The sequence below is a fragment of the Carya illinoinensis genome, chromosome 9 (genome assembly GCF_018687715.1).
Source record: "Carya illinoinensis cultivar Pawnee chromosome 9, C.illinoinensisPawnee_v1, whole genome shotgun sequence".
In the NCBI taxonomy this organism is placed as follows: Eukaryota; Viridiplantae; Streptophyta; class Magnoliopsida; order Fagales; family Juglandaceae; genus Carya; species Carya illinoinensis.
The window spans coordinates 1,546,554-1,615,847 of record NC_056760.1 but is presented as its reverse complement, the minus strand read 5'-3'; the positions used below and the strand labels follow the sequence as shown (position 1 = coordinate 1,615,847).

Here is a 69,294-nt window from a genome sequence, read left to right as displayed (position 1 = left end):
ATTGGTTGAACGACGGCGAGCGAGGTGGCTGAACGTGATGGAGAGGAAACACGTGAGCGAAAAGAGACCGTGGCAGAGACAGAGAAAGTGGGAGAGCGATAAACCAATAGCAAGAGATGTCTCGGGCATGCCATGTCCATTCGAATTTTTTTGGACCGTTGGCGTCCGACACAGACAAGGTAACGGTTTTCGATTCAAAATATCCGCAACCACCCCCCCCCCCCCCAAAAAAAAAAAAAACTTCCATACCGTTGGCCACATCTTTTCTTTCCGCAGATACCAACCCCAAAATAAAACAAAGAAAAAGCCAGAGCCAACCCCATTGATCAATGGGCTGTGTTTCGTCAAAACACTTCAGACAAGATCTCAAGCAAGAAGTCCATTTCAACAATGGCGGCGAGTGTGTGAACCATTTGGTCTCTCTCACTTCAAGCTCCTATGGTCTTCTCAACTTGGACAATGAGAAACCCATCGAAGAGCACTGTGTCGCAGAGAGTAGGATGTTACAGAGATCTCCTCCGCCCGAGGAGCCAGAAGTCATTAATGCTTGGGAACTCATGCAAGATCTTGAAGAAGGAATGCCCATTTCTAATACTAAAGCCAAGAAAAGCCCGAAACCAAGAGCTTTTCTCCGTGGTTTCGTGGGTTTCGATGCTAAGAGTCCGCTGAAGTTCTCGAATCAGATTGATTCTCCGAAGAAGGCGAAGAGATTTGCTGGGAAAGAGAATAAGGGACGGGTTAATTTGTTCGGACGTTCTGACTATAGCCCGAAAGGGATTCTGAAAACTAGGAATCATACCGAAGATTCGTGTAACGCAGCGTTGAATTTAAGTTATCCGGTGAAAGGGTCTCTAATCGGGAGGCAGAAAAGAGAGAGTCTTGGCAGCGATTCGGGGCTTTCCTCCCGACGGAAGAGCTTTAGTCCCCTATTTGATCCAGAGCTTCTTGCCTCTTACGAGAAAGAATTGTCTGAAGAGGAAGAACAGATCAAAAGGATGGTGTTACCGACAGCGAAATTCCGTAAAGCGAGAAACTCCAGAGGGTTGGAGTCTATTCTTCATTTGTTTGAGATGAAGTGCCCGCCGGGTGGAGAAAATGCGGTTGTTATCTACACCACCACTCTACGAGGAATCAGGAAGACTTTTGAAGACTGCAACAATGTCCGGTCGATCATTGAATCGCATTGTATTCAGGTGATGGAGCGCGATGTATCCATGGATTCAGGATTCAAGGAAGAACTGAGGGGACTAATGGAGACAAAGCAGGTGAAAGTTCCACTCCTGTTCGTGAAGGGGAGGTTGATTGGGGGAGTAGACGAGGTGGTGACGTTGGAAGAAGAGGGGAAACTGAGCAGTCTGTTGGATGGGATTCCAAGGGCTTTAGGAGGGTGCAAAGGGTGTGCCGGAGTAAGGTTTGTGATGTGCATGGGCTGCAGTGGGAGTTGCAAGGTTTTGGATGGGGAGCAAATGAAGATGGTGAGGTGTGGTGAGTGCAATGAGAATGGGTTGATTCATTGCCCGATTTGCTGTTAATTCTATTACAATGATTAATCATATCCTTACCTTTGGTTTAATCGCTCTCTCTTTTTCTTTTTCTTTTTTTGGGTTATATGGGAATTGGGGTTCTAAAGTGGGTTTTAGACCCTCCCGAATGCTGTATGTTTTGATTTGCTTGCTCTATTATGGGGAAGTGTTTTTTTTTTTTAACTCACCATATCAGTGATTTGCCAACGACCAGTTAACACATTTCTTGATCTCAAATTCTCATCAATATGATTATAGAAGGCTTAATGATATCTTGAATTTATCTATCAATTGCAGATATCCAAAGTCAGATTTTAAATTGTATATTCAAAATGTGCTTTAGTCGGCTAATTCTACTTATTTTAAAGAATGTTGAAAACTTATAATTCGTAGATAAGCCACATAACATACAAAATTAAAACATATACGCAAGAAAATCACTGTGCTACTAAATAGAGCTCCACTGGCTCCTAGGATAAATTTTTTTACTATCTTATAATTTTTACAATAATTTTTATGAGATTAGAAACAATGATTCTTTCTTCCTTGAAAATGTGACATACTTGGAGTAGATGAGATTTGGGATAAAGAAAAAGGAATGCCAAAACAAACTCAAAATCTGATACACAGGCATCATTGAAAGTTGAAGAATACAACCATTTCTCCCACCCAAATGGTAGGGCTGGCTCTAAGCAAACAATTTTTCAAAATTCATTGTCCCGCAGGAAAAGAAAAAGAAGATAAAAGACAAAAAAAAGGAAAAAACCCCTCCTATACTGAAATATGAATCGAAATTGGACTCCTAATCGTCGCTCCAAGTGATGCTTCCGAAGGTATATCCATTGGACCCGTAAGGCTCAAAGTCGACTGTAAATCCCACCACTTGAGACGAGAAATCAAGAGTATCGGGCACGACTCTAACATTGATCCCTGGAGGAGATTCTATGGAAACCCTGTAAATTTTAGGATCGTTTTGGCTCCCTACAAAGGTGAGTGCGCGATAAACAGACATTGCCCCTTTCATGGCACCAATTCCAATGGAAGGGTAGTTGAGATTGAAATCAGGAATTGGAGGATTCTTGCATGTTACGGTAAGAGTTTTATTTAAACTCTATGTCCCATACACCCATCTTAATAAAATTTGAAATAGTTCAAGTTTATCAGATTAAAGATGAGTGATAACGGGATAACAGAAATCCTAAGAGATAAGATTAAAACTCTATCTCTAATTATAATCAGATACAAACTCTTAGATTTCTTGATGGTCAGAAATCTATAAATAGCACTGAGGGATTAAATGGTTCTCACCTACAACATTAGAGTGTCTTTTGCCATCGTGAGACACTTGTGAGGCAAAGTTGCTAGGGTGATCCTTCTCTCATAGTCAGATTTAATTCTTCATCAAACTGATGGAGAAAGGTACGCATTTATTTATTACTGTTTATTATTGTGGATCATATGAAATCGAAGATCCGTTTATTAATATTCATGTTAAAATATTTAACATGTGGTATCAGAGCTTTAGGTTATAGATTTTTTATGATCTCAATATAATATTACACATGCCGTATATCTCTTTAATATTTCTTTCGGTCGTGAAAGATAAAAATATATACTGCTTATATTATGCATCAACGCCACACATGCATGAAATTTTAATTTTGATTCTGTGTAGTATTACCACAATGATATTCATAATCTGTATATGAAATATATATATAGATATATATGTGAAATTGCATATGTGAATTTCTGTATATTTATGCATATGAAATTGTTTCAATTTTAGAAATTCTAAACTGTTCTGTGATTAAACCGAATGATATTTTTTTCGGGTTTAATAAATAAATAAATAAATAAAAAACACTTTTCTACCCGCTGGGTCTAGTTTTGCCACCGAGTGTGTGGTGGCTGTGGCTCTCATCGGCTGAGGGAGGTCAAGCGCCAAGAGGAGGTCGTTCTCCTCCTCGACGACGTACCTGTAACGGCGGCAGAGGGCTCTAAAGCCCATTGCCGCAGTGGTTCCGTGGTTTTTTAATAAAATATTAAAAAAAAAAAAAAAAAAAGGAGGGTGGACCTTGGCGGCGGGTGGGGCTGGGGATGTCTTGCCGTTCTCCTCCTCGCCGGCAAGAACCACCGTGAATTGCCATCAGTAGATGTGCTGCGTACTTGAGGGGAGAAGAACTCCCTGCTGCGGCACTGGTTCTTATTTGAGGAGCAGATCCGTTTTAGCACTTTAGGTTTTCATGTTATAGACTAAAGGCTGTGGGCTGTGGGCTGAGGGCTGAGGCCCAATATATTCATTAAACTGTTTTATGTTATAAGACTTTCTATTTGGGTTGTGGGTCAACTGGGCTTGACCCAGTCCAAGATAAAAGAAAACAAACGGGCCAATAGGTGGCCCAGCCCAATAATAGAACAAAAAAAAAAAAAAAGGTGAGACGGGCCTGTACAGTACCTCCGGCCCAAGTCAACATATCCAATTGACTTGGTCTCGGACCGGATTGCTGAATCGGTCCGGTTCAGACCCGGACCGGACCGGTCAAATTAAAATATTAAAATATTATTATTTTAATATTAAAAAAAAATTCCGAATTTTATTTATTTATTTATATATACATGTTATTATTGTTATTTACATGTATGAAAATTTTATTATTGATAAATTTATATGCATGTTATTATTGTTAAGTACATGTATTAATTTTTTTTTTTTTTAAATGTCATGTGCATGTTATTATTACATACATAAAATACATGTATGAATTGGCTCTTTTTTATCATGTTATATAATTATTTATCCAATATGGATAAGTGATTTTCATCAAAATTAAAGAAAAACTTGGTTGCCCAAAGGTACAAGATTTTCTTCAATTTAGGTGAACAATCATTAAATTCCATAGTAAGGTGGATATGATAGAGTGAACAATCTTGTGTGTCAAGATCTACTCCCAAAGGAGAATCTTGATGATACTACTAGTTCATCTATCAAATTAAGGTTGGAGTGAACACTTTGTGTGTCAAGATCTACTCCCAAAGGAGGGTTTTGATGACACTACTAGTTCATCCATCAAAAGAAAAGTTGGAGGGAACAATTTGTATGTCAGAGTTTACTCCCAAAGGAGAATTCTGATGATACACTTAGTTCATCCACAGAATTTAATATTGGTGAGAACACTTTGTGTATTAAGATCTACTCCCAAAGGAGGGTTTTGATGACACTACTAGTTCATCCATAATTATTTAAATTCTAATTATTATTTATAAGTGTCTAACTCAAAGCATTATGTGACGAATATTTTCTTGCAGTAAATGTACCGACTTCATTACATTCACAAACTTCATCATTTCCTGTTTTGAATGGCTCTAATTTTTCTGAGTGGGTTGAGCGAGTCAGATTCATCTTAGGGGTCCTTGACCTGGACTTATCCCTTACAAGTCCAAAACCACCACCCATCACTGAAGAGAGTAACAGGGATGAGAAAGAGTCATTTAAATAATGGGAGAGATCAAACAGGCTGAGTCTAATGTTCATGAAAATGACCATATCTGAAAATATTAAAAATTCACTCCCTAGTGTTGAGGATGCCCAAAGTTTTTTGAAAAATACTGAGGAGAGATTTAAGTCTGCAGATAAATCTTTAGCAGGAACACTGATGGCTAGACTTACCACCATGAAATATGATGGAGCCAAAGGAATGCAAGAGCATATCCTTGAAATGACAAATATTGCCGCTAGATTACAAACCCTGAAAATGAAGGTAGAGGAGTCCTTTATTGTTCAGTTTGTTCTGAACTCATTGCCACCTCAGTATGGTCCATTCCAGATGCATTATAATTCTATTAAGAATAAATGGAATGTGAATGAGCTGGCAAGTATGGTAATTCAGGAGGAAGTAAGACTGAAACAACAAGGGCATTACTCTGCTAATTTTGTGACCAAAGAAGCTGGAAAGAAAAAGCACCATTATAGTAAAAAGAAACGAATTGGACCACCAAGAGGAAAGGAGCCTGGAAATTTTAATCAGGTTCAACATAGTAGTACCAAATGCTACTGGTGTGGGAAAAATGGACACATGAAATCTGAGTGTCAGAAACGTAAGTCTTGGTTTGAAAAGAAGGGTAAGCCCCTTGCCCTTGTATGTTTTGAATCAAACCTTGTAAATGTTCCTACTAATTCTTGGTGGCTAGATTCAGGTGCTAATGTTCATGTTTCTATAACCATGCAGGGATACCTTACAAGCCAGACACCAAGCCCCAGTGAGCGATTCATTTTTATGGGAAATGAGAATGAGGCTGAAGTTTTGGCCATAGAGACTTTTCGTTTAGTTTTGAGTACTGGTCATTGTTTAGACCTTCATAACACAGTTTTTGTGCCTTCTGTGAGGCGTAATTTAATTTCCCTTTCTAGATTGGACTCTGATGGTTATTCCTTTTCATTTCACAAGTTTCAATTTGTTCAGAGACTCTTTATCTATTGGTTTTGGGTTTCTTTCCGATGGTCTTTATCGACTATGTCTCGATAATACATTTATTCATAATACCTATACCCATAACCATGAAATGTGTATTGGAACTAAAAGGAACATGATGAATGAACATTCTTATGACTTGTGGCATAAGAGATTGGGGCACATCTCCAAAGAAAGGTTAGAGAAATTAGTAAAAGAATGGATACTTCCGCATTTAGATTTTACTAATCTTGAAGTATGTGTGGATTGCATTAAAGGAAAGCAAACCAAACATACTAAGAAAGGTGCCACAAGAAGTAAAGAGCTTCTTGAAATAATTCACACAGATATATGTGGACCATTCTCCACTGAATGTTTTGGTGGAGAAAAGTATTTTATCACCTTTATAAATGATTTTTCACGGTTTGGATATATCTATCTGCTACATGAGAAATCTCAAGCTGTTTCAATACTTGAGGTATTTCTCATGGAGGTGGAAAGGCAGTTAGATAGAAAGGTGAAAATCATCAGGTCGGATCGAGGTGGAGAATACTATAGAAAGTATGACGAATCGGGTCGTAACCCTGGCCCATTCGCTAAACTTCTAGAACAACGTGACATTGTTGCACAGTACACGATGCCAGGGACGCCACAGCAGAACGGTGTTGCTGAAAGGCGTAATCGGACTTTATTGGATATGGTCAGAAGTATGGTAAGCAATTCTACCTTACCCAAATCATTGTGGGGTAAAGCCATTAAGACGGCAACTTATATCTTAAACCGGGTTCCTAGTAAGTCAGTTCCAAAAACTCCTTTCGAGCTATGGACTGGTAGGACACCAAATTTAAGACACATGCATGTTTGGGGTTGCCCAGCAGAAGCGAGACTTTACAACCCACATGAAAAGAAATTGGATCCCAGAACAGTAAGTGGGTACTTTATTGGCTACTCAGAGAGATCCAAAGGGTATAGGTTTTACTGTCCTAATCACAGTCCGAGAATAGTGGAAACAGGGAATGCCAAATTCATTGAACTTGACGAAATCAGTGGAAAAATAGAACCTAGAGATGTGATCATTGAGGAAGTATGAGTAGATGTCCCCATACCTACATCCTCAGAAAAGATAATGGTTCCTCTAATTGATCATCACAATGATACATTGGAACAAGAAAATGATCACCTATCTCAGAATGATAATATCACTGATGAACCAAGTTCGGAGTTACCAGAACAGATAGTCTTACGCAGATCTCAGAGAGATCGGAGACCTGCTATTTCAGCAGACTATGTGGTATATCTCTAAGAATCTGAATTTGACATTGGGACAAGTGAAGATCCACTAACGTTTTCACAAGCTATAGAGAGATGTGATTCTAGTAAATGGATCGATGCCATGAAAGAAGAGTTGAAATCCATGGATCAAAATCAAGTTTGGGATCTCGTTGAGTTGCCTAAAGGGTGTAAAAGATTCGGGTGTAAATGGGTCTTTAAGACCAAACTCGACTCTAAAGGCAACGTCGAACGACATAAGGCCAGACTTGTTGCTAAGGGTTTCACCCAGAAAGAAGGCATTGATTACAAAGAGACATTTTCTCCAGTATCTAAAAAGGACTCATTTAGAATCATTATGGCATTGGTGGCTCATTTTGATTTAGAGTTACACCAGATGGATGTGAAAACAGCTTTTCTAAATGGAAGTTTGGATGAAGTGGTCTACATGGAGCAGCCAGAGGGCTACTCAGAAAAGGGCAAAGATCACCTAGTATGTAAGCTTAAGAAATCAATATACGGGCTTAAACAAGCTTCCCGACAGTGGTACTTAAAGTTCAATGATACCATTACTGCCTTTGGATTTAAAGAAAACATCGTTGATCGATATATATACCTAAAGGTCAGTAGGAGCAAGTTTATATTTTTGATCTTATATGTTGATGATATCTTATTGGCTAGTAGTGATCTTGGCTTACTTTATGAAACCAAGGGTTTTCTATCTAAGAACTTTGAAATGAAAGATATGGGTGAGGCATCCTTTGTGATCGGAATTGAAATCCTCCGGGATCGAAAACAAGGACTGTTGGGATTGTCTCAGAAAAATTACATAGAAAGAGTTCTTGAGAGATTTGGCATGAAAAGTTGCTCATCACTTGATACTCCGATATCAAAAGGTGATAAGTTTAGCCTATCACAATGTCCTAAAACTGAGTGGGAGCGTAAAGAGATGGCAAAAATCCCCTATGCTTCGGTTGTGGGGAGCTTGATATATGCACAGATTTGCACAATACCAGACATCAGTTTTGCAGTTGGCATGCTTGGGCGTTACCAAAGTAACCCAGGGATGTCTCATTGGAAAGCAGCAAAGAGGGTATTGCGATATCTGCAAGGAACTAAGGATTACCAGCTTACCTTTAGGAGAACTGACAACTTAGAGGTAATTGGATACTCAGACTCTGATTTTGCCGGTTGTTCTGATAGTAGGAAATCTACTTCTGGATATGTTTTCCTACTAGCCGGTGGAGCGATCTCATGGAAAAGTATGAAGCAAACTATCACTGCTTCATCAACAATGGAGGCTGAGTTTGTGGCATGCTTTGAGGCCACTGCATGGTTTATGGCTGAGGAACTTTATCTCAGGGCTTGGAGTTGTTGACTCTATAGAAAGGCCGCTGAGAATTTATTGTGATAATTCCTCTGCAGTATTTTTCTCCAAAAATGATAGGTATTCTAAAGGTGCTAAACACATGGAGCTCAAATACCTAAGTGTCAAGGAGGAAGTACAGAAACAGACAGTGTCCATAGAACATATTAGTACTACGCTTATGATAGCAGACCCATTAACAAAGGGTCTAGTAGCGAAACAGTTTAAAGAACATGTTGACAGAATGGGTCTTATGATGTAAACATGTTATTGAGCTCGTAGATCTTTTATTTTGTTTTGGACACTTAATGATATCTATTATAGTTGTTTTGTTTCTGTTTTCTTGTCTTTCCAATTCTTTGTACATTGAATGGTTTGGAAGAATGGTGACAAGATAATGTCTGCAACAGACATGAATTGGAACCCAAGGCATTACGGTATTAGCCTTAATTATCCCAATTAAAGATCATGTAAAATTGGTTGCTGGTGTTGTGGTATATGGAAGGGAATTTGTTGATTATATAACAAAGGACCGCCATGACTCGCATCAGTAGTTGATTTAACATTGATATTACAGAACTCATGTAACATACTTTGAGCTATGAAAGGTTCAGGAAATGAATTTGCGCAGAATGGTTAATTTCTTGTAATAAATCCATGAATGGAAAATATTATTTTATAGGCGTATGGGCCAAGTGGGAGAATGTAAGAGTTTTATTTAAACTCTATGTCCCACACACCCATTTTAATAGAATTTGAAATAGCTCAAGTTTATCAGATTAAAGATGAGTGATAACGGGATAACAGAAATCCTAAGAGATAAGATTAAAACTCTATCTCTAATTATAGTCAGATACAAACTCTTAGATTTCTTGATGGTCAGAAATCTATAAATAGCACTGAGGGATTAAAGGGTTCTCACCTATAATATTAGAGTGTCTTTTGCCATCGTGAGACACTTGTAAGGCAAAGTTGCTAGGGTGATCCTTCTCTCATAATCAGATTTAATTCTTCATCAAACTGATGGAGAAAAGTACGTATTTATTTATTACTATTTATTATTGTAAATCATATGAAATCGAAAATCCATTTATTAATGTTCATGTTAAAATATTTAACAATTACTGGCTCCCCGAGGAAGCTCTGCAGTTGAAACACATTTACATTCTGGGAACACAGAAAATCAACCACGTCATCCATGCCATAATCATACACCAATCCTGGATCAACAGCCGAGTCAGGATTTAAATGTCCCGATCCAAAGTCGAAAGGTGTTGCATCACTTCCCATAGATTGAATCCGACCTCCCGTATTATCTTTAATGAAAGCTGTTCCACAATTATAAGATTGGGTAAGAGACTTGGAACGAGGAGAATATTGTATAAAAAGAATATTTCTTGTACGAAACCTGTTGTCAGCAATGCAGATTTTATTGCAGCAGGACTCCAATTTCTGTTAATGGCTTTGATGGTTGCTGCAACAGCGGAGGCATGAGGAGAAGCAATAGATGTACCCGAATCCATTCCATAGATTGCCGAAAAACGAAATTCATCACTTGATGGAAGCAAAGCTGCCAAAATATTTACTCCTGGAGCTGTAATGTCAGGCTGCAAATCAAATAAATATATATTTGTTAAATCAATATATAATAATAATAATAAATAAATAAATAAAAGCGTACATAGATATTACGGATACAAACGAGATAACACAAATCCTGGTTCACAATGAGCCAAGGGCACTCCTAATGACTCTTGTAAAATATAATTTTATGTATAATATAAAGAAAATTGATAAAAAGCACATTTCAATAGATTTTGTATCTCTTATCTTTATTTTATATTTCATTTCAGTAATCCTCTAGACGTAGAGAATACTATTCACTCCTCTGAAACATTTTTAATTATTTTCTCACTCCCAAGTCCCAATAGCTTTGATCGTTTACATTTTGGTGTGTTTCCAATCAAATACAGAAATGTCCGAGGACAAGAACAAGGAATTCTGAGATTCTCACTGTAGGTAAACCTGCCAATAAAACAAGAAAAAGGCGGTATGTCTGGTAACATTTGCACGTGCACCGCACGCAGTGTAAAAAACAAAGTGACATCATGAGTTGCTTATTGTACGTGGATAGGTTGATGTGAGGTAGAGTATTAAAAGGTAGAGTATTAAAAAAATATTTTATTAAAAAAAATATTTAAATAATATAAAAAAATAGATAAATTGATATATAATTTATTATAAAAATTAATACGTAAAATAAATAAAAGAATATATTTTAATAATATATTTGAAAAGATATGATAAAGTAATCGTTGCAGTCGTCTAAGAAATGACAGTTTGATTTTCTCTGTCTTGTAAAAAAGATTAAAGAAAAGAAAAGCCTACCTAAAGGATGTCAGGCCTCGAAGAAAAGCTAGCCATCTGGGGACTCCGCATCTTTTGAATCTCATCGCTATTTGGTTAAACAAAACTGCTTGCAGCTGGAGACCTGTAAGAAGAACCACAACTCTTCATGTTCAGTTACTTGCGCATTCTTTCGATCAGTACTATGTAACTATATAATAATGCAGCAGAAACAAAAGAAATAAAGATCAGAAAAGACATATAATTATGTGGGCTTGTTATAGCGTACGTTGTGCTACGCATGTAGGAGTCGAGTGTGGTGAGTTCTTATTGAGCAGTTATTACAGAGCAGTTATAACCACATCCAAGTTGGTGTCACAATTCGTTTTAGATGAATCAAGCATGCAAGTAATTAAAGACGAAATTTAGAGATCAAAACGTACCTTTTGAGTAGCATTAAAAGATCCATGAATGGTTGATATTGCCGCCATGAGGAAGGAAAGAAAACCGAGGAGTAATATTATATGGAAAATTTTGTTCTACCATCGTATTTGCATTTTATTAAATAAGATGTGACATATTTATTATTATCGATTGATCATTTATTACATGTTTTTTAATAATCAAATGTGATAAATACGCCACATCATTTATAATGGGATATAAGTAGGATGGTGATATAGTTTATAGCATTACTCTTAGCAAAAATATCACAATTAAAGTCCAAAAGTTGTATGCTTGTTATAGGGTTCACGAGATTTAGGTTGCGTTTGGATATTGAGATGAATTGAGATAAAATTTGAAAGTTGAACAAAATATTATTAAAATATTATTTTTTAATAATATTATTATTATAGGATTTGAAAAAATTAAATTATTTATTATATTTTATTTTAAAATTTGAAAAAATTATAATAATTAAATGAAATGAGTTAAAATGAGTTAAGCATCCAAACTGACCAAAATGGATAAAGTTGTTTTTATGGTCACGAGGGAAAATGTTGTGCCCACGATCTTTAAACCAATAAAGAAAACAGAAGAAAGCAAAAAGGGAAGAGAAATGATATTTGCAATACGCAATCATTCTAAAAATAAAAAATAAAATAAAATTATTTATTATTTATTTTCTCATCATCTTATAATATAGTATTAGATTATATGTTTATAAGTGAAATATAATAAGTAGTTTTTAATTATCTAATATCATATCATGAGATGATGATAATTAAGAAAATGAGTAGCATTAATTTTTTAGAAAAAATAAGTAAATACGAAATTTAAATAAAAATAATATTTTTTAATAGTGAACTTGTACGTTACGTTAGGAAATACTCTACTAGGACCTAGCTGCAAACAACAATTTTGGTACCTGCCCAGGACGGACTGAACCTGGATTAGGTCCATTTGGACCAAGCGTAGGCCAGTAGTGGGCCCAAGATGGGAAAGGGCACTGCCCTAATTGTATGCTGTAATATGGGTTGCACTTTTGAATACATCCTATACTCTCTTGGGCATTAGTTTTTCGGGGGATCGTGGCGTGCCTTGCTGATTGGGCCTAAGATTGACTTTTGATTTTGATTTTAAGAATTAGGGGCTTTTCTCGCAACGGAATAGATTTAGTACATGTAAAAAGATTTTTTTTTTTTTTTTAATTATTAACCAATATTTTCCTTCACATGACTGATGAGAGTGAATATAAAAATGTAGGTTTTATATTATTAAAAGAGTTTTGTTACGTATAAGTGAATCTACATATTAATTTACGCACCAATGTTAATGTCTTCATATTTAAAATTTAAATTGACATTATTTTTAATAAAGCCTAACCAATCACATTTGATGGATGCACGTATTAGGGCGCAAAATCGTTTACAACTATATTTTTTTTAATTAAAATCTTTATGAATATAACAATGTAGGTTTCCTATTACTAAAATCTTTTAAGTATTGTTGTTGAATATTCAACGGGAAAACATCCACCACGAGGGTTTTATTTGACTTTCAAAAGAATATATTCAAAATTGTTGATGGGTTGATTGTCAAAGTTCCATTCATCATCCTTTAGACTGGTTCCATGATAGTCAAAATATCATGTTATCAAATATTCAAATTAATGGTAATGCAAGTTAATTGGTATGTTTTTTTTATAGTAATAAAAACGGAGACTCTTTTCTTTGTCGAAAAAGAAAAAGAGAGATATAAATCTTAAAAGAAGAATATATAATCTTTAATACATTATCGGAAATTTGTAAGCTTCTCAAGGTAATATATCATCATCATCATCAAACCAAAATAAATGCTACCCAATAATTAACAATTTTCTTATATTTTTCAGTAGTATCTAAGAGAGAAACTGATTGTGAATGACAAATCAAATATGATAAGGTATATGCATTCTCATCTTTACCTCCCAATGACCACAAGCTATATATTATTTCAGTTTATCTCTATTAATTAATTTAATCCCACCCTCTATTTGGATTTAGTATCATCTAGAAGCTGTGGAGAGGCAGAAACTTCATCACGGTTCACATCACTAATTAATTAAGTTACCTTTCTGGCGGCGACTTTGCAAAAAGCTTTTGTCTTGTATATATAATTTGTCTCCATATACTTATATTGAAGAATTAATATTGACATGGTTTAGGTAATGGACTCCAGCAGACCCCAATAGTAAGAAATTGTTTAGATGTTTAGTTGAATTAAGTTCTTTAGGAATATTAATGAATTGAGATAATGGAGTAAATTTTATAGAAGTTACCTAAATAAGTTTAGATGTGTCTGGATATTAAGATGAGTTTAAATGTATTTATGAAAAGTTAAAAAATGTTGTAAATTTCATGTGTAAAGAGATGTGGAGTTTAAAAAAATTATAGGTCTTGCGTATAAAGAAATTTTGAATATCTTCCAACATCCAAAAGGCCCCAACGTACCATTTTAGATAATTTTTTTTCTCAAATTTTAATTTTGTTTTCCCTTTTTTAATCTTTGTTTATTACTCAGCTCCAATATCGTATTGGCAAGACTCGATTAGGTTGTCATTTTGTAAGACCGAAAAGGAAAGAAGATGGAAATTGTCAACACCTAATAAAGCGTATTAGATTCATATTTAGTTGAAGTTTTTAAACTTAATTATTGAAAATTTGGAATAAAGATATATATCAGTAGATCAACTTGAACATGTCATTTAATTAGTTTATTATCTACACTTAGGTACCATGTTGTCATTGTTCTATTCGCCTTTGATATATTCCTAACAAATTAGTCATAAGCCTCTTATATGGTGATCATATTTATACTAGCAACGATCGAGGACTAAAGAAACCGTGATTTTTATTTGGTACAAAATTAATTTATGTTAATTTTCTTGATAAAGTATTCGTTGGGAGTGGTTCTAGTCTAACTAATAACCCATTACAAGTAAAATAGGCACTAGGCTTTTTTTCCTCTTATATATATCGAAAAGTAATAGTTTATATATATATATATATACACTTAGAGTGGCGGATTTCGAATCATGGAGATTTGGGAATTATGCCAATCAAGCCTTTGGCTTCAAAAGTAATAGTGTAATTATTTTATCCTAATTTTTTATTTTAAAATTTTATAAAAATAAATTTACAAATTGACATTATTTTATATGATATATAAATGAGATTCAACATCTTCAATGTACTTTTTGCTTGCATGCTTATTAGTATTCTTGCTAAAAGAATGGAATATATTTATTTTTTAATAAAAATAATTTTATAATTTAATAAATTATATTAAGTTATATCAATTTATAAATTTAATTTTATATAATCTTTTTATATTAAAGTATTTCTCTTAATTTTATTTTCACTTTGCTTTCCTTTTCACGCAAATTCCTTGTTCCAAACGCACTAGCTAGCTTCCTTTATCTTAAATCTAGTTATGATTTTAGGTGGGCAGTGTGGAGAAATCCATAGTTGTTAGGCAGATTTGTAATAATGAAATTGTGACGGACCAAAGGTAATGATCGTGTTTTGGAGTCGTTCTGCAATTAATTTCTCAGGGAAGGAGAAAAACCGACGAGAGAAACGGAGAAAGTGGCAGCGACATGAATGTTTTGTCATATGTTTCATAATGATGTCATAAATTTCATGCTGTTATCACACGCCATCATTGCTGACTTTGCGGGATATCCCATCTTAGTTTTGTCTGTCTACTTTATCACCCAAACAAAAATAAAAAAGGGCGAAAATTGAAAGTATTTTAGACGACGTGGGGAGGGAACAGGTCCCCGCCCCCCCCCCCCCCCCCGCCGCTGGCTGTTGCTCCTTGCAATTTTCTTGCCCCAAGTTCCAGGGTCTCTTTTTTGGTTAAGTAATGTATCATCCTCGTTGGATTATATAAATGTAAATTTAATAAAAAATTTAATTAATAAAATTTAAAAATACTTTATATTAAATTATTTAATTTTAAAATTTTTAACTTTTAATTACAATAAAATTAAATTTTATAATCAAATTTAATTGTTATTATTTCAAATCTAAATAAATAAAAAATAATATATTTTTACACTCTCTATCCCTCTATTCTCCCTCTCATTATCATTCTTCTTCTTGCATTATTTTTCCATATAATTTAATAAAAAATAATAATATATTTTTATATAAGCTCTTAATTTAGAAAAAATAGAAAAAAATTATTAAATTTATATTATTTTGACTAATAAATAGATAATTTAATATAAAATTAAATTTAGAGTAAAATAGTCAAATATAAAATCATGTCATGTTATATAAATTTTATATTTATATTTAAATAATCTAATAAAGATGCTCTAGACGAGTCTAAGACAAATATGTATATATTAAATATATATATATATATATATTTGTAAAAAATGAATCTTTTAAAGTGAAAGCTACTTTTTACCATGCTCGATCATTTTACAAATAATTTTTGTTTTTGGTTTCATAAAGGAACGTCAGTTGATTTGTTGTGTTTTGATTTGATTATATTCCTGTACATGCTGAGGTTAGGAAAGACTAGACCCAATATAAGACTCAAACTGCACTGACGTTAACGGATGTCCCAAATTCCGTGGCTGTTTCGGTAAACGTTAAGACCCTTTCCTCTCTCCTAGTTTTTATAGTTTTTTTTTCAGTGTTTACGTGACATCACATGAATAAAAATAATAAATTTATTTTCATATTGTGATTCGTATAGTTCCATTCTTCTACCTGGAAACAAGTTTTTCCAAACAGATAAGAGATTCTCTGTAGGAGCATTTTCCCTTCTTTCCCTCTCCCAACTTTCTAACTATTTATTTAAATTTTTTTTATATATGAATTTGAGAATAATCGGACGTCAATATATATTTACAAATTTCAAGCAAAACCCATAAATTTGTATCATCTCTCTGTAAAGTAGAAGTAAAAATTTGTTGTGATGGCATGGTCCAGCTAGCTGGAAGACATTTCTTCCCGGTGTATTTGTTGTAGGTTGTACCTAATCGGCCTTTATTAAGAAATGTTCCTCCTACCACAACCATTATCAACTCAATCTACCTACTTAGACTCAGCAAATTTAAATGGATAAAAACGACATCAGTACTTCAATTTGTAGAGGCGTGTGGCGTTCTCTCTTCGACCTCGATCGCGTGTTATCGAGTATTTAAAAGTTTATTATATAAATACCTCTTAACGATATCAATATTATCTTTAATTTTTATTTTAACATGAGTCTTAAAAAATAAGAAGAGAGAAATATATATATATATATATATATAATAAGTCCTACAATATTAAGGGTCGTAAGCCCAACTTCATTCACAATGACATGGTCGACTTATTCTTTTAAATTCTAACTAAATGATTTTTTTTTTTTTCAATTGAAATATTTTGTTTCTTGTTTTGTTTTAACCATATTCTTTGAATCACTCATACTTGTTTTTAGGTATTATTTATTGCGTGTAAGATAAGTTGAAGTAGAAGTAAATATTATGGCCATATTAATTAATCCCCGACACAAATATTAATCTTAAGGTTTCTGACTTGTTAAGAAAATAGTTAATAATTTAATTAATATGATATTTTGTTAATGTCGTATTTTGTGTGCCTATAAGAGATTCGAGCAACTCGAATCATAATCTTTACCTGCAAACCCAAAGATGAAGGTGGTCTTGAGGTGGTTTGGAAAACTTCCAATACTTAAGTCAGTCTCATTCAAGTATTGGTTTTTTTTTTTTTAATGATAGAGTTAAGAGAGAGTTCATCGTATCTGATATGTAGCTTTTATATGAAGTTTCAGGGATATCATTCTGTATTCAATGTCAATGTTTGGTTGTCTTGCTTGTAGTTATTTCTACTTAAGTATTTAATGCAATGTGGCATCTTGAGGTAAGGATCCTAACGCGGAGTGGCTTTTGAGATGGCGCCTTAATCCGGCATGGTTTCCAGGGTGCATCCTAGTAGTGGGTGAGCAGTGTGGTCATTTTTTGTCCCCCTCGTCAGAGAATGGGTGGGTGTCTGCATCCTCTATTTATTTGTTGACGTAAGTCTTTTAATGCTAGTTATCACAAGAGATGTTAGAATCAGCGCGTCCCAACTATCCCTCATAGTCTAGTTTTCCACGATGTGCACTCTCTTTATCTTACACAACTTAAAGGGCTAGGCTCCTCAGGCGACTTTGAAGCCGTTAGAGGGTAAGACTTGGGCTGAGACGAGATTCACTATCCAACCCAAGCCCAAGCCCGACCAACATGGACCGGTGGGAAACAACTCTCCCAATATACACAAAAAGACTTTTAAGCCCAACTGAGTAATTTGAATTTTGAATTGCTGAATGAAGTAGTGTGATTTGATTTATAATTTTTTCTTTTTTTTCTTTTTTTAAAAAAGATTACACCGAGTTATTGACAATGTTATTTCAAATGGAAGGGTGGCAGTGGGTGCTAAGTTTGTTTGAATTTTAAGATATGGAAATAATTAAATCGATAAGTCACCTATTGGCGAAAGTAGCCGAACTCGAGTTCCATTAGGAGCCATTGCTTGAAAAGCCTTTTGAACTTTAAAGCCGAATGGGTTGAAACTTAAAAGCAAACCGGCGTCTTCATATTCGCTTTTGACTAATAAAAAGAGGGTCGTTCTATATACAGTCCCCTTAAGGGGATTGTATTGCAGTCCTAGTACATAAAATGACTAAATCATCCCCAACTTAAAATGTTAATTGACTAAAATACCCTTCCTTCAACCTAAATACGAAGCAAAGCCCTGGGTCTTTTCCCCTTGAATCCGGTTGACTCTTTTCCCTCTACCGTGCTGCTGCTGCCCCCGATTTAAACGACCCTCTCCTCCACCATTGACGACCACCCTCCACCCACCATCGACAGACCGACCTCCACCATCGACCATCGGCTGCTGACGAAGTTAACGGTAATTTTTCCTACCGAAGAGGACTTGCAGGATTTATTTCGGACTCGTCTGGTTTTCATTTCTTGTAGATGTTGCCCATTCATCAGCCATTTCTTAGGCGCACTTTCCAAGCGGAACCCAAAACAGGTTCGGTTTTTCTGATTTCCAGTTTCTTTTTAGTTTCTCCCCCCATTTATTTTCTCCTTGTAATTGAAGTACTAGCTGGAACATGGATAGATATTCAAGTTCTCAAGTTTGGAATTTGGAGCAGTTATCTTTGATGACTTTGCTCACTATAAACTGTTGGAGAGGCACAACAAAGCACGTCTCTACAACCCTCTTATCTTGTCGAAGTTCTACCTTCAATGGTTGGTTCATTCACCTGCTAACATATTGCGAGCATATATTTCTTTTTAGACAAAGTAACAGTTATCTTTTTTTTTTTTTTTTTTCAAAGCAACAGTTATCTGTATGTTATTTTTCGTGTGATTATCAAGTAGAATTTGGCTGCTTTGATTTCTCCCGTAGAAATTATATCTCATGATTGTCAAATGTGATTACATGTTCTCAGGTGGGGAGCTCCTTCATCTTTATGGTGTGCAAAAGGTTCTACCTGCTAAATTGTTCAACGTGAGATTCTCATTCTGTAATATGATCTCTAAAATTAGAGAAAATACTAGATTTTCATTTTCTATGTCTTAAACCAACATAGTTATTTTTTGCAGGGTTTTAGACTAAACACAAGGGCTTTTGCTAGTCGGAATTCGGTGAGGAAATCAAGAAGAGATGTACAACCACCAAAAAGTGAAGCAGATAACACTCCCACAAGTGTTCAAGTTGACAGCATGGTTTCCTCTTCCGAAAATTCAGCTGCACAGAGTTCTTCAATAATTCCTTCCAGAAGTACTGTGCTTCAGGCATGCACTGTCACTTCCGGATTAATAGCAGCTCTGGGTATTATAATTCGTCAGCTCTGAGTATAGTTTCGGAATACGTTACAGCACCGATTGGAAGCTGCGATGGAGATGGGGAGCCGTGACGGTGCCGAAGCTGCTGGGTATCGGACTGGGTCTGCTGGGTTTTGGGTCAATAGCTTCTGCCGATGATTTGGCTACGGGGGGACTTGGGTATCTGGGGGTGAAAGACTTGGGTATTCCTTCGTATGTTGCTTCGGACTCGTTTCGCAACCTTTACTTTCAAACCATCGGATGTCTTTTGCACTTGGTCTCCTCCCGTGTAAATGAAATGAAATGCAGTGTTTCATTAAAATGAAACGACTCGTTTCATTATGACTGTATTGCAGTCCACTTAATCGGCCTGCAAGAAGAATTATTCATAAAAAGATGGGTTTAAAGTGACTACTTAAAACTAAATGGAAAATGATTCCATTACAATTCTTCATCTATTTTACAACTCTATATCTTATTGAGGATAGTTTTGTAAATTTGAGAATTTGTTTTGAATGAAATGGCAAGATTGTATTAATTGATTATAAAATGAGTTGTAAAAAAGTTGTAGTTGTATCATTACTTAAAATGAAGGTTATTTTTGTAAATTATCTTATACAAAATACTCTTATTTTACAATATGTGTTGTGTATATATTGTAAAATATATCATGCGAGTATCATTATTTAAATTAATATAATTTGATATAATACGTTAAATTTATTTTATAATAAAAATAATTTTATAATTTTACGTATTATATCAAATAATTTAATTTATAAATTTATTTTTACGACGTATTAAAGCATTTGTCAAAATATGTTCTGCAAATTCTCTTTTTAATCTCCTCAATAAAAAATAGTTTGAAAAATAATTTGTATAAATTTTAAATAAAAAAGATTAGCCCATCTTAAAAAGTTGATCTCATTTAAAAAAAAGTGTAAAAAAAATACACTATATTAGTTAGAGGGGTGTCCACCGAACCTGAGGAGCACGAGTCAACAAGTTGAAACTCTCCCTCCAAAAGTTTACTTATCATTCTCTCTCTACAATTTTCCACACCATTATATTTCTTTCTTCGCGTAACCAATTTTATAAAACTTCATAGTTCCTTCAATTTCTCTCTCTTCCTCAACCTTCCCTCACTCTCTCCCCGGGTTCTTTCTCTGATTTGAGTTTTTGTTTTTAGTTTTTGGAGCGTGTACGATGCCACAAGTTGATCTAGTTTCGGCCTGCGCCGGCGGTTCAGATCGGAAAATCGCCTGCGAAACCCTCGCCGACGTAGATCACCGGCTGGAGCATTCAGATCAACTAGAGGTCCCTCCGGATGTCCCGCCTGAATCGTTCTGGCTCTCCAAAGACGCCGAGCTCGATTGGTTCAACCAGCACGCCTTCTACGAGAGGAAAGATTCGAGCAAAGGAAACTCCAACTCGACGAACTTAAATCCAAATTTGAATCCGAGCTCCAACTCCAGTTCCCAGCGGTATTCTTTGAACTTGAAATCTAAAGCATCGATTATCGGCTTACCGAAGCCTCAGAAGTCTTGTTACGTCGACCCGAAAAACCGTCGGATCTGCAAAACTGGGAACATGCGGTTGTTTCCAAAGAGGTCCGGATCGGTCGGAAAATCGGAGGCTCCACTGGTTGAACCATCTTCTCCAAAGGTCTCATGTATGGGAAGGGTGAGATCGAAGAGAGACCGTAATCGCAGATTGAGGAATCGGCAGCAATCCTCTGAACCGGTCGTGGAAAAAGAAAAAATGTCTGTGAAACGGAAGACCGGGTTGTTCGCCAGTTTTCGGGCTATTTTTCGGTCCGGTTGCAGAGAAAAGACAGCTCATACAATCGCCGCGCCACGGGCTGAATCGCCGCCGAGAAAGAGCGCGACAATTGGAGGGCGTCATAGTATCGCGTCCGATATCGACTTGTCGTATGCAGAGTCGCTTCCGAGAAAAAGCGTTTCGGAGATTGAACCGCCAGGTTTGGGTGGAATGAAGCGGTTCGCATCTGGAAGGAAGTCCGACGGGTGGGCCGGAGATGTGGCTTGATCCGATTCTTTGAATCTCACTTTCGTGCGGCGACGGCAAGTTTTTGACCTTTGTAGGCCCACGCATGCAAGTTGGCGGTCGCGATTGGCAGTCTCTGGTGGGCCCTCTCTATTCTAAGTGGTCGTTGAAATGACGTGGCATGTTAAATAATGTGTTCTCTTACCCCGCGTGAAAGGTAAATGGTCATAGATTTCCCTACACGTTTATTTTCTTCTCTCTCTCTCTCTCCTTTTTTTTCTCCATTGTGTTTTGTAAATATACGAGCGTTCTGGAATGAGCATATGGTAATTTTCCGTTTTGATAGTCTTGTTAAATTTGAATATCAAGGGTATTTAAAGAAATAGTGGTTTTTAGCTTGAATCCTATTATTCTTATAATCATTATGAATAGTGAGAAGAGAAGAGATGGTTTTAGATAAAAATTAAAAATTTAATAAAATATTATTATATATTTTTTAATATTATTATTATTTTAAATTTTTAAAAAATTAAATTATTTATTATATTTTGTGTAAAAATTTATAAAAATTATAATGATAAGATAAAATACGATGAGATAAGATGAATTGAGATAGTTTTGTTATCTAAATTCAAACTTAATTTAAGTAATCAACGTATTAAGTTATAATACTAAAATGATGAGCTATTGGAAATCATAAAATTGAGAATGAAGAATGGTATTATTATTGTTCAAAGGATGTGTTTTTGTGTCAATATTTACCTTTTTAAAATTTAAATAATTTCACAAATTATAAATTTGAAAATATAAATGATTCAATATAACTATGCAGTTGAAAAAATCATATTTAGAATTTAAAAAACAAAAAAATGATATACATATAGCTCTTTCACATCCCAATTTTAAATGAAGGGTATTTTTATAAAATAAATAAAATAACATCATTTTATAAAAATACTCTCAATTTAAAACATGATTATATAAAAAATATAGTAAATATAACATTACTTTTTAAGAAAGGGTGCAGTTGCATTAATGTATATTCTTTTTGTTTTTTTCTAATCTCATTAATGTATACTCACTTTACTTGTTAAAACTTCTTCTCGCTTAAATGAGAGAAAGATACGTGTATAATAAATTAGTTAAGTTTGAGATAAATAAGAGTAAAGATATACTCATGAGTTGTACAAGTTCGACGTTTTTTTTTTTAAATAATATGGTTTATTATTAAAAAATACTTTTTTCTTGTATATTTTATATTTATTTATTTTTTTTAAAGGAATGTATGATACTTGTACACTCTATAACTATAAATATTATTTCTCTTTATTTATGAAAATACACAAACAAATAAATGCAATTGCTTTTCATTTTTTGAAAGAAAAATTATATTCTCAAATCGATGTGTATTACATATAATAAAATGCTTATCTAATATAATTTGATTCGAAAGATATTTCTTAAATTTTAAAAGATATAATATAATTACTATTTAAATGATGTGAATGACTTAAGAATAGAATAACTATTTGAAAACGAAAACCGTTTACAGCATTGTAGAACATTTCTCATGCTAACTCGAGACGTTACCTTATTTATTTCTTAGTTGTGGCGTATTGCGGATTTCTAACCTGTTATTTATTAGTTTGGGCCCCTTATGTTGTGGGCATATATGGATTGTCTTTGCCAATAAAATACTTCCATTAAGTTTTTTAACAAGGACATGTTTTAATCCTAAAATTATTTTCATCTTTTGTAGAAGAATTTCATCCAATTATTTCACTTCTTTCATAAAAATTCAAAATATTAAAATTACTTTTAAAAAATCTAAAAATTGGTGCGACAAAAATATAAAGACATACTTGAAATTTTTTTTTTTTTAAATTTTTGTTATGCAATTATTCTCTTCGATTTCAAGGGAAAAAGAAAATGCGGATTTTTTTTTTTTTTTCAATTTAGGAAGAAGGAAATAATGCTGTCAGCCTGTGCGTCATCCAATCTGTTTTGAAATAGGGGTCACTCACTCAGTGCCCCCTCAATTTTGTACTCCATCGATGTTTCATTTCCAAGGGCACAGTTAGTCGTTGATCAGATGCTTCGTGATTGGTGGTCTTCACTGCTCTGTCACAGGTCACTGTTATGGGCATAAGTTGCCATGGACTCCTAATGTGGATGGTTCTATAATCTTGACAGGACATGGGCATCTTGCCCATATTGATATATCCCATCTATAGACTATTTTATTCAACCCCACCACCTCACCTACCATCGGAATCAGGTTTTTGCCTTGAAATTAGTCGAGGAAGTTGCACCTAAATCTTGTCGAAAACTTTCCTGGGAAAATTCCCCTACGCTAGGAAAAAAAAATATATGGCTGATTAGTGGTTGGGGTTTTCTGAATGACGTAAAAATAAAAGATAATATCGTTTGCAAAAGGCTAAAGAAAATTCGCATGAATTGGTTAAGAAATGCATTGAAACAAGCTGAGCATTATTTAGTTTTAGGTCATAAAACGTTCATACATGAGCCAAAAACATAAAAGCAGCGCTTATAATTCTGCGGTGAAGAGAAAGTTAAAACTAGTCAGTTGCCTCGAAGCTCATCATCATGATATAACTCAACATGACGCCCATTCAGTGGCTGTATAGGCCTGAAGTTGTTCTTGCAACTTGACGCCAATGGTGCTTTGAGAGCCTTTACTTGATCCTTGGAGACTGATCTCATCTGCACATAATTAATTAATGTCAAATCATCGGTGGGTGGGAGATAAATACTTGGGAACGGAGTGTTTCGAATGATGCTTTAATTTGACATCAAATAATCCTATTTTTAAGTTATGTACCTTGCCGAGAATGTTCCACATGATCTTCTCGGTGCACGGCGGAGTGGTCAGGGAACCAAAGTATCTGTAATACTTGCGGGTCTTTCGACTCAAGTACTTGGTCTTCATGACTCCAAGCGGGATTTGTGCCTCTTCATACCCCTCACGCTTTTCCTTGGCTAATTCGTCCATCTTGCTCTTTAACTGCAACCATGAACATCAGGATTTCTGTTTCCTCTGTTTGGGTTTTGGAATTATTGGTAATTTTTCTTTCCTCTGAGCTGAATGTTAAATAATTTTGACGTCTACTATTTAACTAAAAATTTTAAAAAATAAATAAATAAGAACACATATACCTTAGAAATAAAAGGATCGGGATCACCATAATGGTAGAGTGCTGACACAACTGCGAAGCTACCGTCATCTGCCTGGTGGACCAGGTGCATCTCCACTGGAAATCTGTCGTTATCCAATGTCTGTTAATTTTGCAAGTAGTTACGGTAAATGATAGGAAAAAATAAAGTTTTATCATTTTCCTTTGATAAGTCATGCCACTGTCTCTGTGAGTTGCAAATCAAAGGATGTCTCTTTTTGGGTTTGGGCTCAAAGTTGTTCTTTCGAAAACCACATGGACTATGAAACAGAGCCCGACTTTCGGCACTGGACTGGCGCAGCCCATTTTACAGAAAACAGAGTTTTATATTATATTGATCAAGAGTCTTCTGGATCGAATCGAGATCGTCTAGATACCCTGATCGAACTGAAGGCACTGACAGGCAACCCGGATCCTTGTGGATCAGACCTGCACATCTATTCAGTTTTACTCATAATTAAGAGAAGTTCATGTTTAGAGAGAGAGAGCTAACCTTTTTCCGTCAATCTGATGCTCAGAAGGAGAATGCCAGTGCATTTGCTTGAAGGTGAAGTTCTTCCCGTCTGCAACCAACACTCCCACGGGTCCCTCAAATCTTATCTGCAGAGGCAAAGGGCGTACGCATTTTATCAAGCTGCTCGCAATAAAACGTAGGCGCATTTTGTTTTTGTTTTCTTAAAGTTTCTAATAATGCTATTTAATTTGTTTTGGTTTTCTAGATTGTTTCTCTCATATCATAATTAAGCGACAAAAATTTAAGAAAATGGGATTCCAAAAAATGATTAAACTATTTACCTCTTCAGCTCTGAGAAATTCATTAACCTGAAATTCAATAGGACGATATTCTAAAAGGTGCTAAAACCGATGGCTCGAACGAAGCTGTTTCAGCGTCACACATCGATAGGTTATTTCAACCGTGTAGTGTAAGCTTTTGGGTTGGACGTTTAACGAAAATATCTTTGGCATCAAGAAGTTTTACGTGTAGGCCATGGTACTAGGCTTATTGTACCAAAATGCATGCATCGATCCTTATATAATTAGAGGTGAAATATGTTGGAAATTTGGACATTCCAAATTCACTCCTTTAGGATTTACTATTTGCAAGAATAACAAGAAAAATATAAAAATAATAACAAAAATTTTTTTATGTGAAAACTTCTAAATAGAAGAAAAACCACCAAATCTAAAAAAAAAAAAAAAATCACTATATGAAGAATTATTACAATCACACAATTTTTCTCCTTATCCCAAATATACCCACAAAACTTTTTCACTAGTAAAACTTTAACTTCGCACATCTTCTCCTTTTACACAGCAAAAATTTAACTAGAATAAAGAAATAAGGCTTAACGTCCTTATATAGGTCCTAAGGCCTTTGTTCTCATTCACTTCTCATTCATATGGGATCAAGAAAAGAGCAAAATCCCATCAAAATATATTGCCGTAATCATAATTAATCTTAGTAAACGAGAAAATTAAGATGAAAGATAAGAAAATCAATTATTTGCAAGTAGTTTAATAATTAAGAACAAACCGCAATGTTAAAGCCATTGTCGACCAGTGTAGCATTGGCAGCAGCGTAATCTCTGGTCAAGGGCTTCAATTTTTTGTTACGGACAACCTTGTCCCTCACAATGTTCACTGGAGATTGCCATTTCCCGTGTGAGCAGGTCGAGTAATTTGGGTTCAAGTTTCCCCAGTGTCCTGGGCCAGTCGTGCCGACATAACCGAACGAAATTGAGTTTATCTCTGGTTTTGGAATTTTCATGTATGACATAAATTAGTAAACTTGATACAAATTCCCCATAACATTTAAAGAAAATAAACGAAGAAAATCATTGAAAATGTAGATGAAAAAAAAAAATCATTTTATATGAGAAAACAGGAATATTTTCAACAGAAAAGAATGAAAAAAAATCAAACGTGTGTGTATATATGGACGTTGTGGAGAGAGAGAGAGAGAGAGAGAGAGAGAGAGAGAGAGAGAGAGAGAGAGAGAGAGATCATACGCTCTTGCTTAGCAAAAGCCGAAGTTCCTACAAGAAGCAATGCGATGGCAAAGACCGATAAGGAAAGTCTAGGGGCCATTGCTACTGCGCGCGAACTTTCTCGATCTGCAACAGAATACTTTTCACAACGGGTGATCACGAACGGTTGTTTTATGCTGCTTCAGTGGCAATGCTTCTTCAGTACTTTGCCCACCACCGGTAGTACTAGTACTAGTACTAGTTGTGCTATGCGAGAGAGAGAGAGAGAGAGAGAGAGAGAGAGAGAGAGAGAGCTGATGATGATGATCTCTGCTAAAAATACGAGTTTTGGGGGGCGGATGGATGGTTATTTTCTGTTATACTTGGTGGAAATGGTAGCTCATTCACTTGCTAAGCAGCAGCACTAGTTGTGGTAAGCTAGAGAGTTGAGAGAGGTAGATAATATGTGAGCAAGATATGGAGACGTTTCCTCAAAGTCGAGGAGCAGAGCAGCAATCTCTGTATGTATTTATACAGCTTGTGCTGTCTCTTGTTCTCTATCCCTGAATTCGGTTTTGTTCCCTTGCAAAACACACCTAATTTAACCATTTTTTTCTCTTTGGTATAAATGGTACGGTTTATCACAATTTCTATACTTAACCATCTATTTGATTAGCTTATCTCATTTAATCATTATAATTTTTACAAACTCTTATACAAAATATAATAATAAATAATTCAATCTTTTCAAATCTTAAAATAAAAATAATATTAAAAAAATAATATTTTCTTCAATTTTTAACTTCATCTTAATTTATTTCTTCTGATTTGTGTTAGTAAATTATAAAAAATATAAATACTTTACGCACCCAAAAAAATCACTCAAAAGCGTTGTAGCGTCCAGAAAGGCTCTAATGGGCGGAATTCTTGGCCCTTTGCGATAAACCGGATTAAAGATACCTTTAATTTTGTTTAAAATATTTCAATACTTCTCAACATATTTTACTATTATTTATTTATTTATTATTATTTTTTACATATTTTTTTATTACTATTCATTATTTTTTACTACTATTCAATATTCTATTATTACTTTTTATCTATTTTATTATTATTATTCATAACATACATCAATACTTCTCAACACTCAAATCCAAGCTAAATGACAATGCCTTAAGACATGTTTGGCTAACATTAAAATTCTCAAAAAGAAATTTTAACTTAATTCTCAAATATCACTCAAGTAAAAAATAATTTTTAAAATTTTCATATAATTATTACTTAAACATATGCACCCACAAATATATATATATATATATATATATATGAAAATCTAGGTGAGTGTAGTTATTTTTAGTCTTATACTAATTGTGACATCCCAACCTAATTTCTTAAGCTCAGTTTCGATATTAAAAGTATCTTTGATTTGTGAATAACAGTGAAAATAATAGTAAAATAATAAATAATTTGTCAATAGTTTATAAATAATAATAAAATAATATAAAAATATCTAAAAATAATCATGTTCCTCTTAAATATTTACTAAAGAACATTAAATTGTTTTATTTTTTATTTTTAAACGTTCCCTCTATAATTTTATTAAGGAATATAAGCCAAATGAGGTATGGATAGTGAGTTAAGATAAAAATTAAAAATTAAATAAAATATTATTTTTTTAATATTATTATTATTTTAAAATTTTAAATAAATTAAATTATTTGTTATATTTTATATAAAAAATAAAAAAATTATAATAATTAAATTAAATGAATTGAGAGCGTCAAGAATATTTTATATTCAAACCGACCAGGGTCCAGATGAATGCGCACCAGATGAACCTATAAGATAATAGGAGTGGCTCAAGTTTCACCTTCCATTTTGAGGATTGACGTGTGAGTAGCAAAGCAGTGATGGAGTCCACTCAGCAGTCAGCACTAGCGTTGAGATTGTCACACGTACTTTATCAGCCGCATATCCAATCAATAATCTCCCAAGTGGATCTAATATAAATATAAATATGAATATTCAATATTTATATGATGCATCCTCTTGAATTTCCAACATCATTTGGTTTCACCCCTACCATTCATTCATTCATTAACGAGTTTACCAGCACCATATATATTCTATCTTTTACGTGCTACACGTTCGGTATTAATTGTTTGGTACCCTCCAGACCTTTCCAACAATAAATTGCAGCTTAAAGATAACATTTAATGTAAGATTTACAAATCATTACCCAATGTGTGCCCTAAAAAACACTTTATTTTCAACATATCTTAATAGAAAAATGTTACTTATCATTAACACCACATACCAATATGCGATTTATTATTTTATCATTCTATTTAAATATATGCATATTAATGTGTAACATACGAGGATAAGTAAAAATTTTCTATTCAAATGCACATACAACCTTCACCTGTTTGTATAACACGGTTGTGTTCTTGGTAAACAGGAATCCAGAACCATCACGGGTCACAGGATTCTCACTCCCATGTGTCCCAAAACATGTGCCTCTGCTTCCTGTCCCTTCATTATGGAATTTGAAGTATCCGATGTGTTGTGCTATCCCATAAATCATCAAAACAAGACAACACATGTTCCCTAAAAAAACTTAATTCAAGCACACCTTTGACGATTTTATTTTATAAAATGACAGTATTTTAATTATATGAGCATTAGAGCACACTTGATGACATTTTGTATAGTGTGGGCACGGATCTCTCAGTTGCATCAAATTTGTAGTATTGATACAACATTTTCTTTTAGAGAATACACTTGGATAAAGGGCACATTAGAAGTTAATAGATATAAAACTTAAGTAAACTATATAAGTCTTGATCTCACTTCAACCCGGGTAGAATTAACTCGAATATGTAAATAACAAATAATTGCAAGGCACGGCATGGCTTCGGTCCAACATTGGTCTGGGACTCTGCATTGATTATACTCTGACAGACTAAAGTAAACTGAGAAGAGGAAATAGAATTGCATTTGCATGCTTGTTTGTATTACTATAATGATGTAGACAAGAACCGGGAATCAGATACCTCATCCCAAATTCACAATGCAGTTGATGCAACTGCTTCTTTATAAAAGGTGAGAGAGCCTGACAAGATGCCCCGTAGTGAACATGTAATACTCCAATTGCCACAGAAAGTGGACAAAGTAAGACGTTCCTATTGACAACTCTTTTCTTCTGAGCTTCATAAACAGAGATAGAGATTCTCCACTACAGTCGTTAAAAGGGCAACTTGGATATACTCAGGTCCCTACATTGTGAGGACCATAGACCGTGCCCTGCAAAATCTAGTAGCTCATTCTTTTTTAGATGTAACAACACTAATAAGTAAAAGTGCCTCATTTCTTCCTTTTGGTGTTTGGCATTATACCCACCACCCCTGAAAGAAATTTCCCCGAGAAAGGAACACTTAACTGGTAGTTCTAATATATTTGGGATATTTGCATCTCAATCATAGCTGTCTTCCTGTTCATATGCCTTGTATGGTTTTATTGCAGAATGCTTTCCTTTATGAAGCATGTTTGTTATTATCTCTAGCTCACAACTCATGGGGAAATGCAAGCCTCTCCTAGAACTCTGAAAGTAAATATCTGCTTAAACTATCATGCGCTAATGTAGACAAATATTCTCCATCAACTTAAACAAAGGGAATTATAGTGTTAATATGGTGACGAAAAACATTTTAGATTAGGACACAAAATGCTATTAAAATAAAACATTTTAGATCAGGCCACAAAATGCTATTAAAATTTGAAATTTGCTATGTTTACTCAAGCCAATGGCTAGCCTGCATTTCACAAATTTTGCTCGAGCCTGTCTCAAACTTTCAATTTTTGCACTTTTCCAAATCAATTTTGAATCGGACTTAGTCCTGATTCAATTACAATGTATAATAACTCAAATAACCAATATTTGCTACTAGGAATTTGACAGCACAGATATTTTACCACAACATCAAGGAACAATGTAACAACTCAGTAGTGCCAAACTCAAACACGTTAACCATCACTGAAATCCAGCATCTAAGGAAGTCTTACATTACCTATCTCATGTTAAAACTTGGAATACTGGGAGGGATATGTCAATAGATATATACAAATCAGAAGTATCAATTCAACCATGTATGATGTTACATTATGGGACCTAAATGCGTTGCATGTTGATTTTGTTTACTTCACATAAAGTGCGTAAATTCAGTATACATCAAGATTCTACAATTGCTCTATTGCTAATTTTCTTTCCTTTCTACTTCCAGTGCAATCTCATTGCGGCGTTGAAATGGAAGCGTAAATGGTGGATTATACTGCAACAATGATAAGTACATAAAGTCACTGACGGGTGAAAGAGGCTCTCATACCACAAAGTACGAAGGAATTGATTATAGGGATCTCACCTGTGCAATTTCCACCGTAGCACCCTCTTTTATTTGAAACTGTCTATCACTTTTCAGAGCTTCTCTTAACTTTGACTCCCTCCGTTTAACTTCTTCATCGGTCGCAAAGCCTATTGGAAACGAAAAAAGAAAGGGTATTATAAGCATGCCATATCCACAGTTGAAGGCCAAGACACTTGAGTGGAGAATGTGATACTCTCTGTTCCTGAAAGATAGGGTTATTGTGGCAGAAGTCTGATTCATTGCCAATTAACATAATATTGACACGCAAAATAAACAAGAACTACGTTAATTATGATCATATGACAAATACATACCTCCAAATGCACAGAACTCATACATACAATCACATGTTCGTAACAATATACTCTAAGCCCGATTCCATATTTTTAACACTTAGGACAGCCTTAGTGCCAAAGGGTGATGCTAGTGTGCCGCCCAACTTTGACCACTGGGCATGCCGACTAGTACAATTTCACTTTTATTTTTTTCTTCTTTTATTTTTTACATTTTTTAACATATTTAAATATTTTTAAAAAATAATAAAAAAAATACACAAATACACTAAAAGTCACTTCCTTAACCATTAAGTAAAGAAAAAATTTAAAAAAAAATTAAATGCATAAGCGGTCAAAATGAGGGGACAAACTCATGGGGCATACTAGCATTTTCCAATGCCAAACACCATTTGTTCAACTACTAAGAATGAATGTGAAATTACAAGAGTCATAACCCATATGCCAGTTTCTGCATCCAAAGAGCTCAGGGCTGTCAGATTAATGGAAGGACAGACCTGAAAAGGCAAGAACTGCAGTAATTTTCCTTGGAACTTCTTTGATCCTCACGGATGGATCTTTAGGCACTGGCAAGTTGGCACCATACTTTGAGGGCATGACAAAAGACATCTGCCACTTATCTTGATCTTCCAGCTAATACATTAGCAAGAGTATCAGAACATGATTACAAAAAAAAAAGCATACCAGATGCATCAATTAAAAAAAAGTCTTCTAACAATTGAGCTTTTTGTACTGTACAACTGCTCTTAGACAAATCAAAGAAACCTTCATGGCTAAAAAAGATCAAACAATATAATTTCTCAGTAATATGTGGAACTACTTATCAAAAAAAATATGTAGTACTGGGAAATTCCTATAATTATAATCAACAGAAAGAAGTAAATAGATTGTAAGCACTCAAGAACAATGTTAGACCCCATAAGCCTTGTGAGCAGAGTCTACAAAATAATCTCCAAGGTCCTGGCAAATAGGCTTAGCTCGGTGATGGAATATATTATTTCTAAACCCCAAAATGCCTTCGTTAGGGGGAGACAAATTCTGGATTCGGTGCTTATTGCCAATGAGTGCTTGGATCATAAGTTGCGGGAAGGCGTTCCAAGTATTCTTTGCAAGCTTGATATGGAAAAGGCCTATGACCATGTGAACTGGGACTTTCCTCCTTTACTTGCTCGATAGGTGTGGTTTTGGTGACAGGTGGATCTCATGGATCCACTATTGTATATCTGCCGTCCGTTTTTCAGTGTCAGTTAATGGCACTCCTGCTTGGTTCTTTAACAGATCACGTGGTTTGAGGCAGGGGGATTCCTTGTCACTTATCTTGTTTGTCATTGTTATGGAGGCACTTGGTCAGTTGGTGGAGGTTGCTGTCGGCAGAGGTTATTTATCCAATTTTTCAGTCGATAATGGCACAAATGGGCCTACTTCACTCTCTCATCTCTTATTTGCATATGATACTCTCTTATTTTGTGATGCGGATTATAGTCAGATTCAATCTCTGCGAACTCTCTTGCTATACCTTGAAGCAGTGTCAGGGCTCAAGGTTAATCTTAGCAAATCCGACATGGTTGGCATGGGTGCGGTGCCTAATATTAACGGCTTGGAGCGGTTGTTGGATTGCAAGGTGTTTTCCTTGCCTATGAAATATTTGGGTCTCCCACTGGAGGCCAATCTTAAGGCTCGAGCCAGTTGGGATGGGGTGGTGGAGAAAGTTGAGAGGAAGTTTGCTGGGTGGAAACGGATGTATCTATCGAAAGTGGGGCAACTTACTTTAATTAAGAGTTCTTTAACCAATCTTCCAACTTTTTTCCTTTCACTATTTCCTTTGCCTGCAGGGGTGGCGACTAGAATTGAGAGATTATTTCGGGCTTTTCTTTTTCTTTTCTTTTTTTTTTTGGGGGGGGGGGGGGGGAATGAGGGAGGAAACAAAATTCTATCTAGTTAACTGGAACAAGGTTTGTTCTCCTATTCCGAATGGAAGCTTAGGGATATGCAATTTACGAATATTCAATAAAGCTTTATTGGGTAAATGGTTATGGAGGTAACACTTAAAGGGGAACATAGTATGGAAGAAGATTATTGATTCTAGACATGAGAGCACGTGGGGAGGCTGGTGCTCCAAGGAAGTAAGGGAGAGACATGGTGTGGCCTTATGGAAATTTATTAGGAGGGGTTGGCAGGATTTCGAAAGTCACTTATGATTCGTGGTGGGAGATGGATCCAAAATCAGGTTTTGGCATGATGTTTGGTGTGGAGAGTGCGCACTATACAGGGCATTTCCAGCACTCTATAATATTGCAGCTAACAGAGAGGCCTCTGTTGCAGATATGCGGGTATTTTCCCAGGGATCTTATCAGTGAAACATTCTTTTTAATAGAAATATTCACTATTGAGAACTGCAGGCTGTGTCTGATTTCCTTAGATTGCTCTATTCCATGGGAAATAATACGGCTCAAGAGGGTAGGTTGCAATGGAAGGCTAATGGTAGTAAAGAATGTACAGTCAGGATCTTCTACAAGATTTTGTCAACCCATGGCCATGTTTCATTTCCATGGAAGAGGATTTGGAGATCAAGGGTGCCTACTAAGGTAGCTTTTTTCGTATGGACTGCCTCTCTTAGAAAGATCTTGACTATGGACAATCTGAGAAAGAGGAGAATCATAGCAGTGGATTGGTGATATCTGTGCAAAAAACAGGGAGAATCTGTAGATCACTCACTATTGCATTGTGAGGTCACGAGGGGGCTATGGAATGAGATTTTTAGAAGAATGGATATTGCTTGGGTAATGCCTCCGCGGGTGGTGAAATTATTGGCTTGTTGGAAGGAGCTTCAAGGCTGTCCCCAAGTGGCGGCAGTGTGGAAGATGATCTTGTATCATGTGGTGCACATGGTCGAAGAGGAATGAGAGATGCTTTGAAGAATGGGAACGCACAATGGAGGAGCTTCAGAATTTTTTTATGCGCTGTGGTTTTCAGCCATTGTACTTGATGGAAACAATGTCCATGACTTTCTTTCCTTAGCTAGAATGTTTTTTTTTTATATAAGCAATAAGAGAATTTTATTCATACGAATGAAGTAGGCATTGCCCGTGTACACAGGAAGTATACAAAAGAAACACCTAATTAAATTCTAGCCAAAGAAAGAAAATCATGGGTTAGCTAGAATGTAATTAGGTGTTTCTTTTGTATACTTCCTGTGTACACAGACTATGCCTATTTCATTCGTATGAATAAAATTTTCTTATTACTTATTAAAAAAAAAGGATGTTAGAAATATGGAAGTGGTAATGTCATAAGCAACAAAAGAAAACAAATTTATGCCAATAGACTACAACATTCAGCGGGTCTGCAATAGTGCCAAACTAAAATATAAACATCTTTCTTATATAATAAAAAATAAATAAAATAAAAAGAAGAAATATAAACATCTTAGACAGCTCAAGCCCTAGGCGCATGTGATAACATTGACTTTGTTAAAAAAGGCACAATAGGCACCACAAATGAATTTAGAACACACAAGAACAAGTAAAAATTCCATAACCTGCCAACTAAATAACTATTGACATATGATGCATATAAAACATCATACCCTCTTTGTTATCACTGGAGTTGTCATCTCCATTTTCTCCCCAACAGATTGGCCCTTACGCGTTAAAACAGGTGTAGTCATCTCCATTTTCTCCTTAGTCGTATTCTAAAAACAGCACAAAAACTAGGATAAGCAGAAAATAATAAAGATATCATTACAAATAGGTATCACAGTGAGATATTATAACAATTTATGACAGAAACTCAGAGTACCTTACCAAACAGGTACTCGGCCAATACGTTGAAGGATTGAGACGCTCCATTGAAGTCAAATCCAGTCTTCCCAGGCATTATTGTCTCCGCTATAAAATAAGGCTGTTTGTGCAATCACAGCTCTATGAGTTTAGACATAAATACAAGCATGAAAGATTTTTCGGCATGCATAACTTTTTAACATTTTTCATGTTTTTACAAGCTATAATAAAGTATATACTATGAAATCACATCCCAAAAACTGAATCACAATAGTCATAGGCAGAGTAAAGAAAAACGTTAAAGTGACTGCATACCTCAACTTCCCTTATCTCGTACCGGTCTGTCCTGCTCAAAACAGTGAAGTTCACCGTCTCTAGGTCCGGGACTAACAAAATCCCAAAATAATAAAACACAAAACCAAGAACGCCCAATTTCATAAAAGACCGATCAAGAAAAATAAAAAAATAGACACAAAATTTCACGTTCAAAAATAAAAACAAACGAAAAGGACCACCTGCCATTAGAGCCTCCTCGAGATTCCGACTCTCGAACCTTTTCGGGAACACGTATTTCACAGCTTCGGTCGCCGTATCGACTAAGACTGCAAGAAAACTCCAAAAGTTATTGAAACAAACAGGGGCAGAGACTGCGTTCAACAACTTAGGAAGCAAGGCTCTTAAAAATGGTGGTTGATAGTGAACATGTACGTCTCTGGGAGAGAGCGGAGGCTTGGGAAGCGAGAGCGAGGACCAGAGAGACTCGGGCTTCGAAGGCGGACATAGGTCTCCGCCGCGGTGGAGCCGTGGCCCGGTCGGAAGCCGTGGAGTTGGTTATCATAGAGCGAGATCCTTTGGGATTCGTTGGAGTGGAAATTGAGGTTCCGTGTATAGTAAACACTGAAGAAGGGTAGCGGAGGAGCATTTTTTTTTTTTTTTTCTTCTTCTTGTTCTTGGCCTTCTCGTTTGAATTTCTGTTACAGAGGTGAGTTTGTGGGTCACTGCCGACAAGCACTCGTGGTTAAGATTCTCCCGGCAATTCCAGAAGAAAATAAATACATATATAATTAAATTGTATATTTTAGTCAAGAGAAATATTTTTTACAGTCGGTAAATGCAGTTGGCATGCAGTCAGCTGTAAAAAAATGAATTAATACGAAACTTACATGAAAAAAAATTATTTTTATAACTTTTTTTTATTCATGTAGGTCCCCCTGAATATTAAAAAAAAAAATTTTTATTCATTCCGTACAGCCGACTGCACGCCAACTGTATTTACCGACTGTATGTAACAAAGCCCTTTAGTCAAATCTTCATTTTTTTTTTTTTAAAAAAAAAAAAATTATTATTATTTTTAATGTTTCAAAAAATTAATTTTACTTCATGGAAAATAAGCATACGGTCTTTTAAAACGCAATACCCTTTTCTTTGATGGGTTGATTGAATTTTACAGACTGGCACGATGCATCTTTTTAATCATAATCTCTTCAATATTTGTTCATGTAATATCTAATAACAGAAAATAAATATACTTTAGTTATAAAGATATTTCATAAAAATAAAATTATGTTATATGATATATTAAATCTACTTTATAATAAAAAAATATCACATCACATCACGTTAATTTATAAATTTACTTGACCAAACATACATATCTATACATACACATATATTCTCCCAACAGTTATTCTCTCTTCTGTTTGTTTTTTCTTTTTAAAAAAATCCTGCTACGCTAATCTCTTTCAACTTACTAATTTTTGATAGACTAGGAACGCAGAGGAGTGAAAAGGGGAAGGGGGAGGGGGGAATGATTTCTCTAGTCTCGTCAGTTACAGCCTAATTCTCTTGGCATACAAAGCTTATGAAACCGTAGAAGCTAAACACGGAAGTGAAGCATACGCTAACGAAACAATTGAAGGAACTAAACTGTAAAAGCCTCCTGCTGGGAATGCCAAGCAACGACGTCTTTGTAAGCCAAGTTGCCCCCAAATATATCCAAAGCGCTGCCCACGGTAACATCCACAACTCCCATCCCTGCCTCCTTAATCCTTTCGAGATCAGCCATTCCGGTCACACCACCAGCATAAGTCACTGGGATCTGGCACCACCAAACCATATGCTGTATTAACAAGTTGTCTAAGATAGCATCCATAAAGGGCAAAATATAGAAGCTCTTGACATCAAATGTAACTGATGCGCTTACAAAAAAGGTTGTTGCGGACTAATGGCTCGGTCACACCGTGTAATATTCACACCTTATGAGAATGGTTCGAATGAAGGTAATTTGGCACGAGCCGAATCTCTCTGCCCATTTGGGTATTGCCTAGGTATTTATATTCTTTTAACCGAATAAGTTTTTACCGTTTTGTCTTTATATAATTTCATCTGCCATCATCTATATAAAGAACTCTTATACTTTTGACCAATATGACAGTCATTGCCTAGATGGAGAGAGTCTTTTGGCAAAATCCAATGCTCCAGGCATTATCAATTTACGAATTTCAAGCCAAGAAATGAGAAAGTAGCAAGACAATCTGAAAGACAAATGACAAAATAATAATGAACGCAGCTACCCACAGGTGAATGCTTCCCAAGCAATGCCACAAGTTCATCATCAATTCCCAGCCTGCAAAAAAAAAATAATAATAATCAAACAGAATCAAATGTCTCGAGTAAATTGTCTTCACAGCAGATGTACTTGTGCAATCTATATTCTCAATTCAAAACTCTCTTTCTTCCCTCTCTTTGTCTATCTGACCAAAGGCAAAACAAAACCCAAGAAGTCAAGATATCTTACAAATAATATATCATCTGAAAGCTGACTATATGCTTCTAAAAACCTAAGGGAGCAAGAAAGTCTCAAGGCATAGGGCAAAACCTGTGATTAAATTAAAGATAGCAATTTAGACTTACTTTTTCCCTTCAACATCAACACCATGGACCAGAAACTCGTCTGCATAGCTGGCTAGAAACTCCATTATTTTACCATCAAGATATACATCAGTAAACTTCTGCCATCTATCAGTCACAATTGCATATTTGCCTTCCTGCATATCGAAGTCAGCACATAAAAGAGGATAGTTGAAACTGAATGCTAAAACAAAAGGGGGGCTCATAAAAAAGGATCTAATATATTATTTCTGATTCCGATTCTAATCCACGACCCCTTTTTTATGTCTAATCCATGACCCTTTCTTATAAAATTGTCGTTCTCTGTTATCTTTCCTTGCACTAGAGCATCCAACCCTGGAGCACTCATGTCTGAACGACCACTACAACTCTGAATATATGAAACCAGTACAAAACCTGGCTCAAACCCAAGCTTGTAAGACGTCACCAATTCCTGCCTGGGGACATTTTACAATGAAACCTCAAGCTTGAACCCAGTTACCCAACGCATAAAGGATAAACATCTAGAAATTGTTTTAACACCTTCCATCTGCAGCTAAGGTCCAAGACAAGCCTCTGCTTTCCAACAACATGAACAAGGTCTTTAAGGCTTTTAAGATCCATTTCTCCATTGCTGAATACATACTGTGAATGAAATCAAGATTAACAAAAAATTGAAACCAAAAGGTAAATAATAGAGATCAATTTAAACATTTAATTGAGAGAAATTGTCTATGCATATTAGTCCAAATTCATTGAATCAACTGGCAAGTAAAACTATTTTTGTTAAGTGGTTATACAAATATCTCTGTCACATAAGCATTATGCTCTAACCGCCATTATTTGCGATCCAGTTTCATTCTTTGAGCACTAACCTAAAATAGATAAAGGAATATTCATTTACCTTGATCAAGAGAGTTCTGGAAGTAAAACTTATATTCAACCCTACCATCCCTTCAATGGTCATTTAGAAATAATCCTTCTATCATGTTCAACACCAACAATCCAATACATCTGACACTTAGGTGGTTTCTAGAATCAAGTAGGCAAAAAGAGTCCTATAATCTTTAGGTAGCTTTGACATAATTCACAGAGAACTCATACAAGGTCCTCATTCATAAGCTTAGCCTGCGACTAGCCTATAGTTCTCTGGAAGGCATGCCAACAAGATATATATCCTGCTATGACAATAATTGGGTTTACGATCAGCCACTTTCATTTCAAGACTATCATTTTTTTTTTTTTTTTTTGCTTGGAGAGAGGGGGAATAGATATGGCTTCTTCATGGTTGCGGTTAGCTTTGCATCTCTAGGATTGGTAACAATACTTAAATCAGTACAATAAGTGCTACTGGCTCCAATAGGTCAGCCCATGAGGCTGTCCCCCATTTCAAGTTAACATTATACAAATCTCACATACCCAAATCTACAATAAAGGAAAATGAAGAATGGATCATTATCTGAAAATTCATACACATTTTGGTAATCAAGAAAGGTTGTAAACACTTACCAAAAAAGAGAAAGATTAGAAATTGTATTATATCACCAACGTAGTATTTCATGTTTCCGTATAAATGTTAAGAACAAATTAAGAGAAGAGGTTATCACATACTGATGTGACAATGACATGGCAAGCTCCTTCCTCTATGTAACTCAAAGAATTTTCAGAATTGATCCCGCCTCCAACTTGCAGACCGCCTAGTACCAGTCCTCGCAGTAAGTTCAGCAGAGGAAAAGTCTGTAAGTTTTAAACTTAAAATCAATTATACAGCTTAAAGGTAATGCAACCTAATCTCAGGTGCTCAATTTCGTGGGTTGAATGTCTCAACATAAGGAATTAGAGTGGTGCAAGTGCCAAACCACATTCCAAAAATGCAAATTGAAGTTTTGAGAACAAAACTGATCAGCTAGAAGAGTGATTCTTCTAATTATTTAAGATAAATAGATTTCTTGTAAGGTGAAATACAGTAGATCCACTTATCAAACAAGAAAGAAGAAGAAGAAGAAGAAGAAGAAAGAAACACAGTAGATCCATAATTATAATTTCCAAAAATTCAATTTAAAAGAAATAAATCGTAATTAAGTAAACCGGTAAAAGAAAGTAACCACAAACACAACATATCAGAAAAGAGCAAAAAAAATCACCAGGATAAGCACGCAATGCTTCAATGGCTGCACGTTTACTCAAAGGATCTGCTCCAAGCATGATGATATGACCACCTGCAAGTCCATCTTCTTTGTATAAATTTGCAAACTCAGCGGCTGACTTATCTGATTCAAAATTGGTCACGAGAATTGACCCATCCTCCTTAGAATCCCGAAGGGTTGAACCAACAATCTGTTTCACTTTCCCCTGATAAGAAACCACATTAGAAACATGATATTAGTACAAAATTACTCAAGTCTGCACTAAAAAAGGTACCGCACAACTGCATGGAATGACAAAATGTACCACTCATGCAGCATTCGTTTCCCCTAATAGCCATTATGCTACCCAATGACATATACGGGTCAACCTAAAACTTCAATAGAATTATATTTTACATATTCTAGACAAGCGAAAAAGCACTGAAGAAATCGTTTTTGAGACAAAAAATATGTAGTAGACAACCTTGATCATAAACCAAAAGTTGAGCTAACAAAACTTCAACGTCGCAAAACGTATCTTCACGACCTTTTGTCAAACACATTAAGTTGAAGAAGGAGATAGACAGACAAAGACCGTAACCATAGATAGATTTTTTAGTTTTGGGTACCTTGTGTATATCAATGCAAGGCCGGAAACGAACAGCACACCTAGTGGACAACCGTGAAATACCTGCATCAAAAGAAAAAAGTTAATAATAACAATAATAGTGACAAGCAATGAAATCAAATTTTACAAGTACGAAAGACTTCAGGAAAAAGGGTGAAGCAATGTTACTGAAAAATGGAGAAGGAATAGCATTGATGATTCTTCGTCTGTTCTGGCTATAGAAAGAGGCTAAAGGTTGGAGCGAGCTCAAGTCGCGTGTTGAGATTGTATAGAGGCTTTGAGCCATCGTGATGAGCCGAATTGCTACAGGTACCAAGAAGAGAGGCTGGGTGGTTTTATAGGTTGAGACCGAGGCGCAAGAGTGCGTTTGAAATGTGTTAGGGATGTTTGGCAATAAATCTCGTCTAAACTCTATTACATTTTTAGTAAAGATGTTTTCATTCCTAAATATACAAATGTGCAAAATAGGAAATTTTCGAGAATTTTAAACACTGCAAACATTTAAATAATTTTTTTAATATTTTTTAGATAAATTAACAATTTCTAAAAATTAATAATTAAACAAAAACAGCCACCGCAGTAACTATGGGGGGCTAATCTAGCCACCAAGAACAATTCTATATTTAAGTTGTTATGTAGAGCATACTATCTACGTTATTTAAATGATAATATTTTATTTATAATATTTAAATTTTAAAATTTATCTTTAAAATTAAACTACAGCATTTAAATACTTTACTATAATTTTTCTGCGCATTTGAGAATATAATTTGTCAACATGAATAAGTTCTTTTACTTTTTCTAATTGTATTTCAAGAATTATTTATTATATTGTCTAAACTTCTTAACTCAAGAATTTTTGCATCCTAACTTATTTTAATGGGTTTCACCACTTTTACAAAACCCAAACAAAACTTTATCATACTATCAATGAAAATCTCTCCAATCCGTATATTAAAACTACAAACTTCTTAATTATCTCATCTAATTATTATAACTTTCATAAATTTTTATACAAAATATAATAAATAATTCAAAATTTTTAAATCTAATTTTATTGAAAAATAATATTCTAAAAATATTTTATTCAATTTTCATCTTATCTCATTTTATCTAAATTCACTGTCCAAATCTTTCCAAATGAATGCACCATACTTTACTTAGTGCTAAATTTGTCAATCTACAAACCAACTTTTAACGAAGAAAAAAAATTGTGGCAGGTCACTCGTTGATCTTAGTGATTTGTGAACAAAATGATTTGAGAAATTTTTTATTTTATTTTAATTTTTGTTAAGTGGATCACTTGTACGGCTCATTTTTTTTAAGTAAACACAATCTTATTAATAATAATAAGCATATTGCAAATACACAAGATGGTATACAAGAGATAAGACTTATTTAAGTGGCTATAATAGTCACTAGAAAGTCATGTACATTTTATCCATTGAAGTCTATAGCTAAATACCATAGGAATAAAGTAATGAAAAATAAGATACGAATCTTCTCCCTAGTCCGCTCCTTATCTTCGAATGTTCGTTCATTACGCTCTTATCAACTGCACCACATAATGCAGATCGGTACCATCTTTCACACAGTTGTGATTTGTGGATCGCCTCCCAACATCGCCCAGCTGGCTAATAATTCTACTACTGACTTCGACATCATCCAGTTTAGTCCTACTCGACTGAATACTTCACACCACAATACTCTAACTGTCTCACAATGTAGTAGGAGATGATTCATTGACTCACCATCTTTCTTACACATATAGCATCAATCAGTAATGATTACCCGACGCTTTTGCAAGTTATCAGTAGTCAATATCTTATCCAGAGCAGCTGTTCATATGAAGAAAATTGATTTGGGAGGCACCTGATTCCTCCACAATCTTTTCCTTGGAAACAGAGAGTTTAGTATAACTGTAAGAGCCTTATAATAAGAGCGAACCGAGAAAGTACCTTTACTCATAGGTTTCCATCATAGTTTATCTTATTGCAAACCATTTGGCTTCATAGAATACGGGAGGTTAAAGAACTCCGCGAAAGTGTTTATTTCCCAATCATGTGCTGCTCTATAGAAAGTGACATTCCAAATGACTTGATCCCATGCGTGAACTACTAGGTCCAACACCAAAACTTCTTGATCGCAAGCCACTTGGTATACCAATGGAAAATAATACTTTAGTGCCTGCTCCCCACACCAAATGTCCGTCCAAAATCTTATACGTGTGCCCTCCCCCATCAAGAGTTTAGTATGATTGACAAACGTCCCCCAACCTCTTCTTAGTTGCTTCCAAATCCTCACTCCATACGATCCATTCCTTTCTCTAGTACACCATCATCCCATAGACTGCCATGTTTACTATTCACTATTAATTTTTATAAAACTTCCAATTCCATATCAGATCTCTACAACTATTTTCTTAGGAGTGTCCGATCTTGTTGATTGATTAAAGTTTCAACACGGCCTTTTTAATAATATGATCAAACTCAAATCAATCTATTGATTTGTATTTGATTATATTTTATCCTATTTTTATATTTATTTAATTTTTTTGTCAAATGCACAAATCGAAATTGTTAGCCTAAATATGCTAGACATTTTATTCCATTAACAGCATCAACAGTCGCGAGAACAAAAGACGAAGAAAAATAGTATTTCTGTGGAATTTCACTAGAGAGAGAGAGAGAGAGGCAAGCGAGAAGGGCACCCTTCTTCTTCTGCTGCAAATATATCGACTCGGGGAAGAATGGGTTTCAAGAAGATTCTGAAGCGCAATCCCAAAACTCTCCTATCTTCCAAAACACCACAAACACCACAGTCTCCGATCCCAGACCCTTCTCTCCCACTACCACCACCATCGGACTCTCTCACCCCTCTCCCCATTCTCACTCTTTCGCACCACACCCATAAACCCAACCACCATGATCACCTCCTCCGCTTCCTCATGGCCCATCTTAAACCGCCCTTCAATCCCACCCACCTCCTCCAATTCCTCAAGTCCAAGCTCCACCGCCACCCTGCTTTCACTCACTACGACTTCCACGTCTTCAACTGGGCCTCCACCGTCGACTCGTTCCGTCACGACCACTCTACGTTCGAATGGATGGCCCGCACTCTCGCTATCACCGACCGCTTCGACGACCTTGGATCCCTACTCCGGTTCATGGCTTCTAACCCCTGTCCCTGCTCCGACGGTATCTTCTCCTGCCCTCGAATCGAACCCATCTTTAGATTTTCGATCAATGCTTATTCTAGAGTTGGAAAACTAAATGATGCTGCGGTTGCCTTTGAATGTATGAGAAAAATGATCGACGGGAGTCCTAATGTGGCGCTTTATAACATATTGATTCATGGATATGTGAAATGTGGGGAGCATCATAATGGCTTGAAGCTTTATGATAAAATGCTCAAGGATCGGGTTAAGCCGGATGTGTATACGTTTAATATTTTAATTAGCAGTTACTGTCGTAATTCACAGTTCGGGCTAGCTCTGGAGTTGTTTAAGGAGATGAGAGAAAAGGGTTGCTGTCCAAATGTGGTTAGTTTTAATACCTTGATTAGAGGGTTCTTTAGGGAGAGGAAGTTTGATGAAGGGGTTGCAATGGCTTACGAGATGATTGAATTGGGATGCGAGTTTTCAAGAGTGACCTGTGAGATACTGGTTGATGGGCTTCGTAGAGGAGGTCGGGTTCTGGAGGCATGTGAGCTATTGAGTGATTTATCAAGGAAAGGAGTTTTGCCTCATGGGTATGATTACTTTGGTCTGATGGAGGAGCTCTGTGAGAAAGGAAACACAAGTAAAGCGTTGGGGGTTGTGGATGAGTTATGGGGGAAAGGTGACGCTCCAAGCTTGATTTCTTGTACCACCTTGGTCGAAGGTTTGAGGAGGTCCGGGAAAATTGATGAGGGATTCACGCTGATGGAGAGGATGCTTAGGGAGAGCATGGTTCCAGATAGTGTGACATTTAATTGTCTCCTTCAAGGACTTTGTGACATGGGTAGAACTGTGGATGCAAATAGATTGAGGTTGCTGGCTTCAAGCAAGGGTTTTGAACCAGATGAAACAACCTACAGTATTTTGGTGTCCGGTTATACGAGAGAGGGAAAAAGGAAGGAGGGGGCAGTGGTGGTGGATGAGATGTTGGATATAGGGTTTTTACCTGATCTTGCTGCATATAATAGGTTGATGGATGGCCTTGCAAATTCAAGTAGCTGGGTGCGGCACCAAGCGAATGTTATTGGTAATTGAACATATCAACATTTTTTCAGATTGGATTTTTATTTCATTGTCTGCCTCATGTGCAGAACCAATGGTGGTGCTATTGGAAACGTACTAACGAGGAAAAGATCCTCCATTGAGAAAGTTTATATGCCAGGGATATTTCTGATGTTGATATCATGCACGATTTTTTGAGGGAAAGAAACATATACATGTGACTGAAGAGATATAGTGGGTCCTGACAACATGAAAACGTGGATTATAAATTGGAAGTTATATAATCCCTGCCAATTCTGGTTCAATAGTCCAATAATTAGTACAAGTTCTAGTATGTACAAGTTTTAGATGTGGCGATCAGAAGCATTTGTGTGGAATGGGAACACATTATAACTTCGTTCTATTGATCTGCAAGACAAGGAAGCAATATGTGGGATTCTCTGTGGGATTATCTGTGGTCTTTTCAATTCCAGGTGAGAGAGGCTTGCCACAATCAAGAGCAAGGTCCTTGTGTTTCTTCACTTCTGACTTGAAGAATAATTTCTGACCTGTGTTGGTATTGAGGTACTCTGAGAATTTGTTGTTGAACATGGCATCGAATCTTCGTGTAAGAGCATTGGCATTGGCTTCATCAAAGCCATCTTCAAATTTTGATGAAAAGTACATGTTTTCCATAATCATAAAATCTTCCTATCCATAATCCCACATTGGATTAGCCATTAGATTCATCAAAATAATAATATAATATTATATTTTTAATAATAATTTTTTTTTTTCATATTTTGCAATTAAACTGTATTTCCATTCAGTTATATATTGCTGTATATATATTTATAGTCAAGGCAGTATATGCTTTTTTTGGATATAAATATGAGACATACAGCTGTAACATCTTCTTAAATAGAAATACAAATTCAGTGGATTAAAAGCTACACATCTCGTATAAAACCAGTTTCTTAAAAGCTGGATTTAGCTCTACACAACTCTACAAATTCAGATTCTAAAACTGGTACACAATATGGAATATACATCTCGGATGGATCTAATAAAACCTACAAACTATACTATTGACTGCAACTATACAGCTGCAACATTTGGAGCCAATAAACCTTCACAAATTCAACTGCATGACATAAAAAATACAGCTTCAAAATAGGAATATACAGCAATCGGAAAAGCATACAAAATCAGCCTAACTAAATGACACCATTATCATATATATTGTCCACAAACAGATCCAACAGACAAGTTTAAGAATACAACCTCCATTCACTAAATACTTCCAGCAAATATCCAGTTTCATCACATACAAACAGATCCACAAACACTTCCAAAAAATGGATACTTCACAGATTTTCTATCCACAAAACCAAGTCCAAAAACTAAACTAATATTCACAAATTCTAATGTATTTCCATTCAAAAAAGCTGGAAATCAGAAAGTCATCCATTATCATAGTGGCTGCCCAGCCACATGCTTCATTATAAAGTCTCGTGGCTAAGCAGCCACTACAAGCTGGAAATCAGAAAGTCATTCGGATATACCATCTTCATCACTCATTGACTCTTCCCAAATTTTTTTCTGAACTTTACGGAAGTAGGCTTGCTGCATGACATTCATACCAGAAAGATCCTTGCCCATCATCTCAGCATCAAACTTTCTTTTATCAAGATCCAGTTGTGCACCTCTATCACGATCAGCCTTCGTCTGCCATTCTCTTCTCTCCGCCATGAACAATCGTCTATCCTCGGTCATTGCTCCTAATGCCGTGTTGAACTCAGCATCAGATGATTCTTGAGCCTTTCGCTTCCTCAAGTTTTCCTTTTCAGCCTTTTTTCCAGCAGGCCTTTCAACATGCTCCTCCACAACATCGCCCAAAACTTCACTTGACTGCTCATTGGAAGGATGTTTATCATGTGGCTTTCTCCTCGTATTCAGCGTATTCATATGTTGATGCCATTTGGGTTGGTGTCTCAAAAGATTCCAAGAATGATCCATTGTGAAATTTCCTCGTTCCATCTCTTTGTACAATATTTTTGCCTTTTCAATCTGAAAAAAGTTTTAAAGAATAGTGTCAAATAATAAATCTTTGAATAAATAGACCATATTATTAAAGGAAAAGTGTACATACCTTATCTTGTTCGGTTGCACCACTCGGGTGCAATGACTCTACTTGAGCTAGATATGCACAAAACTTATTTGTGCATTTCTGAATCATGGACCAACGATTAATCAATGATCCAACCGAACGGTTCATAGTCTGTGGTTTTTTATACTCGTGATAAAATTCAGAAATCCTCTCCCACATTTGAGTGGATTTCTGATCAGTTCCCCGAATGGCATCAATACTAATGTTGAGCCAACCAGAGACAAGTACATTATCCTCTTCAACAGTGAAAGAAGCTCCTCTTTGAACTTTTTTTGTTGGAGGCCTCTTTTCACCGTGAAGGGGGGTTGAAGCGACCACAACATTAGAATGCTGTGAGAATGTTGGAGTGGTAATAGGACCTTCTCCTCCACTTTGTAAGAGAGTGGTGAAGAATGGGTCCTCATCCAACAGATTGTCCATCCTAGGAGAATTATAATTATTAAGTTGTCAGACAAAGCAGCACATACAACGCAGCACAATAAACAAGACAGTACATTTCAAGCTTTTAACATCAGCATATATAGCAGTATATGACTGCAATTGACACGAATAAATCTGCTACTAAGACACAAAATCATAGAGATTTTTGACTAATAAAAATAGAACACCTCATTGAAATTCTACTTAAATCTGAAACAGGTTTTATATAAATAGCAATCTTTGAAGTACATTTCAACTATGCATTGGAAGCCACCAAAGTTAAGTGCAGTAAGTTAAGTGCAGTTTATTTTGAAATATTTAACTATATATAAAAAGATTGAAATAGAAGCAGTTTATTTTGGAGGCAGCTGCAATCTTCATCATACAATTCAGTTAAGCATGGCCAGCATCTACCATGTGACCAATGCTTTTTCTAGTTAAGCATGCTCAGCACCTACTATGTGACCAAATAAATCTAATATCCAATGAACCTCACACAGTGGTATGTAGTGTCGAAGAAAACATGGGCAAGAAAAGAAACGGGGCACCCTCAAGCCAGAAATAATCTTGGTGTTACACAGTGGTATGTAACACCAATAATCTTGCTACTCCTCACTAGCTAGGCATGAATAATTGCCTGCATGTAAACTACTTGTATAAACTAATTTCTTCTTCATATATTTTAATGAGTTGACATTCTCCATCAATGTACAAGGTACTATTATATATAAGGAAGTAAGTATATTTATTTGAAATACCCTGTGTTCACTTTCCTTATGGCCATCACACATTATTCCTTGTGTTCAAGGTTGGGATCTAATTTACAACCTGTGGCCATAGCTTACAGGGGCAACCACTAACATCTCGTATCATATTTTACCATGGTAGACCACACCTTAATTCATGATTCGATGTAGCTTGTGTGTCCACACATTACTGTATTGGTACCATGCATCTCTTATAGCCATTCTTAAAGCTTAATCATTCTTGTTCTCATGACTTTTCTTTTTACTTATCTGATGAGAATTTTCATGGCATGCAATGTTACATATGAAATGCATGGATCAATACACATAGATGACATGACTGGAAAAAAATGGCTTAATAACATAGCATGACAGCAGGGCATAACAATGTGGAGTAATTAAGTAACATGTCCCATGTAATTAAATAAAATGTCCTACATAATACACTTATCATGTTGACTTTGGTACTGAGAAGAGGCTTCCAGGGAGGGCCTTTACTTACTATTATAATTTAAAAGGCCTTGTTTACTACATATGGAAATGCATGATCATGCTACTGATCTTGTAGCTCCAATCTGACGATTAATGTGGGTAATCGATCACTAAAATAAACAATTATTCATATACATAAACCAGGTTCCTTTAACCCAACTAATAAAAAAATCCATAAAATAATCTTGTAGTTTTCCCATTTGATAACTTCAATGCTTTTAAGCTACAAATAACAGTATATTCTTTACATTAAAGTAAGCAGCTACTATTACCAGCATCCCACACATGGTTTGGGTTATACTTTATTTAGTGTTGATGCTCACTTTATTTGGGTTATACTTTACAGACCCCACAGTCTCTAACACCCCATTATCCCCAACCCATCCTCTCCCACCCACCACCACAAAAACCACCCTCGGCTCCACCTCAAAACAAAACAAAACAAACAAACAAACAAAAAGAAAAAATGAAAGATATTAACGCAATTAGGAAGGCATGGAAGACAGATACAACCACTAAGAAAAGGAAATAGAAACGATAGAGATGATCACTTTGAAAATATAGTATTGGGTTATACTTTATTTAGTGTTGATGTTCACATTATACTTTATTTAGTGTTGATGCTCACTTTATTTGGGTTATACTTTATTTAGTGTTAATGCTCACTTTATTTGGGTTATACTTTATAGACCCCACAGTCTCTAAGACCCCATTATCCCCAACCCATCCTCTCCCAGACCCACCACCACAAAAACCACCCTCGGCTCCACCTCAAAACAAAACAAAACAAACAAACAAACAAAAAGAAAAAGCGAAAGATAGACCTAGGGTTGCAGAAATTAGGAGATGAGACGAACCTGAAGGAAGCAGAACGTTGCGCCAAGTGCTGAAGGAAGCAACCTAGTAAATCACTCTGCTTCTACGTGAAGAAAAGACAAGGGGAAGAATCGGTGAGGAAATATCGTTACAGAGAGAAATAGAGAAAGGGAGAGAGCAAAAAACATGGGAAGAAAATGGAGAAGAAGATCGCACCTGATTTGAGGAGAGAAACCATGGATTTGCTTTGATTTTGCGTGGAGGAGAAGAGTCCCTTTCGATTTTCTGAGCTCGGACGAAAACGAGAGAAAGAGAGAAAGGGGGGGAGAAAGACGCGGGGAGGGAAAGGAGAGAGAGAGAAAAGTAACCGGCTATGTATTAAAATTATAATAAAATATAAGGATGAAAGTGATACAGTAGCCTTTCAAATATGAAGGACGTGAGCGATTCACTGTAGCTCAAAACTTGAGCGAATTGGTTTTACCGAATCCAATGCAGGGCAGTTTCTTGTATATTCATCAAATTATAAAGATGCATTGGCTTTTGATGAAGCCAATGCCAATGCTCTAAGATTGGTTATACTTGCAATCTTTGGGGAACTATGGGAAGGATGAATTTGATGGTGGACACAAAAATATGATCTCTAGGAATGTTTGATGCGGGGCTTGAATGTATGTGCCTCTTGTATGGTGTTATCCAAAAAGTTTCTCATGTTATTTGTTCACTTTCACAAAATCTAATATAAAATAGGTCCTGTATTTTCTATTTTCCAATAACTTTAAAAAAGGAGTCGCAAAGATTTTTGATGTTGTCGTGCGTACCATATGGAGGAATCTCCCTGAGGACGAAGCTAACTTCGTCTTCGAGCCCCATTAGTCTAAGGATTCAAAATACAACGAAATAAAAATCTCTTCACTTTTCAAGGAGAAAAATTTCATATCACGATTTCCCTCAACGAAATAAAAATTCTCCCATTTATGAAAAAGACGAAAAAATATCAAAAGCGAAATTGGCGACTGGCGAGGCTTTTCAACGACAAAATGGGCGTGATTGCGAAAGCTCTGTCCAATCCATATTTGAGAGCCAATTTTCTGTTCAAGGCCCAAAAGGATAAAAGGGGGGTAATAATAATAATAAATAATCTAAAACTCTGATTCTGAGCCACTCGCCAAGAGATGCCGTTAACATACCTGGTACCACAAGGCACAGAGTCTACGTTACTACCTCTGCAAATTGCAAAACCCTCCTCTCTTTCATGGCTATAACTTGAAAAAATTCGGGTTTTTTTTCGCCAACTTTCAATGGCCTTTATTTCCATGTGCTTCGCCATCTCACCAACTTATTGTCACCTCTACCCTAAACCCTTCCCCCCTTTTCCTAAACATTCTTTCACCTTTCCTCCCATCCAAACACCGATTTTTTCCCCTGGAATCCCTGTGAAAGTTCGCGAACCTAGGGTTTTGGTAGGGGCCGTGAGAGCGAGTATCGATGTACCTTCCGCAATTAGGCCTGGAGGTTCAGTGGAGAGCGATAGCTTACCCTCTGATGTGAGGAAGCGGACGATGGAGGCCGTGGACTCCTTGGGAGGGAGGGTCACCATTGGTGACGTGGCGAGCAAAGCCGGGCTTAAGTTGAATGAAGCTCAGAAGGCCTTGCAAGCTCTTGCTGCTGACACCAATGGCTTCTTGGAGGTATAAACATACTTACATACGTCCACGCGCTCCTAAAAACTAGATGTATATGTGTGTCTGTGGATGTTCAAGTGAATTTAAGCGTGCTAGTTTTTGTTTCTTTATGTTTAAAAGTTAGTGCATATGATACGATGTGAGAGGTAATTGTACATTTGGATTGGCTAGTTATAGTTTTGGATGCTGTTGGTCCTTGAAGTTCTTGATTTGGTGAAGTCAACTGTTTTCAAGATGCTCTCTTACAGGTTTCGGACGAGGGTGATGTACTCTATGTTTTTCCCAAAGATTATCGAGCAAAGCTTGCGGCCAAGTCATTTAAATTCAAAGTTGAGCCTGTTATTGAGAAGGCAAAGGTATGTATTCTCGTTACCTTTGATGTTCAGATTCGCCATTCTAGGAAATAATGGTTTATCGTCTGTAAAATTGACTTGACAGGCTACGGCTGGGTATATAGTGAGGATTTCCTTTGGTACTGCACTGATTGCTTCAGTTATAATTGTTTATACCACAATTATTGCTGCTCTTTCGTCTGGTAGTAGTAGAAGGTAATCTCGGGCCTTCTATTGTTCAAAAACTTGCACGTCTTTTGATCTTTATGCATTTCCCTTTATTAAACAAATCCTTTGTAATATGCTGACATGGATAAAGGCATTTCTGGTGACAGTGACGAGGACAGTCGTGGAAGACGTGGAGGTAGAGCATATGATTCGGGATTTAACTTTTACTTCAATCCAGCAGACTTGTTCTGGTAATATTCTATGTAGTATCAGGATTATGAGAAGCATTACTCACAGCACATGTTTTATAGGACCATATAAGTGTGATTTTCATTGGTTGACTGACATGTCGTGTAGATTCATTGGAATCATAACTGAGAGGATCAAAGTATGAAAACTTAAGGTTACAAGTAAAATTTTGTAAGAGTTTGTCATTCTGTACAAGGGTATTCTATGATTGACTAAAGTATCATGTAAGTGTTTGATATTCTATGCATATGTGAGTTTGGTTTTTTATAGTGGTGGACTGTTGATAAATTGTTCTTATTAGACTTTTCAGTGGTCTCTGGCTAATTTTCTTGTGGATAACGATATGTATGATGCTTCTGTCTGATAATGATGAGCATTGCCTTTTTAAAAACATCCATCCTATCATATTATTCAAGGTCAACTAGGCATATTAAGATTTGTGCAATTGTATACTTGAGAGTTGCAAGAATGTGATTATGGTTCCATTTTATTTAGGTACTGGGATCCATATTACTATAGGAGACGACAAAGACAAACAGATGATCAGGAGATGAACTTCATTGAATCTGTAGGTGATAGAGGTGATTGTGATTTTTTTGGTTTTACTGGCCATCTCAAAATACATCATTTTATATATGGTTGTATTTTAGATATTTTCATTCGTGTTTGGGGATGGCGATCCAAATCAAGGAATCGAAGAAGAGAGATGGAAGTTGGTAATATTTTAGCACTCAATTAAGTTATCCATTGCTTTCAAGATTTTATATAAACTCCTTTGTTTTTTGTATTTTGTGTTTAATTTTGTTATTTTTTTTGATAAGTGTGTTTAATTTTGTTATTATCTTGCCTTTATGTTTTTTTATCTCGTTTTAGATTTGTTTTTGCTAGTAAACTCTTCTCCTCTCTGAAACCGTTTTTAGTACCTCCTTACTTCTTTATGTGTCTTTCTAGAAAGAGTGGTTTAGAATAGATAGTTCTTATCTAAGTGTGATTACTAGTAACTCAGTGTTCTCAGCTGTATACTTCTTATGTACTTGTGCTATACAAGTGTACTTTCTCCCTATCTCTCTCTATATTGATAATATTATAAGAAAGAAAAGAGGTAATTAATAAGTCCTTTTGGTGGTTGAGGTCACAGGTTTAAGTCCTTTTGGGAATATGAGTTATAAGAAAGAAAAAAGATAACAAAGGAAACCCCTAGGGGTTGGCTCAGGTGGTGAAGGCCTTGGGCTTGGAGGTATGCTTCCACAGGTCTCAAGTTCAAATCCCCTTGGGTGCAAACAATCTCTAGAGGCAATCGGAATGAGGGGTTTTCTCATTGAATTACCCGAGGTGCATTTGCGGGAAACTCTTTAACGAGGGCTTGTTCACCCCCGAGATTAGTCCGGACGTTGTTCCTGGACACCCAATGCCAATTAAAAAAAAAAAAAAAAAAGATTACAAAGGAAATAGGTAATTAAAGCCTTGTTTGGGAACACAAGTATTATCAGCTATTATCAAATATTTCCTTTCCAAACATCTTTCAAACACAAAATACTTTTCAATTTCAAGTTTTCAACTTTTTCATCTAATCATTACAACTTTCCCAAACTCTCAAACAAAACACAAGAAACAATACAACTTTTTCATCTAATCATTACAACTTTCCCAAACTCTCAAACAAAACACAAGAAACAATACAACTTTTTCAAATTTCAAGGCAATAATAATAATAATAAATTATATTCAAACAAATTTTCAATTTTATAATATTTTGATTCAACTTTTTCTCCCACATTTTCCAAAACTCAATCAAACATAGTAACTCAAACCATTTTACTACTATTCACAAACTGTTTCACTACTATTTATAGATATTCGAAGTGTCCAAATGAGCCCTAAATCAACATGGGCATATGGTACTGTTAAAAAAAAAAAAGGAAGAAGAATGCAATAACTTAATCATTTTCCTGAAAATTATGTGCAGATTGGGCAATACATAACTTCTCATGGTGGTGTTGTCACAGCTGAAGAACTTGCTCCATATCTCGATGTAGAAACTACAGAAGGGACCACAGTAAGTTCATGTTTGATGTAGTCTAGTTTTTATTATGCATTGCAAGTTTGTTGTTTAGCTATTGAATTGGGAGTACTGTAGCTTGCATTGCATATCATTGTGATTATATTTCATGGAGTATTGCTTTGCTCTCCCTTTTTTTCTCTACCAATAATTCAAGAAGTCATGATTTTGCCTTTTTTTTATTTATAAGTAAATACATAATATGAGCAAGGATGACGTCGCCCAGACTTGAACCAGAGACCTTCACCGAGTTAACTGACGTGATAGCCAACTACACCAAGACATGATGTCAATTACATTCTTAACCTGTTTTAAACCATGCTTTATTTAAATCGATTGTGTTTTACTATCATCTGTTGATTATTGGTCCAAGCTCTTTCTCTCAACATTTCTCATTAAATAAAGTTCCTTCCCTCAACATTTGAGATCATCTCCATGATTACTTTCGGAGTATTCAAATTCTGGTGCTTATTGGATCTTAAAGTTTTGAAGTTGGCAATGCACAGAAAAACTGTACTTAAGGGCTATGGTCGATGTCACATCCAAACTTTTGGTTTGAACAAAAATGAGGTTTTATGTCTGTAATCAAAAAAAGTTTTGAACTTGATACTTTTACATTGCAGTCTTTCTTTTCACCCTGTATTCAGATTAACTTGCCTACAAATTAATAGTTTTGCCTTTTTTGTCTGCAAAGACTGCAATCATAATTCTAAGACATAATTTATTTGATTTTTTTCTTTGTTAGTGGAATTTTCAATCAATCATTTGGTTCTTACACTGCAGATGTGCTGTTTGTTTCATTTCACCTTGTTTTTTTTTTTTTTTTGTTGATTCCAGAATGATGAATCATACATCTTACCTGTTCTTTTGCGGTTTGATGGTCAGCCTGAAATAGATGATGAGGTATGTCAGAACAATTTATTGGAAGAATGTCAGTTGTCGAGACCTTGAACTGATTCATCAGATCAAATTTAGGAAGCTATGATACTGTGTATTATCAACAATTTTTTTTTTTTTTTTAATCTATCTTATACCATTGATATGCCCTACACTCAGATCTTAATGCCAAAAATGCTACCTGTGAAATTTCCGTACATCAAAGCATCTTGTACAAAAGTGTTCCCTTTGCATTTACTTGCCAATTGCTTATGATGCAGGGAACTATTCTTTATCATTTTCCATCTCTACAGCGTACTGCCTCTCGAAGGAGTGGAAAAAAGGAATATGTGGGAAGAAGGTGGACTGATTGGGTTGGAGGGGTCGAGAAGTTTTTCAAGGAGAGAAAATGGGAATTCAGGTTATATATTCCCCCATGCCAAAAGTTATGTGGCAAAATTCATCTGTGATTCTTTCTTGACATGTTTATTGCTTTTCATTTTCTTTTTTTCACCCCTCTTTGCAGTAAAACTAGCTCTTCACAGAAAGCTATGGTAATTGGGCTGGGTGGGCTTAACCTGCTTGGTGTCATTATTCTCGGAAGCATGTTAAAGTATGGTTCTCTTATTGTTAATGGATGCTGGGTGGCTTCCCTTGATGTTGCCCTAATGTTCCCATTTTTTTCTTTTTTTGAAGGGAAATTGCAGTTAAACCTAGTGGGTTAATTAGATTTGTTTCCGATATATTTCCTCTCCTTCAGGTATGATTTGATGTATTAGATTCCATATAAACAGTCTGCTTTATATGGTTCAAGTTTTGAGTTCCGGATGACTAGTTCTGTAGTTTTCACTTTGTGTTATGAGCGCAGAACCATAAATTAAGTAAATATCAGAGAAAAGGTCAAAGCATGTCTTGAATACTTTTTTATCAACAGAAATGTTCTTGATCTGTCATCTTCTCTGAAAATACACACAAACACACATGTATGTGTTTATGTATATAGAATACATTTTTCATTTATCCCCTTCACTTGATATCAAGTATTTGTTCTATTCGTTTTATGATACGATTGCACTTTAAGTGATGGCTAGCAGCTTTTGTGATTTGTCAACTTTTTAACAAATATCATTGTGGCTTTGTCAAACACTTTCATTATTTCATATCTTACTTGGTCATATAAAATTTCTTTTAATTACAACTACCAACAAAGTAAACTTCATTGATGTCCTGGTGGTGCAGAGGGTTGAATTTTTTGAATTTTGTATGTCATTTGTTGCAGTTTAACATACAATAGAACTGGTTCTTCTCAACCACTTTTTGGCTGATCTGAACTACTGAGAATTTAAACTTGCTGACATGAGATAAAACTCATTAACTATGGGAAAAAAAGTTGGGAGTATTTTTGTTTGCTTGTGGAACTGATATCCAAGTACTTTCTCAAATTAAAGTTTTTTCTATCACTTGTTAAAAAAAAAAAAAAAAAAAATCTTTTAACAACTGTTAATTTTTTCTTTTGCTGTGTTTGCATGATTTTCACTTTCTACAAATATAAGATTGCAGTCTTGGGCAACGCCGCAATGTTGTCAAATGTTGGTTTATCTTTAGTTGCATCTATTTATTGAGCAATTACTTTGCAGATCTATGCCGGTTCTTTCTTTGCAATTCCTTTGATCCGGTGGTTCTTCATCCGCAATAGTAATGCTAAAATAGAAAAGAGAAACCGAGCTCGGCAACAGCGTGCTCAGGCACTTGAATTTCCTGATATTTCACTAAGACGGAAGGTAACTTACATTGGTGCTTATCTAGAAAAGGTTGAGAATTGCTTTATGTTCCCGATGCGCCATGGGGATTAGTTGTATTTTTTCAAAAATAATTTTCTTGTCCAAAAAAAAAAAAAACAAAGGGAAGTGTCATGTGGACTTCTATGCCATTAGTAGCATATTGTTAGGGTTGAATTTGCTTCTGTGCGTTGAAAATTTCTTCAGCATAGATAACCTTTGCATGAATAATTAACTTGATTTCTGTCCCTGTATCCAGCTCCTCAGTGCTCGGGACATGGCTCAGAGAACAGTCATAGGACAGGATCGAATTGTCTACAGCACTGACCGGGACTTAGTTGAACAAGACTATGAAGCCAAGGAATGGGATTTGAGATTCCGAGAGAGAGAGAAATCAGATTGAGTAGATACCACTGTAAGTCTGTTACTCTTTAAAGTTGACATTTCCGGCCTTTAATCAAAACATAACCAACATATGAAATGATTTGATATATGTTAATATAATTTCAAACATTTTCTTGAAGCTACAATTTGTAACAAGTTAATAGTGGTATAATGATAAATTAGTTTAATAACAAAGCAAGTACATTGAAAGAAGCAATGTGAATCCTAGTGGTCATTTTGATTAGATTAATCCAACTAAAGAGTCCAGGAACCTAAAGATTAATATGCTAATAAAAATCAATTTTTCTCGATTGAAAAACAATGGATACTTGAATCTAAAAATGCTAAAAATTTCTCATGGCAGTGAGCCTCTTGGATGTTAGTTTGATCGTTGATTGCTATATCTTGCAGGGATACAAGTCCCGACTCCCTTGGATGCTCTTATTATAATGGTGCTTTCATACTTGACAATCACTCCACAGTTGCATTTGTTATTTTGGAGAGCCGAGTTCGTGGTATTTTTTTCTTTGAGAACATCAGGTATATCTCGGTCTGCTACCTCCCTCCAAGCCAAGCTTTTCACCGAGCAAGCTGGGGAATATGAGTAAGGATGGATTCTGCAGTCTCCCGAGATACCGAAGGAAGCAGCAGCTTTGACTGCAAAGCCTTGCGATACAATTCAATTGGACCTTATCCGCAAATTGCCATATACAGATGAAGAATAGGACATTACTGTAGCTACTTATACATCAGTGTAGAGTTCAAAGTATCACATGCTTCTTATTTATTACTTGATGATTTCCCAACATCTGCAGTCTCCTGAGATCTGTTAGGAATGTAATTATCTCTTTTATGGTGACATCATTCCAGTAAATCGGGGAAAATACTGGCCAGGTGGCCAGGGCCGATTCCATTTCTCTCGTGTACATTTTTATTTTCTTAAATAGTGACCACATTCAAAGTGTCAACTTTCTTTACTTATATACACAATGATGATCTCCACGAGCCAGGGGAAGGGGTGAAGCTGTTACAGTCACGTCTTCGAGTCTACCCAGCTGATGTAAATGTGCCACTACGTAAGTTCCTTTCAACAAAGATGCCACGTCAAATTATATTAAACTTCTACTTATTTTGATTACGAAGGGTGGTATAGACAATCAATATGAATGGATCTTCAAAGGTTTGCCGTGAAAAATGAACACAAGCAGGGGTAAATCAGGGCCTGCAATTATACATCAAAATGCCGTATTAAGCCCACCACGAAATACGTTCTGCTAGAAGAAATGAGTCAAATGACCGGGGGATTATGTGTACACACACTACCATGCAGTGTAAAGACCACCATCAACAGCCCTTATCAAAACCAATATATTTCTTTTACTTAATTGGTGCCATATAAATCCCTCCAACACTCAAAAGATGGACTCCCAGCAGAAATGATGGGGATCACATGATGAAGGAATGGTATAAATTGATGCCCGTTGGTACAGAAGTTTCCACGAGCACATACAGCTCTGTACACCCTGGTAGATATGATGTGTCAGGAAACGGGTGAATTAGCAGCTTGGCACCAATTGTTCTCACCATCGCTAGAATTCTTCAAGGACATCCCCTGTTTACAGATGCAGAATATACCCGATAATATTGCTCTAAGCTATTTGGGAGACCAAAACACCTGCAAAATAGAAAGGAAAAAAAAAACATTTGTTTTGGTTTTGGAGAACTTACACCAGAAAAACCAGATTGATAGCTTATACTAGAAAAACCTAGAACTGTAAAATGAAGAAAATGATGTTTAAGGGCTGCGTACCTAAAATTACTACAGTTAACAGTATCATCAATATCAATCGAATGAGATGTTGATTAACTCGAACATAGACTGGAGATTTTTGATATCTTGCCCAACAGGAACCTATGCTCATTCTCACCTGCATTCCCATCTGCCAACCCTATCAAAGAGATGCGCACACATAAGCACCTACATTATCCTTTTAACATAGCCACACTCGAAAGACACACAAGTCACAAAAATATGCACACACAATTGCACATACTTTCTAAAACATTTTATAACAGTCTGCCAGATGATATATCATTGCAAAAAAGGATAATGTTCAAGCTAGTATACTTAATTTTTTTCCCGATAAAATCTTTGATTACTTCCTAAAAGAGGATAATGTTCAAGGAAACGCACTGCAGATACAAACTCCTTAAAATGTAATAATGTGCCAATGATGATGACAGATCATTGTGAATGGATGTCTTGTTTTGACTGAGTTCATGGGCTTACATTTTGTTTTATTTTCTTCTACATATCTCTAGTATGGCCCCGTGTACTAGGGCTACACATATTTTATTAGCCACAAAATCCAAGCAACATCATATGCATCCTTTAGCAACATTGTTAAATGAAATGCAAAGTAATGACTATTTTATAGTGAATAAAAAAAATAAATTTGCAAGTGCCAATGGGGGGCCATATAGTGCAAACACAAGTAGAACACACCAACAAACTCAACAGAAACTGATTTCCAACAAAAGTTTCTAACGAGTTGTAGCCATATGATAACTCCATCAACAATCTTCCTTGGGACAACTCTATGGAAAGATTCCATATCATGATGGATTGTATGGTTTCTCTCCTTACTGATGAATTACTGGACAGCCAAAAAAATGCTTTAACAATATAAAAGGGTATTCTAACCACTTTGCAATCCTAATTTGTCCATTTTCAACAATATTTATGAAGATTTACTGCTGCACATATTTGGAACACATATGGTAAGGTTACCTGTGCACCTTGAGAAACATCAGCGTATGATGGGGAATGCCTTTGTTCTTCTTCTCCATCCTTTAACCTCTTTGTATAGTTCCTACTGACAGTGCTCCTACAGGCAGTCCGTAAATTATTCAAGAAACCAAACAAATTCAATCTGCCCCACAATGCCCGTGACTTGTTCTCATGGAAGAAGCTTTTAGGTTTGGGTTCATCAGCTTCCAGATCCCAACTCCCATCCTCACCATGTATGTTACACGAGGTCTCTTGAAGAAAATCCGGAGCTTCACAACCCAACCTTGGAGTAAAATAAGAACCCACCTTCCTTAGCTTATTCTCCTTCCTGAGATCAGAGTTGTGGTCAATATGTGAAATCCCATTAATATTCAGGTTTTCAATTTCTCTGCTGCTGTGCTCTGCAAGCCCAGCAGCAGTATCTTTTGAACTAGATGTTGAGTTTGGATCAAGAAATCTTCTCAATATGCTACTGTCTTCTAAATCATAACAATTGAGGTTCTCTGTGGGCTTTCCCCCGGAAAGAAACAATGCCAACCTATCTCTGTCCTGTTCATCTAAGTTAATCCACTCAGTATTTGTCACTGTATCTTGCAATGAAGCATCTTCGAGGCTTTTCTGCACATGAATTATTTGTTCCCTGATGGCTCTGACAAACTGCTTGTGTCTTGAAACTACATCTTCCCGACTTTGAGACTTGTCTATCACAGATGACAAGTTGACTGCTCTTTCAAAATCTTCCAACTGATTAGAGATAATAACCAGTATAAGATTAAGGTGTGGTTTGGATAGTGAGATGAGATGAGATAGTTTTAAATGAAAGTTGAATAAAATATTGTTAGAATATTATTTTTTAATATTATTATTGTTTTGGGATTTAAAAAAGTTGAATTATTTATTATATTTTGTGTGGAAATTTGGAAAAATTGTAATGATGAGATGAGATGAAATGAAATATTTTTACTATCCAAGTGGAGCAAAAAAAAATTAAGAAGACTAACAAAATAGATAAAGAGCTGAGATCAAGGTCGACATTAATACCTGCCATTTTGCTGTTTCAAGGGTTGTTGCAAGATCACGCCTATGATACTTAATTGACAGAAGTAGCTTTGGGTCTGGGTGCTCATCTTGAAGACTTTGCTCGTGCAACAAAAGACGGAATATTGATTCCATCCTAAATTCCAAACCAAAACATAGAATTGGTTCATCGCAAGTAAAGTTTCCAAGGGAAAAAGTTCCCCCAATAATATATATCAAAACAAAAACATAATTTGAGATTCTAGGACAATGAACCTACTGTACGCATCTACAAGTTAAGGAAACTCTAAAGTTTTCAAGTTTTAGCTTAATTATAAAGAAAATTAACTTCTGGTGGACAAGTTCCAGCTATTGGGGGACCTCAGGATTAGTCAGGACATTGTTCTTGGACACTCGGTGCCAATTAAAAAAAAAAAGTTCCAACTATTGGGGAAGCAACTTCTCATACTTCCAATGCAAATCTTGAAAGTCCTGCCACAAAGGAATTCAGCATTTGACCCATAGAGAATTTTTTGAACCATAATAGTACCACTGTCTCATGATTAAACTCCATTAGATGACATGACACCATTAGCACCTCCACTACAGATGCCGAAAGGCAAATTTTCTCGAGCTTTATGTCTTCGTGTCCAATATTTATAAAAGACGACTCAAAGGAAGCTTATATTTCCATAAACCATTAAGCCGTTTTGCAAACAAAAAGGATAGCAATAAATTTACGATCAAATTGAGCTCAAGAGTGCAACCACCCAAATACTTAACATAAACCCTTTTGCTACGTCAACTATACATTTAAATAAAAAATCAAAAATCAAAAATTAAAAAAAAAAAAAAAAAACCCTTCTGCTGCGTAAACCCAAAAAAGATAAACCAGTTCCCACACCGCGTTTCAAAACGCAGACATTTTAGTTTCAGAAGAAAGAAAAAATACTCTCGAAATAGCAAAAAGAAAAGCAAAATATAAACTGACCTGTCGACGGAGTCTTGAACGACCTCGGCTGCCGAAAACAGAGGGTCCGATTCCCACCGGAGCAAACTCGACCCCATTTTTGTATTTACCAAAATTCAATTAAAATGTGAGAATCGAATAACATTTTAATAATTGTATTTTCTCAAAAATAAAGCCATTATAAAGAAAAAGCTCGAAATTAAAATGTTCAATAAGAATCATTCAGGGAACAGGTTCAATAAGAAAAACGAATTTATAAAAATAAAAAAGAATTGATGGGTATGAAGGAATTGAAGGTGAAATGTAGCGTAAGTCTAATTTAAAGATCGTTACGAAGAATGGTCGAGATTTTAGGGTTGTGGACGAAAAGAGCGGGATCTTTTAGGTTAATAGGCGAGAAAATAAAGTAAACAGGCACAAAAGCTGATGCGTACGGACGGAGAGTAGGCATCATGTGTCAGTGTGGCTTTGGTCCTTCTTATCTCGAAGTATTACACTAATCAGCCTTTGCCACGTTCAAAGAATGAAATATATAAATCTCTCTGTTAAGTATTACATTTAATTAATATATAAAGCGTATTTATAAAATATCAAAAAAATTAATTAAATATTGTTAAAATATATAATATTATATTATTATTTATATTATAAGATAGTTAGTTTAATATAGACTTACTTAGCTAAAAATTAATATTATGGCCAAAATGTAATATTCTAACTAAATTTTAGACTTAATAATAGTTAAGTCATTGTTAATGTTCTTAAAAAAAGCTTTTTTCTTTCCTTTTTTTTTTCTTTTTTAGTTTGACAAAAAAAAAAAAAAAAAACCTTGCCCATATTCATAAAACTAATTTTTAGACCGTTGAGCTTAGTTATCTTGTTATTTTTCCCCCCTAAACGAGACATCAAAGATGGTGAAAGCAAACATTTTCAACAAATTCACCAAAGTATTTAGATATGACCATTTACCACCAATGTGGTAGTATAGTTAGTATAAAATGATATTTCATGACTTAAAAGTTAGGAATTCAAGTCAGGACATAAGTTGAAACTACTTGTAGTAATAAATGCTAACTTTTGAGCCATATGATGGGATTTGGGACCAACTAGATACTTTGGGATGCTGTGGTAATGGGTTCACCTTTTAGGCAATAGCTATGACTCAAACCTAACATTTCACAAAGGGAAATTGGCTCATGTGGTCACGCTCATATAGAGTTATTACGCTAGTCGCCCCCGCCTCTCATTTTTTGCTGAAAAAAAAAATTACGACCATTTGGTCTTCTTGTTATACTCCTCCCAATAAACGTAAACAATATATAAGGACTACTTTGGATGTTAATAATACTTTAGAATGCTTATGAATAGTAGTGAAATAATTTATAAATAATAATACAATAATCTATGAATAAAAGTGAATAAGAATATTCACAATGGCTTCTTCATCCTATCGTTTAAAATATATCATCAAAATTCACTTTTTATATTTTACATATTGACTTTTATAGTATACCATACATTAGGTTATATATATATTTTTATATAATTTAAATATTATAATTTTTAATATTTTTTATTCATTTCAAATATTTTCTCTACATACCAATTATATTTTCATATCTTTTGATATTTACAATATCTCCCTATATACAATGTCATATTATTATGTCATATTTAAATTAATCTAAATTTATAAGCTAGACCAAAATATAAATTAATTAAAAAAAAGAGATTATATAATGAAAATATTCTCAAAGTATATTATAAAAATATTAATTTTCAATAATTGTAAAAGAATATTTTCAATATATTGAGAGAGAAGAGGTTGAAGAATACCAAAACCCACTCAAAAAAGGAAGAGCTATGAGGATAATTTTTTCAAAAACTTTACCTCAGGTAGACAACGAGATGCTTGAACTGTGTTGTAGATTTGAAGCCCTTCGCAAATCATGATCGTAGAAGATCGACGAGCAACAAAACCAGTCTTATGAGGAATGGAAAATGGAGCAATATAAATAAACTTAGGAGGCTGAAACGAAATTAAGTGTCTTTTCGACTGTGAAGAGAAAAGTAAGAAGAAGAGAGAAATGAGTTAAAAATTTATACATTTGTATTCAATGTTAGTGTTGAACTCAAGATTTCAAGTTTCATGTGATTATAAATCTACACATAGATTTTGATGATAACAAATGAATTCAAAGAATAAAGAAGTCTCAAGCTCAAGTTGTCTACACAATGGAGTCAAGCACATCAAGGAAACAAGCATGAGCAAGAAGGGAACAAGTTCACATTAAAATTATAGAGTAATGTTGTAAATCTCTTCAAAATTCGAAATTAGGATTAATGCTCAAAATTAATATTTTATCATAAAGCATTAAAATACATTTTCCACATGTGCATGAATATTTTTGAAAATTAAATTTGAAAATTTTGAAAGATGATTGATTGTCATCTTTTGCATGTGCATGCCTTGATTAAAGGGTTGAACTTTGAAAATATTAAAGATGATTGATTGTCATCTTTCACATGTGCATGTTTTATTTGAATATTTTCAAAAGTGATTGATGCTTTTTTAGACTTATACAAAAAGTAAAAGATTAGGTTTGAATTTTTTGAAAATGAAAGTGTGCTCATTTTGTCATATGCCAAAAGTAAAAGATTAGGTTTGATTTTTTTGAAAAAGTGAATGATGTTGTCTTTGACAATTGAAAAAGAAGAACATTTTATTTGAATTCTTTGAAAAAGTGAATGGTGTTGTCTTTGACAATTGAAAAAGAATAACCTTTTATTTGAATTTTTTGAAAAAGTGAATGATGTTGTCTTTGACATGTGAATCCTTTTAAATTTGAATATGAAGTCTCATATGCCTATAAATAGATTAATTGAGAGCTTCACATTCACAATACCAAGAGCATACAACATTCATTCAAAGCTTTCATTCTCTCTTCTCTAAACATTGAGCCTTAAACATTGAGCCTTAATCCTTGTTCATTTTGAGAGATATAGCTTGCGCTGTATTGTTCTTATTTCACTCGTTGAGGAGTGTTTTCTGATAACCTACCCACTATCAGCTTTTGTATCAGAAAAATGGTGTGTATAACCCTTGTGTGTGTAGAAAGTATTCTACACAGGGAATAGTTGAATCACCACGTGTAAGGTGATTGCAAGTGTAGAGGGTGTTCTACACGGATCCTTTGTAGCGGTGTTGTTCAAAGGTGTAATAGGTTTCCATCTCCACCTGAAGGAGGTTGAATAGTGAATTTGGGAATCCTCAAGGGGTAGCTTGAGGCGAGGACGTAGGCAGTGGGGCCGAACCTCGTTAACATACTGAGTTTGCTTCTCTCTTACCCTTACTCCTTATATTTATTGTTATTTCATATTTTGTTTATATTTTATATTATATATTTGATTTATAATTGTTATTTTTTTTAATACAACTCAATTCACCCCCCTCTTGTGTTAGTCATCTGGGCAACAATTGGTATCAGAGCTAAGAGCTCTATTATAAGATTAACTATCTTTTGAGTTAAGATCTTATGGCTAACATTGCAGCTTCATTTGGTGAAGGTCAATCTAGTAGTCGGCCTCCACTCTTTTGTGGAGATAATTACTCATTCTGGAAAGTTAGAATGAGAATATTTCTTCAAGCTCAAGGTAGAGAAATATGGAAATGTATTGTAAATGGACCTTATATTCCAACAAAAGTGGTTGGTGGAGTAAAGGTCAAAAAGGAAGAAGAAGAGTTTGATCGTGAAGACGATAGACTTTATACTTTAAATTTAACTGCTATGAATTTATTATATAATGCTCTTAATGGAAATGAGTTTAATAGAATAATGAATTGCGCTACGGCAAAGGAAATTTGGGATAACTTGGAAGTAACTTATGAAGGAACTTCGCAAGTCAAGGAATCAAAAATTTATATTCTTACTCATGAATATGAAATGTTTAAGATGAATGATGATGAATCTATTTCTAGTATGCACACTCGTTTTACTAACATCATAAACAGCTTGACAGCTCTTGGCAAAGTTTATTCCAAGGTGGAGATAGTAAGAAAAATTCTCAACTCTTTACCAAAACGTTGGGAATCAAAAGTTACAGCGATTCTTGAAGCTAGAGACCTCAAGAAGCTCGAAGTCAATGAACTCATCGGGTCACTTATCACCCATGAGTACACATTGAAAAGAGGAGAAGAAGAAGGAAAGCCAAAGAAGAGCTTAGCACTTAAAGCTGTTCCTCATGAAAGTGAAAGTGATGAAGATGAGGAAAATGACGATAAAGATGAAGAAGTTGCGATGATAACAAGAAGAATTCAGAGGTTCTTGAAGAAAAATAGAACTCCTCCGAGGAAATCTTTCAAAAAGTTTTCCAAGAAAGATTCAGGTAAAAACGACACTTTAATTTGTTATAAATGCAATAAACCTGGTCATATCAAGTCAGATTGTTCTCTGCTAAAGAAAGATCGAAACAAGGGCAAGAAAGCAATGAAAGCTACATGGGATGATGATTCAAGTAGCTCAGATAGTGAAGCAAGCAATGAAGAATCAGCAAATCTTTGTCTTATGGCTAAAGATGACATTGAGGTATGCATGAAGTCATCCACAAGCAAAAATAAGTGGTTTTTAGATAGTGGATGTTCAAGACACATGACGGGAGACAAGACTAAGTTCTTTGATCTTAGATCTAAAGAAGAAGGACACGTGACATTTGGAGACAACTCGAAAGGGAAGATCGTGGGAATAGGTAAAATTGGTAATGAATCTTCTCTCATAATTGAAGGTGTTCTACTTGTTGAAGGTTTAAAACATAATCTTTTGAATATAAGTCAATTATGTGATAAAGGATTTACAGTTACTTTTAAAATGGATAAATGCATTATTTTGAATGATCATGATTGTAATATTTGTTTTATTGCTTTTAGAAACAATAATGTTTTATACAATTGATTTTGAAGAAATTACCTCACAAGATGCTATTTGCTTGTCAGCTCAAAATGAAACTAGTTGGTTATGGCATAGAAGATTAGGTCATGCCAACATGGAACTTATTTCCAAACTTTCAAAAAATGATCTTGTGAGAGGTTTACCAAAAACATATTTTCTTAAAGACAAAATTTGTGATGCATGTCAATTTGGTAAACAAACAAAAACTTCTTTTAAAACTAAGAAACATATTTCCACTACTAGACCATTGCAACTGATACACATGGATCTTTTTGGACCAAATAGAGTTGCAAGTCTAGGAGGAAATATTATGCATTTGTTATTGTTGATGATTTCTCTAGATATACTTGGGTCATCTTTCTTGCTCATAAAGATGAGGCACATAATGCCTTTACCAAGTTATGCAAGAGAATTCAAAATGAAAAGGGCTATACTATTTCAAGTATCCGAAGTGATAGGGGAAAAGAGTTTGTTAATAAAAATATTGAAACATTTTGTGATGAAAAACAGTTTTATTCATAATTTTTCTGCTCCTCGAACTCCTCAACAAAATGGGGTAGTAGAGAGGAAAAATAGATCTCTTCAAGAGATGGCAAGAACAATGCTCAATGAGAACAACTTGCCTAGTTATTTTTGGGCCGAAGCGGTAAGTACTGCATGTTATGTTATAAATAGAGTTATGTTAAGGTCTAAATTAGATAAAACCCCCTATGAGCTTTGGAATGAGAAAAAGCCCAACATTGGTTACTTTCATGTATTTGGATGCAAATGTTTTATTTTGAATGACAGAGATAATTTAGGCAAGTTTGATGCAAAATCTGATGAAGGTATTTTTCCTCGGGTATTCTACTAATAGTAAAGCTTATAGAGTATTCAACAAAAAGACTTTAACTGTACAAGAATCTATGCATGTAGTATTTGATGAATCTAATTCTCCACTCTCCAAGAAATCTATTGATGAAGAAACAGAAGGTATAAATAACACAGAAAGTCTCAATCTCAACAAAGAGAAAGCAATAGAGGAAGTTCAACATGGAGCCATCAGGAAAGATCATCAAAATTTAATACAAGATGCAACCAAACAGTGGAAATTTGTGAAAGATCATCCAGTGGAACAAATTTTGGGAGAACCTTCACAAGGTGTAAGTACTCGATCATCTCTTAGAAATATTTGTAATCATACTGCTTTTCTATCTCAAATTGAACCCAAAAATATTGATGACGCACTTCTTGATGAATCTTGGATTCTAGCTATGCAAGAAGAGTTGAATCAATTTGAAAGAAATGATGTTTGGACACTTGTTCCTAGACCCAAAAATTATACTATTATTGGAACAAAATGAGTTTTTAGAAACAAGAAAGATGAGTCTGGAGTTATTACTAGAAATAAGGCTCGACTTGTAGCCCAAGGTTTTAATCAAGAAGAAGGAATCGATTATGATGAGACATATGCACCTGTCGCAAGATTAGAAGCTATTCGAATGCTACTTGCATATGCTTGTTATAAAGATTTCAAACTTTTTCAAATGGATGTTAAAAGTGCTTTCTTAAATGGTTTTATAAATGAAGAGGTATATGTTGAGCAACCTCCAGGTTTTGAAAATCATATTTCCCCAAATCATGTTTTCAAACTCACAAAAGCACTATATGGACTTAAACAAGCTCCTAGAGCTTGGTACGAGAGACTCAGTGGTTTCTTGATTGAAAAAGGTTTTTCAAGAGGAAAAATCGACACAACTCTTTTCATTAAATATGAAAATGATGATATTCTTTTGATTCAGATTTATGTTGATGATATAATATTCGGTGCTACTAATGAAAATATGTGTCAAGTTTTTGCTAAGACTATGCAGGAAGAATTTGAGATGAGCATGATGAGTGAACTTACATTCTTTCTCGGATTGCAAATTAAGCAAGCAAAAAGTGGGACATTCATCAATCAATCAAAATATATTAAGGAATTACTGAAGAAGTTTGGGATGGAAAATGCTAAGGAAATTGGAACACCAATGAGCCCATCAACTAAACTTGATAAAGATGAATCCGGTAAGCCAGTTGACTCGAAGATATATCGAGGTATGATTGGTAGCTTATTATATTTAACAGCCAGTAGACCAGATATTATGTTTAGTGTGTGCTTATGTGCACGTTTTCAATCATCTCCAAAAGAATCACATTTAATTGCAGTTAAGCGCATTCTTAGATATCTTAGTGGTACAATTAACCTAGGGTTATGGTACCCTAAGCACACATCTTTCGATCTAATCAGCTACACAGATGCAGATTATGCTGGCTGTAAAATAGATCGAAAAAGCACTAGTGGAGCATGCCATTTCTTAGGTCATGCATTAGTTTCCTGGTTTAGTAAAAAACAAAATTCTGTTGCACTATCTACTGCTGAGGCAGAATATGTTGCTGCGGGTAGTTGTTGTGCTCAAGTTCTCTACATGAAGCAACAACTTGAAGATTTTAAACTCATGTATAATCACATTCCAATCAAATGTGATAATACAAGTGCTATAAATCTTTCAAAGAACCCAATACAACATTCTAGAACTAAGCATATTGAAATAAGGTATCATTTTCTTCGAGATCATGTGCAAAAA

The 69,294-nt window shown here is 35.2% G+C and overlaps 10 protein-coding genes across 14 annotated transcripts in view; 5 read left to right on the top strand and 5 right to left on the bottom strand.

Annotated features, from left to right (window-relative positions):
- The window catches only part of LOC122275531, a 1,781-nt gene extending 66 nt beyond the window's left edge, over nt 1-1,715 (top strand). Inside the window, exon 1 of the mRNA XM_043084631.1 lies at nt 1-1,715. This exon is cut by the window's left edge and continues 66 nt beyond it. Coding sequence (XP_042940565.1) covers nt 330-1,532 — 1,203 coding nt within the window. The 5' untranslated portion in view covers nt 1-329 and the 3' untranslated portion in view covers nt 1,533-1,715.
- A 16,851-nt stretch (nt 1,716-18,566) lies between these two features.
- Nucleotides 18,567-19,611, top strand: LOC122275892. Its single transcript, XM_043085208.1, has 3 exons — nt 18,567-18,705; nt 18,909-18,967; nt 19,063-19,611. Exons 1-3 carry the CDS (start codon nt 18,567-18,569, stop codon nt 19,312-19,314), a joined length of 450 nt encoding a protein of 149 aa, XP_042941142.1. The 3' UTR covers nt 19,315-19,611.
- A 658-nt stretch (nt 19,612-20,269) lies between these two features.
- On the top strand, nt 20,270-21,693 carry LOC122274965. The gene has a single exon (XM_043083849.1). It carries the CDS (start codon nt 20,491-20,493, stop codon nt 21,331-21,333), a length of 843 nt encoding a protein of 280 aa, XP_042939783.1. The 5' UTR covers nt 20,270-20,490; the 3' UTR covers nt 21,334-21,693.
- A 2,055-nt stretch (nt 21,694-23,748) lies between these two features.
- On the bottom strand, nt 23,749-26,987 carry LOC122276372 (alpha carbonic anhydrase 1, chloroplastic). Its single transcript, XM_043086028.1, has 6 exons — nt 26,495-26,987; nt 26,020-26,234; nt 24,979-25,085; nt 24,469-24,571; nt 24,134-24,316; nt 23,749-24,015 (listed from the first exon to the last, which is right to left on the bottom strand). Exons 1-6 carry the CDS (start codon nt 26,571-26,573, stop codon nt 23,875-23,877), a joined length of 828 nt encoding a protein of 275 aa, XP_042941962.1. The 5' UTR covers nt 26,574-26,987; the 3' UTR covers nt 23,749-23,874.
- A 3,471-nt stretch (nt 26,988-30,458) lies between these two features.
- Nucleotides 30,459-35,962, bottom strand: LOC122276371 (heme-binding-like protein At3g10130, chloroplastic). 2 transcript variants are annotated; one of them, XM_043086025.1, is made up of 8 exons: nt 35,651-35,962; nt 35,464-35,550; nt 35,264-35,334; nt 34,968-35,069; nt 34,756-34,860; nt 31,667-31,802; nt 30,874-30,983; nt 30,459-30,783 (listed from the first exon to the last, which is right to left on the bottom strand). In XM_043086025.1, exons 1-8 carry the CDS (start codon nt 35,868-35,870, stop codon nt 30,709-30,711), a joined length of 906 nt encoding a protein of 301 aa, XP_042941959.1. In that variant the 5' UTR covers nt 35,871-35,962; the 3' UTR covers nt 30,459-30,708. The 2 variants fall into 2 exon arrangements, with proteins under 2 accessions (XP_042941959.1, XP_042941961.1); XM_043086027.1 differs by having other exon boundaries at nt 35,657-35,960.
- Nucleotides 35,963-36,730: 768 nt separating this feature from the next.
- On the bottom strand, nt 36,731-40,993 carry LOC122276370 (1-(5-phosphoribosyl)-5-[(5-phosphoribosylamino)methylideneamino] imidazole-4-carboxamide isomerase, chloroplastic-like). Of its 2 annotated transcripts, XM_043086023.1 has the most exons (8): nt 40,760-40,993; nt 40,593-40,654; nt 39,982-40,189; nt 39,449-39,534; nt 38,381-38,482; nt 37,862-37,995; nt 37,526-37,574; nt 36,731-37,046 (listed from the first exon to the last, which is right to left on the bottom strand). In XM_043086023.1, the coding sequence occupies exons 1-8, from the start codon at nt 40,875-40,877 to the stop codon at nt 36,870-36,872; spliced, it is 936 nt and encodes a 311-aa protein (XP_042941957.1). In that variant the 5' UTR covers nt 40,878-40,993; the 3' UTR covers nt 36,731-36,869. The 2 variants fall into 2 exon arrangements, with proteins under 2 accessions (XP_042941957.1, XP_042941958.1); XM_043086024.1 differs by lacking the exon at nt 38,381-38,482.
- A 2,220-nt stretch (nt 40,994-43,213) lies between these two features.
- Nucleotides 43,214-45,410, top strand: LOC122276367 (pentatricopeptide repeat-containing protein At2g36240). The gene has a single exon (XM_043086019.1). The coding sequence runs from the start codon at nt 43,341-43,343 to the stop codon at nt 44,841-44,843; it is 1,503 nt and encodes a 500-aa protein (XP_042941953.1). The 5' UTR covers nt 43,214-43,340; the 3' UTR covers nt 44,844-45,410.
- Nucleotides 45,411-46,233: 823 nt separating this feature from the next.
- On the bottom strand, nt 46,234-49,925 carry LOC122276369 (glutathione S-transferase T3-like). 2 transcript variants are annotated; one of them, XM_043086022.1, is made up of 4 exons: nt 49,650-49,925; nt 49,475-49,536; nt 46,942-47,380; nt 46,234-46,859 (listed from the first exon to the last, which is right to left on the bottom strand). In XM_043086022.1, exons 3-4 carry the CDS (start codon nt 47,377-47,379, stop codon nt 46,341-46,343), a joined length of 957 nt encoding a protein of 318 aa, XP_042941956.1. In that variant the 5' UTR covers nt 47,380; nt 49,475-49,536; nt 49,650-49,925; the 3' UTR covers nt 46,234-46,340. The 2 variants fall into 2 exon arrangements, with proteins under 2 accessions (XP_042941956.1, XP_042941955.1); XM_043086021.1 differs by lacking the exons at nt 49,475-49,536; nt 49,650-49,925 and having other exon boundaries at nt 46,942-47,642.
- A 666-nt stretch (nt 49,926-50,591) lies between these two features.
- On the top strand, nt 50,592-57,932 carry LOC122276366 (uncharacterized protein At5g03900, chloroplastic). Its single transcript, XM_043086017.1, has 14 exons — nt 50,592-51,124; nt 51,367-51,474; nt 51,557-51,666; nt 51,786-51,869; nt 52,363-52,435; nt 52,518-52,583; nt 53,834-53,923; nt 54,764-54,829; nt 55,084-55,223; nt 55,329-55,415; nt 55,499-55,562; nt 56,440-56,583; nt 56,840-56,995; nt 57,376-57,932. Exons 1-13 carry the CDS (start codon nt 50,735-50,737, stop codon nt 56,981-56,983), a joined length of 1,566 nt encoding a protein of 521 aa, XP_042941951.1. The 5' UTR covers nt 50,592-50,734; the 3' UTR covers nt 56,984-56,995; nt 57,376-57,932.
- Nucleotides 57,933-58,171: 239 nt separating this feature from the next.
- Nucleotides 58,172-62,210, bottom strand: LOC122276368. 2 transcript variants are annotated; one of them, XR_006228840.1, is made up of 5 exons: nt 61,764-62,210; nt 60,797-60,929; nt 59,764-60,499; nt 58,775-58,913; nt 58,172-58,639 (listed from the first exon to the last, which is right to left on the bottom strand). XR_006228840.1 is itself a non-coding variant. In XM_043086020.1 (5 exons), exons 1-5 carry the CDS (start codon nt 61,838-61,840, stop codon nt 58,614-58,616), a joined length of 1,119 nt encoding a protein of 372 aa, XP_042941954.1. In that variant the 5' UTR covers nt 61,841-62,208; the 3' UTR covers nt 58,172-58,613. The 2 variants fall into 2 exon arrangements, 1 of the variants encoding a protein (XP_042941954.1); XM_043086020.1 differs by having other exon boundaries at nt 59,756-60,499; nt 61,764-62,208.
- Nucleotides 62,211-69,294: the final 7,084 nt, after the last annotated feature.

Excerpts from the sequence above, each read along its gene's own strand:
- LOC122275892 (XM_043085208.1), top strand. The coding sequence starts at position 18,567 with ATGGATAGATATTCAAGTTCTCAAGTTTGGAATTTGGAGCAGTTATCT. Across the intron at positions 18,706-18,908 it reads TCGAAGTTCTACCTTCAATG|GTGGGGAGCTCCTTCATCTT; the intron begins GTTGGTTCATTC and ends ACATGTTCTCAG. Across the intron at positions 18,968-19,062 it reads TACCTGCTAAATTGTTCAAC|GGTTTTAGACTAAACACAAG; the intron begins GTGAGATTCTCA and ends TATTTTTTGCAG.
- LOC122274965 (XM_043083849.1), top strand. The coding sequence starts at position 20,491 with ATGCCACAAGTTGATCTAGTTTCGGCCTGCGCCGGCGGTTCAGATCGG.
- LOC122276372 (XM_043086028.1), bottom strand. The coding sequence starts at position 26,573 with ATGGCCCCTAGACTTTCCTTATCGGTCTTTGCCATCGCATTGCTTCTT. Across the intron at positions 26,235-26,494 it reads GGCTTTTGCTAAGCAAGAGC|AGATAAACTCAATTTCGTTC; the intron begins GTATGATCTCTC and ends TTCCAAAACCAG. Across the intron at positions 24,572-24,978 it reads CATCAGATTGACGGAAAAAG|ATTTCCAGTGGAGATGCACC; the intron begins GTTAGCTCTCTC and ends GGATAACGACAG.
- LOC122276371 (XM_043086025.1), bottom strand. The coding sequence starts at position 35,870 with ATGCTCCTCCGCTACCCTTCTTCAGTGTTTACTATACACGGAACCTCA. Across the intron at positions 34,861-34,967 it reads CCGAGTACCTGTTTGGTAAG|AATACGACTAAGGAGAAAAT; the intron begins GTACTCTGAGTT and ends TGCTGTTTTTAG. Across the intron at positions 30,784-30,873 it reads CTACGGTGGAAATTGCACAG|TATAATCCACCATTTACGCT; the intron begins GTGAGATCCCTA and ends TCATTGTTGCAG.
- LOC122276370 (XM_043086023.1), bottom strand. The coding sequence starts at position 40,877 with ATGGCTCAAAGCCTCTATACAATCTCAACACGCGACTTGAGCTCGCTC. Across the intron at positions 40,655-40,759 it reads TATTCCTTCTCCATTTTTCA|GTATTTCACGGTTGTCCACT; the intron begins GTAACATTGCTT and ends CTTTTGATGCAG. Across the intron at positions 37,575-37,861 it reads GTTGATGTTGAAGGGAAAAA|GCTGGGAATTGATGATGAAC; the intron begins GTAAGTCTAAAT and ends TTTTTTTTGCAG.
- LOC122276367 (XM_043086019.1), top strand. The coding sequence starts at position 43,341 with ATGGGTTTCAAGAAGATTCTGAAGCGCAATCCCAAAACTCTCCTATCT.
- LOC122276369 (XM_043086022.1), bottom strand. The coding sequence starts at position 47,379 with ATGGACAATCTGTTGGATGAGGACCCATTCTTCACCACTCTCTTACAA. Across the intron at positions 46,860-46,941 it reads GTGCAACCGAACAAGATAAG|ATTGAAAAGGCAAAAATATT; the intron begins GTATGTACACTT and ends AACTTTTTTCAG.
- LOC122276366 (XM_043086017.1), top strand. The coding sequence starts at position 50,735 with ATGGCCTTTATTTCCATGTGCTTCGCCATCTCACCAACTTATTGTCAC. Across the intron at positions 54,830-55,083 it reads AGCCTGAAATAGATGATGAG|GGAACTATTCTTTATCATTT; the intron begins GTATGTCAGAAC and ends CTTATGATGCAG. Across the intron at positions 55,416-55,498 it reads ATTCTCGGAAGCATGTTAAA|GGAAATTGCAGTTAAACCTA; the intron begins GTATGGTTCTCT and ends CTTTTTTTGAAG.
- LOC122276368 (XM_043086020.1), bottom strand. The coding sequence starts at position 61,840 with ATGGGGTCGAGTTTGCTCCGGTGGGAATCGGACCCTCTGTTTTCGGCA. Across the intron at positions 60,500-60,796 it reads TTGAAACAGCAAAATGGCAG|TTGGAAGATTTTGAAAGAGC; the intron begins GTATTAATGTCG and ends ATCTCTAATCAG. Across the intron at positions 58,640-58,774 it reads GTTAACTGTAGTAATTTTAG|GTGTTTTGGTCTCCCAAATA; the intron begins GTACGCAGCCCT and ends TCTATTTTGCAG.